Source organism: Malania oleifera, chromosome 3, assembly GCF_029873635.1.
Source record: "Malania oleifera isolate guangnan ecotype guangnan chromosome 3, ASM2987363v1, whole genome shotgun sequence".
In the NCBI taxonomy this organism is placed as follows: domain Eukaryota; kingdom Viridiplantae; phylum Streptophyta; class Magnoliopsida; order Santalales; family Ximeniaceae; genus Malania; species Malania oleifera.
The window spans coordinates 110,151,419-110,223,507 of record NC_080419.1 but is presented as its reverse complement, the minus strand read 5'-3'; the positions used below and the strand labels follow the sequence as shown (position 1 = coordinate 110,223,507).

Sequence of the window (72,089 nt, the reverse complement as noted above, 5' to 3'; positions counted from 1 at the left end):
CCCAAATTTCTGCTCTATATTTTCTTTCCATGTAATAATAATAATCTTACTCTGATACCATAAAACGTAAACAAAGTCAACCCTAACCCTTAGGTATCGAAAATACACCTATTTATACATACATATCAACAAAGCAGCGGAAACCATGATATACTTAAACTTATACACAATACCAGAGTTTTACTGTTTTCATATTTACACATATACATCCCAAAAAGAACCACAAGTCCTAAAGTCAAACCCAAAAATCCATCTTGATCTTGACTCGACTACTTACCCTGTAACTCTAGTGGTACCAATGAACTCCTCTATCTCAAAGCTCGCTCCACACGTCTGTCGGAGTTTCCTAAAATGTTTGTAATGTTGGGGTGAGACACCTCTCAGTAAGGGAGATAGATTAATATCAATATGTGGCAACATGAGTATTATTATGTTATAATCATATACTATACATGAAAAATTGTATCTGATAAGTAAGGAAATTCTATACATGGCTGAACTTGCATTTGACAAATCTGTTAAAATTGTTCCATATAAAATCTAAATAAATCATGTTTCAACATAATATACTACATCATACTAAATTTCTATACACATATAAATCATCTGCTATATCTATATACTACTGAAATCATTTCCTGGATGGATACCTAGCTGACGTCATGTATTACCCCCACATGACTGGGATGTGCGGCCCGTAAGCGAGACCTGGCAATGGTTGGCCTACCATGCTAAGCAAAAACTGATAAGTTTGTAAGTATGCTTGGTTTGCCCAGCTCGGTCCGGACTACTAGGGGGCACACTACTATTCCCTGATGCTCAATCGACTATCCAACTCCCACATTTTATCTGAGATGTGTGGTAGCACTACCTGATCTGAATAGCTACGGTATCGTACTCTGAATCTAAACTAAGTCATCTGGTTCTACTCTCATATAATATATTTCATAATACTGTTATATAACAATTTCATAATTCCGTATAACATATGTTAATATTTCCTAAATAATTGTTATAACATTTCATATCACGGCGCCCATGTTGGCTGAATATCACGGCATCTGCGACGGCTAAATAATCGCGGCATCTGTACCGGCTAAATAATCACAGCATCTGTGCTGGTTGAATATCTCAATATACTGAAAATATAATTTCTGTATTGTTTATAGTTTTTCTAAAATAAACTATTATCAAATCATGCTTATACAGTGAAATCATAACATGTTCTGACATGCTAAAAGTCTGCAGTATAATTATCTATACTCATGCCACACAAGTGAGTACTACTATATTATACTATTTGTCAGGAAAGGTGTATTTATGCTGAAACATAGTATTTAACTTGTTTCTAGGGTTTTATCAGATCAAACACCAATATTCCCAAAACTACATTAATTTTATAAATAAATTTTTTAATCAAATACTCTATATTAAATGATTAACTTTGCGAAAATATCTGACTTAATTTATCCCCTTACCTGATTCATGTAAAGCCTGCTAAAACCCTAAATCACGCTTACAGCGTCCAGAACACTAAACCCTAAAATTGCATTAACACAAGTTCAATCAACTCAAACGCCAGTATATTACCATCTAACACATTTCCTGGGTTCACATATCCCAAATAATCATATAAACCCTAAAATAACTTACTTACGCTGATTTTGGGATTGTGCCCAAAAATCCCAAATCAACAATCTACTCTGGCTATCTTGCAGAGAATCACCCTGAGATCATCGTGGTAACTTCCGATCATCGAAACGAGGTAAAACGGAGCCTAATTTGAAGAGAGAACGTGGGTTGGCTGAATTCTAGAGAGAGAGAGAGAGAGAGAGAGAGAGAGAGAGAGAGAGAGAAAAGAAGAATAATCTCGCTGAAAATATGATTTTCGGCTATATAGGAAGCTGTCCACGTGACTTCATCGACGAGACACGTGGACTCGTTGATGAACCGAAGAAGAAGGTTCGTCGAAGAAACCGCTGAGTTCCTCAACGAACATTTTAGGGTCTAAAATTTTTCCCCTCTCGGTATCTCCTAGTTGACGAGACATGTGTACTTCGTCAAAGATACTTAGAAGGACATTCATTGACGAAGACCTTGGGTTCGTCGATGAATTCCTACAGATGCCCCTTTTATAATCCTTTTTCCTTCTTTTCTTTCTCTTTATTTTCTATTCCTTTATTACTTCCATAATTAAATTTTTTTGAGTCTCTACATCCTTCCCTCCTTATAAAAATTTCGTCCTCAAAATTTGCTCTCTCTCATGTATCAATTTCTGAGGAGAACCCGCTGTAATTTTATTAATTACCTTGACTTATGGCAGAGGAATATTGTGGTTACATTTACGGTTCTAGGAGATTACAATAACCAAAGAAAACTCTCCCAAAACCATGTAAAACTAAAAACTATACATACAACTGATTAACCTGCACAAAAATTTACTTACTTACATGATTTCTTACCTGAATATTTCCTTCTTCTAACTGATGCTGAATCCCACTAAAATAGATCTGGGTACTTCTGAGGCATTTCCTCTTTTAACTCCCACGAAACTTCCTCAACTGCGTGATTTCTCCAGAGCACTTTCCCTAGTGGGATTTTCTTGATGCGGAATTCCTGCTCTTTATAATCTAATACCTGAACTGGTATCTCTTCATAAGATAAGGTCTCACCAATCTCTAGTGTTTCATAACTTATTATGTGAGATGAATCTGAATGTATTTTTTCAACATAGACACGTGAAATACATCGTGAATTCTAGATAGCGCTGGGGGTAACGCTAACCTATAGGAAACTGAGTTAACTCTTTCCAATATCTCAAATATACTTATGGCTAAGCTTACCCTTCTTCCCGAACCTCATTACTTCTTTCATTGGTGCAATTTTTAAGAACACATTATCACCCAATTCAAATTCAGCGCGTGCCGACGGATATCTGCATAACTTTTCTGTCAGCTCTAAGTTGTCTTAATTCTCTCCTGGATAAGCTTGATCTTTTCATAAGCTCGTTGTACCATCTTTGGCCCCAATATATGCTTCTCTCCAATTTCATCCCAATATAACAGAGATCGACACCTCCGTCCACACAATGCCTCGTATGGGGCCATTCCAATAGTAGCCTGGTAGCTATTGTCGTAAGCAAATTTCACTAATGGCAAGTATTGAATCCAATTACCCCCAAAATCTAGCACACAGGCACGCAGCATATCCTCTAATATCTGAATAGTCCTTTCAGTCAGTCCATCGGTCTGAGGATGAATGGTCGTGCTAAAAGTCAGCTGGGACCCCAAAGCTCTCAATAAACTTTTGCAAAACTGTGACGTGAAATGTGGATCTCGGTCATAAACGATGGACATAGGCACTCCATGCAGTTTGACTATCTCTTGTATGTACAATTATGCCAATCTACCCATGGAGTAATTAACTTGGATGGGAAGAAAATGAGCGGTCTTCATTAGTTTATCAACGACCACCTAGATGGCATCATGTCCAACGCAGGTGGTAGCCCTGATACAAAATCCATAGAAATATGCTCCCACTTCCATTCAAGAATATGAAGTGATCGCAAAGGCCCTACCGGTTTCTGATACTCAGCCTTCATTTTTTGGCATGTCAAACACTGCCCTACATATTCTGTAATCTTTCTTTTCATATTACTCTACCAGAAGAATAACCTTAGATCCCTGTACATTTTCATACTCCCTGGATGCACTGTATATAAGGAACAGTGTGCTTCTTCCAGAATGGTTCTTTTAATTTCAATATCTGCAGGCACACAGAGTCTAGTATGGAATCTCAAGGTTTCGTCATTTGAAATATTGAACTATGCTTCCTGACCGCTCTGCACCTTATCCATAATCTTCATTAACTCCACATCTTTTACCTGAGCAACTATAATTCTATCCAGCAATGTGCGATGTACCATCAGATTGGCGATAAACACCTAATGATCACCCTCTACAAACTCCACCCTGAGTCTTTCCAAATCCATTCTAATCTGATATGCAATTACTATTGTTGATACGAATGCACTCCTTGATTTACGGCTCAACGCATTAGCTACCACATTAGCCTTCCCTGAATGGTAACTGATGGTGCAATCGTAGTCTTTAATTAGCTCGAGTCACCTACTATGTCTCATATTTAACTCATTCTGTGTGAAGAAGTACTTTAAACTTTTATGATCAGAAAATATTTCACATCTCCAACCATATAGATAATGCCTCCAAATTTTCAATGCATAAACCACCACTGCTAACTCCAAATCATGGGTAGGGTAATTCTTTTCATATTCTTTCAATTGTCTGGAGGCATACGCAACAACTCTCCCCTACTGTAGCAGAACACATCTGAACCCTTTCAGAGATGCATCATTGTAGATTACATATCCACCCTCTCCTGATGGAATAGTCAATACCAGTGTAGTGACAAGCCACTGTTTCAATTCCTGGAAGCTCTGCTCACAATCATTATTCCATTCAAACCTGACATTCTTCGTGGTTAGTCACATTAGAGGCCCTGATAACCTAGAGAATCCATCTACGAACCGACGGTAATATCCCGCCAGTCATAAGAAATTTCTGATCTCTTGGACGTTTCTCGGCCTCGCCCAATTCACCACTGCCTCTATCTTGTTAGGATCTACTAAAATTCCATCCCCGAATATGACATGCCCAAGGAATGCAACTTTCTCTAACCAAAATTCACACTTCTTGAATTTGGCATACAATTTCTTTTCCCCTAGTATCTGAAGTACCAACCTTAAATGTATCTCATGCGCTTCGAAACTCCACGAATAGACCAGTATATCATCAATGAAAACCACAATGAATTGGTCCAATTACTGATGAAAAACTCTATTCATCAAATCCATGAATACAACAGGAGCATTCGTAAGTCCGAATGGCATAACCAAAAACTCATAGTGGCCATACCGGGTTCAGAACACTGTCCTGGAGATATCCTCTGCCTTGACCTTCACTTGATGATACCTAGAGTGTAGATCAATCTTTGAATAAACCCGTGTACCCTGGAGCTGATCAAACAAGTCATCGATATGGGAAAGATGATACTTATTCTTAACAGTTATTTTATTTATTTCTCTATAGTCTATACACATCCTCATCGTCCCGTCTTTCTTCTTCATAAACAGAACTAGGGCTCCCCATGGAGACACACTTGGTCTGATAAAACCTTTATCTAATAAATCCTACAATTGATCTTTTAATTCTCTCAATACTGCTAGAGCCATTCTATAGGGAACCTTAGAAATTAGTGTCATCCTTGGAACTAAAAAAATGGCAAAATCAGCCTCGTGGTTAGGAGGCAATTCGAGTAGCTCCTCTAGAAAGACATCTGGAAATTCCTTTACCACTAAAGTATTGGTAAGTTTCAATTCTTTTTCTGTCACTTCCTTTACAGAAGCTATAAACCCCTAACATCCATCCCGGAGTAGCCTCCTCACTTGAATGACTGACACCATTGTGGCGAGGAATGCACACGCGACCCTACGAATCTAAATTCCTACTTCTCAGGAGGTCTGAATATCACCTCTTTCTGATAAAAGTCGATGATGACATAATTAGTAGCTAACCAATTCATTCCTAAAATCATATCGAATCCATGCATGTCTAACACTATTAGGTCAGCTGGTAATACTCTCCCCTGAATGTCTACTGGACAGCCTCTGAGCACCCTTCGATACCTTATTACTGACCCTGTCGATGTGGCTACTAACAATTCGATGTCTAATGCATGAGTTGCAACCCCACATAATTTCACGCACCCCATGGATACAAACGAGTGTGTGGCCTCTAAATCAAATAATATAATAATTTTAATTTAAGACATATTAATCATACCCGTCACCATGTCACCAGCTACCTCAGCATCTCACGGCGTCAATGTGTAAACCCACGCCTGTGCGGTATTTCTCTGTTGTCCTCCTTGGGGCGCCTAGATATTACCTCGTAACTGTCTGGGAGCAGAACCAATGCTATACTGTACATGAAATGACCCAGTCTACCACAACAATAACAGACATTTCTCCCCGCTCGGCACTCTTCCACGTGTCTCTTACCACATGTCAGACAAATAGGATAGGTCTGCTTGCCCTAAACCTCACGGCTCCCAGTCTCCTGCCTCTATCCCCTGCTAGGTCCACCTCTCCTCCAAGGGTCCCGACTAAATCCCGCCTGAAATCTAGGAGTGGGTATCTTCCTCTGGCTCAGCACCTCAACACCCCTCTGCCTACTTACCTGAGCCAAAGCTGCTCTATCCACCAACTTGACGAAATTCTGCACTTTCAACACTGCCACTTGCCCATAGATTTCTTGCCTCAAACCTCTCTCGAATTTTCTTGCCTTCTTTGCTTCATTTGGAACTATAAACGGGGCAAAGCGAGATAGTTCAATAAATTTCGCTACATACTACTGAACTGTTAGTTGTCCCTGCGTCGAATTTAAAAATTCCTCCACTTTAGCTTCTCTGGTGGTGGTAGGGAAATATCTGTCAAAAAATATCTCTTTCAACCGACTCCAAGTTAGAGATACAAGTATCGGCCTTTGCTCCTCCAGAAGTCTCAAAGTCGACCACCAACGTTCAGCCTCCCCCGTCAATCTGAAGGTGGCAAATAACACTCTCTGCTCATTAGTGCAGCGTAGTATAGTCTGTATCTTTTTCATTTCCTGTGCCTAGTTCTCCTCTGCAATCGAGTTTGCACCCCCTGAAAAAGTTGGAGGCTTCATTTTGGTGAATTGTTCTATAGTGCAGTCCTGGCCTGCTGATGGGCCTCCTTGCTCCCTAGAGCTTCGTGCAATCTCAACCATAACCTACTGAGCTACACTGCGCAGAGTTGCATCTGAATCGCCGCCACCCATACTATAGGGCCCTGCACCATCATCGCCACTAGCGCGAGCACTGCTACCCCCAAGGTCCATCATGTAAAGAAAATAAACGTAGTCTGAGGACCCTATCTTAATAAAATATCTTGTATATTTTTTTAACTAAAATCTCATATCATCAATTAACCTGACGTCCTTATTCTCAATTTAAAATTCAGTCCTGCAATTTAGAAACACAACCTGACGATAGTTTACTATGGCTTTCCTGAAATCGTTATCTCAGGAAAGACACAAAAACCACTACAAAAATCCTGCTTCCAGACTGCAGAACAAAATCCTAAATCCTCATCTTAACTTCCCAACCTCGACTCACTAAAATTCTAATCTACCCTATTTTCTATCCTTTTCAAAATTTATTCTTATACTCTGGTATTGTTTCCATTGTACCCTAAAGTCTGTAGAACTTAACAACCTGGATCTAATACCAAATTGTAACGACCCCAAATTTTTTCTATATATATTTTTTCCATATAATAATAATAATAATAATAATAATAATAATAATAATAATAATAATAATCATCATCATCATCATCATCATCATCATCATACTCTGATACCATAAAATGTAAACAAAGTCAACCCGGACCCATAGGTACCGGAAATACTCCTGTTTATACATACATATTAACTAAGTAGCAGAAACCATGATATACTAAAACTTATACACAATACCAGAGTTTTACTGTTTCCATATTTACACATGTACATCCCAAAAAGAACCACAAGTCCTAGAGTCAAACCCAAAAATCCACCCTGATCTTGACTTGACTAGCTACCCTGTAACTCTAGTGGTACCAATGAACTCCTTTATCTCAGAGCTCGCTCCACATGTCTATTGGGGTTTCCTGAAATGTTTGTAATGTTGGGGTGAGACACCTCTTAGTAAGGGAGACAGATTAATATCAATATGTGGCAACTTGAATATTATTGTGTTATAATCATATACTATACATGAAAAATTGTATCTGATAAGTAAGGAAATTTTATACATAGCTGAACTTGCATTTGACATATCTGTTAAAATTGTTTCGTATAAAATCTAAATAAATCATGTTTCAACATAATATACCATATCATACTAAATTTTTGTATACATATAAATCATCTACTATATTCATATATTACTGAAATCATTTTTTGGATGGATAGCTAGCTGACATCACGTATTACCCCCATATGACTGGGATGTGCGGCTCCTAGGTGGGACCTGACAATGGTTGGCCTACCATGCTAAGCAAAAACTGATAAGTCTGTAAGTACGATTGGCCTACCCAGCCCGGTCCGGACTGCCAGGGGGCACACTCCTCTTCCTTTATGCTTAATCAACTATCCAACTCCCACACTCAATCTGAAATGTGTGGTAGCACTACCTGATCTGAATAGCTATGGTACCATACTCTAAATCTAAACTAAGTCATCTAGGTTCTACTGTCATATAATATATTTCATAATACTGTTATAATAACTGTTTCATAATTCTGTATAACATTTGTAAGGATAATATTTCCTGAATAACTATTATAACATTTCATATCATGGCATCTGCGCCAGTTGAATATCACGGCATCTGTGCCAGCTGAATATCACGACATCTGCATCGACTGAATATCTTAATATACTGAAAATATAATTTTTGTACTGTTTATAGTTTTTCTAAAATAAACTGTTATCAAATCATGCTTATTCTGTGAAATCATAACATGTTCTGACGTGCTAAAAGTTTGCAATATAATTATCTATACTCATGCCACACAAGTGAGTACTACTATATTATACTATATGTTAGGAAAAGTGTATTTCTGCTAAAACATAGTATTTAACCAGTTTCTAGGGTTTTATCAGATCAAACACCAGTATTCCCAAAACTACATTAATTCATAAATAAATTTCTGAATCAAATACTCTACATTAAACTATTAAATTTCTGAAAATGACTGACTTAATCTATCACCTTACCTGATTCCTGTAAAGCCTTCTAAAACCCTAAATCACGCTTACAGCATCTAGAATTCCAAACCCTGAAATTGCATTAACCCCAGTTCAATCAACTCAAACCCTAGTATATTACCATCTAACACATTTCCTGGGTTCACATATCCCAAATAATGACATAAATCCTAAAATAATTTACTTACCATTTTGGGATGATGCCCAAGAATCCCAAATCAACAATCCGTTTCGGCTATCTTGCAGGGAATCACCCTGAGATCATCGTGGTAACTTCTGATTGTCGAAACGGGGTAAAACGAAGCCGGATTTGAAGAGAGAAAGTGGGCTAGCCGAATTCTAGAGAGAGAAAGACAAAAGAGAAGAAAAATCTCGCTAAAAATTTAGTTTGCGGCTATATATAAGAAGCTGTCCACACGGCTTCGCTGACGAGACACGTTGACTCGTCGACGAACTGAAGAAGAAGGTTCGTCGACAAACATTTTAGGGTCTGAAATTTTTTCCCTCTTGGTATCTCCTCGTCAATGAGACACGTGTACTTCATCGACGAGACTTAGAAGGGCATTCGTCGACAAAGACCCTGGGTTCGTCGACGAATTCCTACTGATGCCCCTTTTTATAATCCTTTTTCCTTCTTTTCTTTCTCTTTCTTTTCTGTTCCTTTATTACTTCCATAAATTAAATTTTTTCGGGTCTCTACAAAAATGCGAACAATATGATTATATATGCAAAAGACACATTTGCAATTCAATGTCAGACAATTTGTTCTATCTGTATCAGAATATAGCCACTAAAAAAGAGTTGTGGGATGCACTTGAGGCTAAGCATTTCACGAATGATGCAACTAGTAAGAAATTTCTGACTAGAAAAATTTTCAATTATACCATGGTTGATAATAGGTATGTTGTAGAGCAATTTAATGAAATTATGCATATCTTTAACCAGTTTAATCAACATAATATGAAAATGGATGAATGCATTTCTATTTCATCTATTATTGATAAGTTACCTCCATCTTGGAAAGATGTTAGAAAATCTTTGAAGTACAGGAAGGACGATATGTCTCTTGAACAATTCAGGAAACATTTCCAAGTTGAGGAAGTGTTTAGGCAAAACCAAAAAGGCGCAAAAGAGCATACTTCCTAAGTGCACATGATGGAAGAAGGAGCCAGGTCTAAATAGCCTCAACATCCCAAAGAAGGGAACTTGAAGAGGAAGTACAATTCTGTTAAGAATCAAAAAAATAAAAAGAAAGGTTCATGCTTCCATTATGGAAAACATGGACACTACAAAAGTGAATGTCGTCTTCTCAAGAAAAAACAAGATGAAACAAACTCTAACAAGTTTATGACTATGATTTCTAAAATCAATGATGTTGAAGATGACTGTGCATGGTGTATTGACTTGGGTGCAACAAGACATGTTTGCAAAGACAAGAGTTCATTCTCAAAGTATGAACCGATGGAAGATGGCAATGTTCTCTACATGGGAAATTCATTCACTACTATAGTCAAAGGCAAAGGAGATGTCACTTTTGAATTTACTTTCGGAAAAAGTTTTACTCTCACTGATATATATACCATGTACCAAAAATTAGGAAGAATATAGTTTCTGGAAGCCTACTTAATAAGTTTGGCTTTAAGTTATTATTTGAATTTGACAAATTTGTACTCTCCAAGGTGGAGTTTTTATGGGAAAAGGCTATATGTATGAGGGAATGTTTAAGCTTAATATCAATAAAGTGAATTTTTCTATTTATATTGTTGATTTACTTTCTTTATGGCACAACCATTTAGGACATATTAATGCTACAAATTTGCATGATATGACTAATATGGAATTAATTCCTAGATATGTAAATGACATGGATGATAAGTGCAATGTATGTATTAAAACAAAAATAACCAGAAAAACATTTCCTAACAAAACTACTTGAATTTCTTCTTTAGTTCAATTAGTGCATAGTGATGTATGTGATTTGTAGGGTACACCTACCATAGGAGGCAAAATATATTTTGTAACATTTATAGATGATTTTTCTAGATTTTGTTATGTTTATCTTATGCATACTAAAGATGAAGTAATTGATAAATTTGAGGTTTATAAGGCAGAAGTTGAAAACCAACGTAACATTAAGATAAAGTGTCTTAGATCGAATAGTGGAGGTGAATATCACTTTCTTACCTATTGTGAATCAATAGGTGTGATACTTGAAATTTCTGCAACATATACTCCATAACAAAATGGAGTGGTAGAAAGGAAAAACCGAACATTGGTCGTTGTTAGCCTTAGAGGTTACATAAGCTTAATTGCATTGTTTTGATGATAACAACCCATTAGTGGTTCTAGATAAGTTTATCTTTGCATATCAAGCCATGATTAGTATAAATATAAATGCAAAGATTAAGTAAATTAATAATAGGTTAGACATCATCAAAAAGGGGGAGAATGTTAGCCTTAGTGGCTACACCATCATTGTTTAATGTGTTTTGATGATATTAACCAACATGTTGTTCCTAGTGTTTTCCTATCTTTGCAGATCATGTTTAGTACAGGTACTTGTACATGAATTATTGGATCGAAGGCAAAGATCAAACTGAGTAGACATCAAGAAGGAAAGATCAAATGGACACGTACTCGGAATGACCCAAGCACAACCAAAGAAAGCTTAAGTGTATAAATTAATTGTAATAAGGGTTGTGTGAGTGAGTGCGTATTATAACTCTTGCGATGTGTATCTTGCATGATTTCTGAGTAAGAGTTGAGCCATTGTATAAGCATACTAGGAAACATGAGTTTATAGGATTGCACTAAAGACATGAACACAAACTCACCTTTCATAGCTTTCTAAGTTAAAACAAGAGTTTGTCAACTGAATCCTAAAACTCAAATATGTTTTCAAAGGGACAAGTTTTTAACATCCTAATTTTAATAAAATTTTTTATACTTAGTCCCAATTGTGTTAAAACAAGTTTAACGTCCTAAAGGTTCAAAGAAAGTCGAGTATATTTACAAAAGGACATACTAAGCATATAAGATATCAAAATGGGTTTTCAAACATGTTCTATCAATTAAAATATCTTATATTCAAAAGGAAACTCATTTGGACAAGTTTTAATCTTCATTAGACTTAATATATTTCATATAATTTTTTCCAAGAAAGATTTGAGTCATTAAAACACTTTTTGGTAAGGAAAAACAAAGTAATCGTCACTGCCGTAGTGTAGTCTTGAGTCCTGAATACCTTACGGTATTTTGGGTATAACTTTTTCTATAAAAGTAAAAATGGGACGATCTTAGTGTCCCTGGAAAGCTAAGACAAAATTACACAACTTTAATTTTGGTGACTTTTTCTGATTCAGGGACCTCGTCGACGAAATCTGAATTTCGTTGACGAATTCTGGGCAGAAGCGCCCCAACGGGCGGAAAACGGCTAGTTTGCCAAATAAAGTATTTTTTCTTCCCCCCAACGGCTAGTTAACGGCTCCTAAGGTTCTTGGGCTATAAATACAAGCTTTTAGACTTGTATTAACATGGTTTTGAGCATTGTTGATCATATTTGTGAAAAATATCATTTTATCCAGAACCTAAGCACTTTGCACTTTGCATTTTAGTTATTCTTCACAAGTGCTCAATCCTCTCTTGCTCACTTATCTTGTAAGATTCATTCCTTGAGAGAATAGAGTGAGGATTTGGTTTTGTTTCATATTGGCTCATTTAAGGAGCATTAAATTGTATTTCCAATCTCTTGTAAGGTTCTTTGTGAACCATTGTTGTAAGGTTCTTTGTGAGTCGAAGTGAAGGCTCTCGGTGAGCACGATAGGGGTTTGTTCCCAAGTGTAGGGATTTGTTCTCGAGTTGTAAGGCTTCTCCGCCAGTGAAGGAGAATCTTTAGTGGATTGTGGAATCCTTGGCTTGGTGCTAAGGCATGGACGTAGGCTTGGTGCCGAACCACGTAAAAGTACCGGTGTTGTTCTTTCTCTCCCTTACACTCTTTATTTTATATCTTGTGCATAATTTATATTTATATTGCGATATAATTTCTTGTATCTTGCCAATAGTTTTTATTTTGTAAAAAAAATACGTATTCTGTGAAAAGAGTCTATTCACCCCCCCCCCCCCCAACTCTAGACTATATACTCCGGGCTAGGACTTCCAACAGTTGTAATTATCAATGCCATGATGTCAAAATCAAGACTAAGTAGTGGTTATTAGGGTGAAGCCTTACTAACTGCTTGTCATATATTAAACAGAGTTCCTTTTAAGAGGACTAAGACTTCTCCATATGTGTTATGGAAGAAAAGAAAGCCTAATTTAAAATATCTTAAGATTTGGGATTGTAGAGTAATTGTAAGGCTTCCTGAACCTAGGATAAGGAAATTAGGTGAGCGAGGAAGAGAATGTGTATTCCTTGGCTATGTTTAATAGAGCAAAGCTTACAGATTCTTGGTAATTGAACCAAATGATTCTACAGGAGTTAATTCAGTGATAGAATCCATAGATGCAGAATTCTATGAAAATAAGTTCACTTCCGTACAAAAGGTTAGTGACTAAAATAAATTAGTGGAGACTTTCAAACCGCTTCATACTAGTGGTGAACCTTCTAAACCTAGTGAACCTATGAGGAGTAAAAGGAGGAGAACAACAAAGTCTTTTGGACCAGACTTCATAATCTACCTAGTAGAAGATATTAAAGAATCACACTCTAGACAAACTATAATTTCACCAAGTGCGGAATCAGATCCTCTTACTTATGAAGAGGCAATGAAGTCTCAAGATTCCACATTTTGGGAAGAAGCTATAAATGATGAAATGGATTCCATCATGGGTAATAAAACCTAAAATTGGTTGATTTACCTCTTGGTTCAAAACCAATAGGTTGTAAATGGATCTTCAAAAAGAAAATGAAGGTAGATGGAACAATTGGCATGTTCAAAGCAAGGTTAGTAGCTAAAGGCTTTACACAAAAGGAAGGCATAGACTACTTTGATACGTATGCTCCACCTGCTAGGATTGCAACTATAAAAGTCTTGCTTGCCTTAGCTTCCATCTACAACTTTGAAATCCATCAAATGGATGTAAAAACTGCATTCTTGAATGGATGTAGAAATTTACATGGAACAACCTGAAGGTTTCATTATGATTGGAAATGAATCTAAAGTATGTAAGTTGGTTACGTAACGCCCCAACTATAACGACCTACTATTTATTTAACATTTTTTTCCTTTTTATCTGAATATAATAAATGTCATCTGTCTGAAGTACTATTGGTAACCTCAGGCTCCAAGGAGAGCTGAGAATAATTCTGTATATTATATGCATCTAAGCAGCGGTAACTGAAAAACTGTACACTGTCTTATACACAATACCAGAAACTATAATAATCTGAAATATATTTTTACAATACTAAATACCCAGTGACAACATCAAAATCTGGAAACTATTCCCAAATCACTAATACCAAAACACACCTACGCTTCCAGTAAGGGCAGCTCTAGTCAACCTTTACCCGCGAGCGTGATCTGCTCGCCTAACCGGATCTCTAGAAAAATAGTAAATCACTGGGATGAGATGACGCTCGATAAGTAGAAATATGATATTATAAGTGTGTGGCAGCTGAGTTAAGCATTTAAATTACTAAAATAATACTAATAAACTGTACATAATATATATCATGTAATTTTAAAGTACAGGCATGTATCTCAGTTTGCTATCTGTACATACTGCTAATATAATAATATAAATTGCTGTTGTGTGATATATTTGTACATAAGAACTTCTGTTATACCCTGGGATCTGTATATCATGATATATCCCCTCATGATAGGGTTGTGCGGCCCGTAGGCTGGACTTACTCTGGTTGGCTTACTAGGTAAGTCAATCTAAATCTCTAACATCCGCCAATCTGTATCAATCTAGCCCACTACAATCACTTCAGGCCATCTCTAACCTCTGTCATCGTCTAACCGGCTACCTCAACCCAACATGCTCGGGAGACTACAATCTCTCCTCGCACGGTTAGACGGAATCTACATACTATCTAAGTCATGTGGCTGCACGTGTGGTGACTCGAAGAATAATAGTATTTTAATAATAAAGAGGGAGGAAATTGGATACAGGAACAAAAGGAGGCAGTAGGCTTCGTCGACGAACGCTTTGATAGTTTGGTTGTCCAACCCACATTGTATGAAAAGATTAAAACTGCTTAGAGAGATGATCCAGAGTTAGTGGAGGTGATAGCCAGAGTACAAGATGGTCTGGGGGAAGAATTCAGTATTTCTGATGATGGAACTTTGAGATTTTGCACCAAATTGTGTGTGCCTGCAGATGACAGCATCAGGAGGACGATTTTAGAGGAGGCACATAGATCTCTATACACTGTTCATCCTGGAAGTACGAAAATGTATAGGGATCTACAAGATTATTTCTGGTGGAGTGGCATGAAGAGGGAGATAGAAGAATTTGTGCAGCAGTGTTTGACGTGCCAGCAGGTTAAGGCTGAGCGCCAGAGGTCAGCTGGTCAGTTGCAGCCACTTTTCATTCCCTAGTGGAAGTGGGACCATGTATCCATGGATTTTGTTACTGGGCTGCCGCCAGCATCGCATGGTCAGAATGCTATCTGGGTGATAGTTGATAGACTGACGAAGACAGTGCACTTTCTGCCCATTAAGATTAGCTACCCTATGAATCGGTTAGTAGAGATATATATACAGGAGATTGTTCGACCCCATGGAGTGCCAGTATCCATAGTCTCGGATCATGATCTATGTTTTACATCACGGTTTTGGAGGAGTTTACAAGAGGCATTGGGGACTCAGCTAGCATTCAGCACAACTTTCCACCCTCAGACCGATGGTCAGACTGAGAGAACAATCCAGGTATTAGAAGATATGCTTCGTACTTGTGTGCTAGACTTTGGAGATAGCTGGATTCTGTTTTTGCCGCTAGTTGAATTTGCTAATAATAACAGTTATCAGACTAGCATCAGCATGGCACCCTACGAGGCATTATATGGTAGAAGATGCCGATCTCCTCTTTTCTGGGATGAAGTAGGTGAAAGGCAAGTTTTGGGTCCAGAGATAATTCAGCAGGCGTGTGATAAAATCTGACTTATTTGAGATAGGATCAATGCAGCACAGAGTCGGCAGAAAAGCTACGCGGATACTCGCCGCCGAAAACTGGAATTTGAAGTGGGTGATCATGAATTTTTGAAAATAACTCCACTGAAAGGAATCTTGATATTTGGGAAGAAGGGTAAGTTGAGCCCTAGGTTTATTGGCCCATTTGAGATACTTGAGAAGATTGGGTCAGTAGCCTATCGGCTAGCTTTACCGCAATCTTTATTTCGAGTTCATGACGTATTTCATGTTTCCATGCTAAGGAAATACGTCTCAGATCCTTCCCATATCATCAGTCATGCGGAACGGGAAGTCAGTGAAGCTTTAGCATATGAAGAAACTCCATTACAAATCCTAGATAGGAAAGAACGGGAATTGCGCAATAAAAAGATACAGTTGGTAAAAGTTTTATGGAAAAACCACACAATAGAAGAAGCTTCATGGGAGCTTGAAAGTGAGATTAGACAGAAATATCCCCACTTGTTTAGTGGGTCATAGTAGTGATGTATAATTAAAGTAATAGTAATTTTATTTTATTTAGTATGGTGGAATTGTAATGTAGTGTATAGGATAGGTAGTATTTTGGTTTTGGGGGAAATTTTATTTTATGGTTGTAATCTCCCAGAACTACCCATGTAACCACGGTATTCCTCTGCCATAAGTGAGGGCAGGTAATAAAATAAGTAGACTTTTTTCTTTTACTGGATGATGAAGTGTATAGATAGAGATACAGATAGTAAATTTCGAGGACGAAATTTTATAAGGAGGGGAGAATGTAGTGACCCAAAGAATAATAGTATTTTAATAATAAAGAGGGAGGAAATTGGAAACAGGAACAGAAGGAGGCAGTAGGCTTCGTTGACAACATTGCATTTTGAAGAATACAAATTTCAAGAATTTCCCTGGATTCGACGAGGTCCCATTTCGTCGACGAGAAAATACCGAGAGATGGATTTGGGCTACTCTGAATTTCATCGACGAAGGGTAGGGTTTTTCGACGAATTTACTGAAGGACTTGTCGACGAGGTGACGTGTCTCGTCGACGAGGTGATGTATCTCGTTGACGAATCTGGCCCTATAAGTAGTGAAAAATCAAATTTTTATTCACTTTCAGCGCTTCTCTCTCTCTCTCTCCTACGGTCTCTCTCCCTTCTCTCTTCAATTTCGGCCCCGCTAGATGCCGGATCGACTATCCGAAGCCACCATAACGCTCCTAGCAAAGTTCTCTGCAAGTCTGTCAGAGCGGATCGTTGGTAAAACAAAGTTGGATTTCATCCCAAATTCAGGGTAAGGTCTTTTAGTCCATTTTTGGTCTTATGACAGTTGTAGGAAATTATGTAGGCGAAGAAATACTAATATTTTGTTCTCGAAAATGTTGTTTTCAGGGTGTTGTGTAGGAGGCCCTGTGGGTGTTAGGCCAGTATACCATAGGGGCTTTCCAGTATTCAGGTAAAGGAAATATGCTATGCTAGGTATTTTTAAAATATTATACAGTTTATTAAATTGTGAAAATTATGTATTAAAGTATGGTGTGGCTTGAGAATATGAATATAGTACAGAGATATGTTTTATGAATTTCAGTACCATGATTATGAATTTCACTATCATGATTTTACGAATTCTAGTACCATGATTATATGAATCTCAGTACCATGATTATACGAATTTCAGCATTATGATTATGCAGTTTCATTGTTATGATTATACAGTTCTCAATATTATGACGTATGAATTATAGTTGCAGTTTATTCAGTATCATTATGTTTATTTCATAATCATAGTAAATCAGATAGTGGTATATAGAGATATATTATATAGTATCAGACCCTGTTGGACTATACAGTTACAGAGCATGGTACCGTTGCTACAGATATTTATGTTATGAGTGCAACCACCTATTTAGATAATACGTGGTAGTAGGTCAATCACCTAGGCCCTTGACATGGACAGGCTCCCCATCAGATATGGGTTGAGGTGGGCTGATCAGACCGATGGAGTATAGTGATTTATTCCTGGTTGGCTAGTTAGGGTAAATCCCGCCTATGGGCCGCACAACCTTGTCATTAGGGGTTAAATCATGACACACAGTTATCCACAGGGAAAGTTTTCAGTTACTATTACGTATATACAAATTTATAGAAACAGGGAACATACTTATGTATAATAGAAGTATTTTGAATAATAACCTACGATACTATTATGTTAAGCAACATGGAAAGGGGGTGAATTTTATTACTTATACTGTATTTACATATTCAGTTATACATGTTTATATGAAAACGGATTTTATTTATATTGTAGCTCATTTTCCACACACTAGTAATAGCATATTTCTTCTTATTGAGCATTGGCTCATCCTAGTGTTGAATCATTTTTTAGGTGATCCAAGTAGACGAGCAGACCAGGCTTGCAGATAGAGGGGCATCAGTACTGCCCTGACAGTAAAGTGAGTATTGTGGAAGTATTTTTGTATAGCCCTAGCTAGTTAAGGGTATTTTGGGGATACAATTATATTTGTATATTTTGGAAAACATTTCAGAACTCTGGTATTATATATAATGGTTTATGGTTATGTTTATTTGATTTATGCTTCTTGCTGCTTAGGTTGAGGATTCAATTTGGTATCAGAGCATTTTGAATGTTATGTTATAAAAAATAAATAAAAAAACATGGAAATTAAGCAGGTCGTTACAGCGCGTGTCTAAAATAGCAACGGTACCGTGCTCTGCTGTTTATCTTTATCTGAAATTTCCACAGGGATTTCTGATATCGTGTAATATTGTATACATATGTAAATATATATTTATCTTACTGCTTTTAACATGATTTCAAAACAACCATAACACTATAATTTTGTACTGTAAATACTGTAATATCTGAATAACATAAATGTAGCATCTTGATACTATAACTGTATATCTGTTTATATAATCTGTCTGTAATATCTGAATATCTATGTATAATATCTGTAATATTTGTTTGTACTATCTGTAATATCTGTGTATAGTATTTGAAATATATGTCTAAGTGTTATGGTTTAGAATCATGTTACTCTGAGTAAGGCTGTAAATCATGTTTTCAGCTATTTAACTGTATATCTGGATATCTATAAAATTCATATTCAACATATTAAACTATAATCAACTCAGGCCACACAACTGTGTAATTAAAATCTCATGCTTTATTTCTGTAATTCTACTACAAAAATAATATTCATGATACTCTGGAAAAAAATAATTTGATTTGCATGCTTGTAAATATACATTCATAATCTTCTGAAATATATAACAAAATCTCTAGCATAGCATATTTCCCTTATCTAAACTCTGGAAACCCCCTACTGTACTTTGGCCCTATACCCGCAGGGTTCCCTGTTCAACATCCTGAAAACATCATCCCCTAGAACAAAATATCAGGATTTCATTGCATACTACATTTCCTACAACTGTGGGAAAGGTAAAAACTGGATAAAATACCTTATCCTGAGATTGGGATGAATTTCAAACCATCTCCACCAATGATAAGTTCCAAGAGACTTGTAGAGAACTTCACCATGAGCGTCGTGGTGGCCTCAGATCTTTGATTCGGCGAGAAATGAAGTTGGGATTGAAGAGAGAAAAGGAGGGAAACGTAGAAAAAGAGAGAGAGAGAGAGAGAGAGAGAGAGAGAGAGAGAGAGAGAGAGAGAGAGAGAGAGAGGGTTTCTGCGATGAAAATTGAGTTAAAAATTCGAGTTTTAGCTACTTATAGCCCCGGGTTTGTTGACGAGACTCGTGATCTCGTCAACGAGTCCCTAAAGAAGTTCATCGACGAACCTACACTCCTCGTTGACAAATTTTAAACTGCCACAAACCCCCTTCTCGGTATCTTCTCGTTGACGAGACGTGTCTTCGTCGACGAGATCCTCATGTATCCTCATCGACAAATCCCCTGTGTTCGTCGAAAAGGCCTTGATTAATTTCTCAGGTTATTACATCGACCCTCTAGGTGGGCCCGGAGTGCTACTATACCTACATAACATACCTATCTCTGATACCATACATAAACGACTTGCCTAAATAAGATAAATCGGGTGTTCCATACAAATCTACATGATCATGCACAGCGGAAAACAAAAACATACATCATCTAATAAATCTTACTAGAGTTTCTAATTGTTTCCTCACATATATCCATACGTACTAAAAACATAACCTACTATTACGATTCCCTAAAAAGACAACTTGACCAAAGCCTAGTACATATACAGGAACTTACATAAACTAACAAAAACAATTACGCTCCAGAATCTCTCTAGAACGCTAGGGCTGGTTCCAGCAGGACCTAAAATAAGATTTGTATATTGGAGTGAGACACTTCTCAGTAAGGTAGATCATATTACATCAGTGTGTGACTACATGAGTTTATTCCAGTAGAAAAAAGTTACACATTTAAATCATTCACAAACCTGTAATATAGAAGATATATATATATATATAAAATTCCTGCATAAGATAATTCGTCTCATTACAAGCGAGAGTCCCTGAGGTTGGGGTAGGGTACAGACCCATACACTGTATGATCCCTCGGCTCGGTATCAAAGTTGTAACTTTCCCTATTTTATTTTTAAATCATGTATATGCATTATGAACTCATCTCAGCTTTAAAATATCATAACTACACCATTTACTTCCCCTATGGCACGGGTTGTGAGTTTATAATGCTCTGATCTAGACCTGGGGTTACCAGGCTAGTCACGCTACTTTCTCCAGTCCGACTTAGCCCACACCACCCTGGTCCGTAATTCGACCAGTGGCCCTTCATACCAAGTCGACTATTTAGATACCCACACTCAAGAATAACATGTAGTTGCACTGTATCTCTCATGCTAACAATGGTACTGTGCTCTCTTGGTAACAAGCTTTCTCAAGCAGTTCATATATCATATATACAATTTATATCAAAAGCACAGTAACATGATTTCATTCATAAAGCATTTAAGCAGTTCCAATACTTTTCACAATTCATTCATTCATTCATTTATTCTTTCATTCATTAGTATAAACCAACACACAACTCTCAACTTAACCTTGGTACATTCATCTCTTGGTATTTAACCGGCATCTCTTTTCTACATTTCCAGATAACAATTTGGAACTCCAGTTCTCATATCTCATAATCATATTTCTCAATTCAGTATATTTCCATTTAACATCCATGTCACACTCGGTTGGTTTAAAAAAGCAATAGTATAGTAAATGGTACAAAAAAATATCATTTAAATTGAAAACAAAGGTTGCAAGCACCTCCTGCTTTACGTTTAACACAAAGAAATGAGCTTTAGGAAAAATGGAGAACATACCCCAAAACCCTAGTTTTTACCAAAACCGTAAAATCGAAAAATCGGCAATACCACCAAGTGGAATTTTCCAAATAAGCAGTCATATCGTACATAATATAATAAACTACAGTTCTACCAAATTAGATTTCAAAACTAACTGATGTAAACAAATCCCCTTACCTTTTTATAGAAAAACGAACCTGAACGACTCGAAACAGCAAAACCTTAAAACTTCCAACCAGTGAAAACATGTGTATTTTCTAGACAGTGGATGATAGAGACAACCGGGAAGCAAAGATGAGCTCAGAAAGGCTTTATGGTGAAAAAGTTTCAAAACCCTAGGAGAGACGAGAGAGAGATTTGAAATTCTCTAAAAAAAAATGAGCTCAAACCTATTTATAGGTGAGCAGGTCCAGAGGAAAACCGGTGCCAGTTTCCCCTGTCTCCACAAAATCGTCGCCAATTTTGTGGTTAACTCACCCTATTGACCCAAAACCGGTGATGATTTTTCTCCTGCTCAAAAAATTGTCTACGGTTTTGGTCCTGCCTTACCAAATTCCTTCTTTTTCTCTTATTTTCCTTTATTTCTCTTTTTTATATTTATTTTTTTTATTTTCCAGGTTCATGTTCCTACAGGTTAAGTCTCTTTATGGACTTAAACAAGCCCCAAAAAAGTTGTATGAAAAATTTGACCAAGTTATATTTTCTAATGGCTTTAGGATACATGAATATGATAAATGTATATATAGTAAGTTCAATAGAAATAAAGTTGTAATTATTTCTTATATGTTGATGATATGTTAATTTTTGGTACTGATATTGTAAGTGTTGAAAGTGCTAAGAAACTTTTGTCATCTAGTTTTGATACGAAAGATTTGGATAATGCAGATGTGATTCTAGGTATAAGAATAATTAGAAACATTGATAAATTGATTCTCACCCAATCACACTATATTGAAAAGATACTGAAAAGTTTAATCACTATGACTGCAAACCTGTTAGCACACCTTTTGATGCAAATTTGAAATTATATCCTAACACTAGTAAAGCAGTCAATCAGTTAGAATATGCTAGAGTTATTGGTTGCTTGATGTATGCTATGACTTCTACTAGACTTGATATTGCATTTTTTGTAGGTAAACTTAGTAGATATACTAGCAATCCTAGTGATATTCATTGGCATGTTATATATAAAGTGTTAAAGTATTTGAAAAATACTATGGATTATGACATACATTATGAAGGATATCCTACTATTTTAGAAGGTTTCACAGATGCTAGTTGGATTACTAATCGTAGTGATCATACATCAACCAGTGGGTCAATATTTACCTATGGTGGAGGAGCTATCTCCTGGGGTTCAAAGAAGCACGACCTTATAACAGATTCCACTATGGCATCAGAATTTGTGGCTTTAGCTTCTTGTACCAAATAGGTAGAATGGCTTAGGAATTTTCTATTAGAAATTCTAATTTGGCCAAAGCCTATGCCACCTATATCTTTGCATTGTGACAGTAAGGCAATTTTGTCACGGGCATATAGTAATATATATAATGGTAAATCCAGACATATTGGCCTAAGATATAGTTATGTGAGGCAGTTATTTACTGATGGTGTAATTAACATAGATTTTGTGAGATCAAGCCAAAATTTGGCTGACCCATTAACAAAAGGACTTGCAAGAGACGTGGTCTGAAAAACATCAAAGGGGATGCGACTTAAATCCATAACCCATAGTCACCAATGATGGAAACTCGACTCGACACTTGAAATTTTCAAGCTATTAAGTTCAACAAGCAAAGTACATCATATGTAGTGACTGGAAGCACTAAAATGTATATGTGTCACATAATCCATCTTAAGGAAAATAGTGTTTTGTACCTGTAATGTGAAAAGGGTGAAGGTTGAGCTTAAGCTCTTAATAAGATTATAACAGGTTTTGTGAGGTACTTTAATCACAGGGGTACCTTTGATAAACCTACCTATAAGAGTGTCGGAAGTGGTGCCACTTCCTATGAGAAATGGATTTATCTCTATAGTAGTCATCAAACTGGGATATAGACATAAGACCAATCCACGCGTCGGCTTTTGGTAACACCCAAAGATCTGTTAATTTGTATGTGATATCTATCTGGTTAATCATAAAAGGATTGCTAGTTCAAAGTTCGTCTACTATGTAATTCTGATTAACTTTGATATGTATTCACTAAGTTAAGGTTCAAGTTCTAAAAACACCTTTGTTTATGTATAAATGATCTCTTATCTGAATAAATTGTTTTTCATCTATATTTTGAAAATGGTGGGGGAATGTTGAAATATTTTCTAAAATATTTGATTTTATGGGTTTTCAAAGTCTTCCATTTATGAATTTTCTAAAGCATTCATGAGGAGTATTTAATATTATGTGGGTTTGTCCCACATTGGACAAAGTGGAAAAGGAAAGGTCATTAATAAATGATAAGGTGAAATAATTTCTTAAAGTTGGTTTATAAAAAGTGCTAGTGTGTACTCTAGTACACCCTCGCATCGTCCGCACACGCATACACACTTGCGCACGTGGCGTGGGATGCAGGGCGCTAGTGGTGCATTTAGTTAACGCACAAGCACTTAACACTTTGCACACTTGCATCGTTGCGAGATCGTGATCGTTGATCATGATCAGATGGCTTAAAATTAAGCTTATATTTTTTATGATCAAGTGGCACGACCTGGAGACCGAGTGCAACCTGGTTGACGGTACCATCGACTGAACATGAATTCCTGAGAGTCTCAACTTGAGGTATGACCAGGTCAATGTCTAGTGCGACAAGGTCGACGCTTAGTGTGACCAGGTCGAATCTTCTTCGCGATTTGAACAAATGCAACCTTTCAGAAAAGGCATAATTCTGTCTATTTAAAGACAAAATTAACTCCACAAAATATACAAAAAATTCATCATTCTCTCCTTCTCTTTCTACAAGAATAGAATTCTAGAAAATTTATTCAGATTATTCTAAAGGTGTTTATGATCAATTTTTGTTTATGTATAACGCAAACTGATATCAAATTATATTATGGGCTTCCTTGTATCCTAAAGACGTATTTGCTGACTCAATACACACCGATCTGGTGGGGGCAAATAACGTTTTTAAGGAAAACAACATTGTAACATGCCTTGAAGTATTTTCTCCTATCTTATTCCTACATTATATTCCACAAATGTGTGTGTATTCTAGTAATTTTAAGTTCCATATCACTTGTAGTCAAGTTTAGTCTTCCTTAGCATCATTGCACCATATTGCATTAACCAACAAAAACATTAAAACTAATTCTACTAAACTTGCCCCAAATGATACCCAATCTTTTTCTGTCCAATTAGACACTCTTTAGGAGTTTATAGACTAAATATTTAAGCACCTCACACAACAGTTTGACCAAGTCATGAAAATGTTAGGTAAATGTCTTGTTGTAGAAGATACAGAACTATTAATTAGCCATCCTAATGAGTCCTATATTCAGTGAAGTTAGCCTAAGGTATTCTTCCTACTCAAGAGTTCCCTAGCTCCTAACAATACGAGTCCATCTCAAAAACAGACCGGTAAGCCAATTCGGCCCCTCCAACCTCAATCATATTTACTTGATTTACTTACTTATATGACCATTAGTCTAGTTTTTAATATAGAGGATTTGACACTTTATCGAGGCACTTCGAGTCTTTTGGTCTGCCATTTGATGCTCATGCAAGTTTAGCGACTCCTCGACCTCCCTCTGTTTCTCAACTATAGGAAACACGGAATCTTATCTTAGACAATGAGTTCATGATGTCTCCTCATTGTGGATTTCTTCAATGTAGAGGTTGTCCTGAGTCAAATGCTTCATGGCTTTCTAAGGATGATGTTCATGATAGCACTACTAATTTTCTGGAGTCATTTGTAGTCCCACTTGACAAGCAAAGTTCCTTCCAATCTGAGGAGAATGGAGGGCCATCCACATTCCCTAGGCCCCCCCTTCAACACACGTATTTTAGACATAGGTCTAAAAACATTAAGGAAATAATGTTTGTCTGAAGGACCCTTTTGCCTAAGGATTTTATTTGAAAAAAAAAATAATCATTTTCCATTGTATTTTTCTACATGCTAGTTGACGTACATAGACTGCTTTGAGTCCCCTCTTCTCTTCTTCTGTGGTCGGGTCATCTTTTCATGGTTAAATTATATCCAAAATAGAATTTATCAATTAAATTGAGAAATAATGAAAATCTGCCATTGCGTGTGCATGCACTTCCGACCGCAAATCAAAATCCACGTAAGAAATGGAGTTTAAAAATATAAATAAATAACAAACAGAACATCTTTCCTTCTGTTCGGTGACCAAAACTTCATATAAATGACAAGAAGAAGATGTTTCTTGCAAAAATGGAAACAGCTTAAGGTACAATGGCATAAAACAAGGTCGGGAGAGGGGATGTTGCAGCATCGAGCAGGCCAAAGGAAAAACCAGATGACACAAGCATGGACTCATACAAACTAGGCCGAACGAAAGACCGAAAAAAAAAAAAAAAAAAACAATAATAATTATTATTATTATAATCATCATCATCATCATATGCCAAGGAGGGTTCAAGGCATCACTACCCTTTCTGAACTATATTTATGAATGAAAGAATAGATTTAGCACTGCTATGGATCCTTTTGAACGCGGCCAAATAAGGCCATCTCCTCCTCGGCCTTCTTCTGTGCAGCTCTCTTTTCCATCCGTCGAGCATCCCTTGCACTGGAATCAGCATGAACTTTATCCATTACAGTACTAAAACCTGGAATTGTTCGATCTAGTTTGTTGTACACCTGGGCACTAAGATTGTAGAAAATCCTGTACAATCGCTGCACAGAAAGAAGTTATGGCTAAAATTACGGCCAGTACATGGATTAAGCCCACAGTAATAGATGAAACATCCAGCAAGCAAGGTTCTATCATGAAGTCCAAACAGGTTTAGGGAACTGCAGATTTCAGAGTCGTTTTGTATCACTTTATTCTGAATTTGCAAAGAAGTTTTCTATAAAAAATGTCCCTCATCTGTGTTGATCACTTGTATAACATGACTACAAATTACTCTTATGATCAAGGGACCTACTGTAATTAAATGAAGGTAAAATCTAAAAACCTACCAATGTTTGAAAGGGCTTAATCAAGGCTCGCCTCAACGCAAGGCATGCCTAAAATGTCTTGAGGCTCAAGTTAAAATACCAAATCCCAAAAAGGCTAACACATTACACACTTAGGCTTACGCATGTTTACAAAAGGCACGCCTCTTGCTCTTTTTTAATTAAGGCTAACGCATTTGGGGTGTGTGATTCTCAAATAAGATTTGGTTAGAAAATTTTAACTCCATGTTAATATAAAACAAATGTCATAATTTGAGTTGATTTTTAAAACTCTTGAACCTCAATCTTTCCAAAATAATTGAGTTGTGTCTTTGATTTTGAAAAATTATTTGAACTTTATAATGTTATAGCTATCTCATCATTATCTACGTAATGAATTCTGAATTCAAGTTAACAATTATTGAATGGACAACAAGTAGTATGCAAATAATATTTGATTTTTTTTTTACATTATATTTGTGATTTTATAAATTTTTTATTCTTAAAATATATGTAACTGATTTACATATTTTTATCTAAAAATAAAACTCTCAAAAGGCTTACGTCGCCTCTTAAGGGTTAGAAAGCCTCGCCTTACGCCTTCGCCTTTTAAAACATTGGAACTCACAAAGTTAAATTACTGAGACCACTTTCTAATTTTATCCCGAGTGGCAAGACCAAGGTCTCAGCTAAAAGCAATGTTTTAAAAGGCATTTGTGAGGCGCGCCTTGAGGCATTTTGAGCATAAAACGCACTAAGACGTAATTTGAAAGGCGTAAATCCTAAAATGTGTACGCCACAAGGGAGAAGGCATACGCCTCAGGCAAAAATTCACGCCTTTTACACTTCATATGGGAAGGTGTACGCCTTTTGGGAGCAGTCTGTTTAAAATATAAATAAATAAATAATAAAAAACAAGCAACAGCCTGATAGGGCTTTGACGAGCGTCAAAACCCCCCTCTCTCGACGAAGCTTCTTTCTTCCAAGCTTCTGTATCTCTCTGACGACTCCTCCAGCTTCTCGTCTCTCTCCAACAACTCCTTTCGACGTATCGTCTCTCTCCAACGACTGCTTCGGAGCTCTCGTCTCTTTCCAAGCTTGCGTCTGGCTTCAAAGTATCCTCTAGCTTCTCATCTCTCTCCGACGAGTCAATGACCCCTTCCAACCTCTGATCTGCCTCCGACAACCCCTTCCGATGTCTCATCTCTCTCCGACGACCCATTCGGACCTCTTTGTTGGCCTAACAAGGTTTAATCCTGCTTTGATAATGACAAACCAAGACATCTAATTGTGCTATTAATTATGTTTACAGGAATTAAAGTTTCTAAGCACAATAAAGAGATGCAAATTGGAAGCCATGAACCGTACAAGCTAAATCTACCAGGCTATGTTCATGAAGTCTATAAAGACCAAGTGTGAAGACTTGGAAAATTTTGTTATGTATATTGCAATTAGGACTTATGCAATTACAATACATTTGAACATTGTGACGAAGCTCATAGGTGACTTAGTTGGACTCTAGGTATTCTAAAATTCATGAAAAATCTTTTATACAAAGTACAAAACTTTTTCAAAATGCTAAAATTATTTTTGGAATGAAAAACAAATGATTTTGTAACTCCAGGATGTTCACGCGCTTGAGGCAAAGAGCTCAGTTGACCAAATTGATGTTGTTTGAACACTGATCTAGCTCCAAGTAGTTCGGGCTACCAAACCCCAGCGTTCAATCGACTGAGTGGCTACTAACTTTTGAAATTTCCAAACTCGGGTAGTTCGGGCGACCAATCCTCTGCGTTCAATCAACCGAGTGGCTACTGACTTTTTGAAATTCCAGAACTAGTTGGTTTGGGCAATCGAACACACAGTTCAGGCGACCAAAGCCTGCACGATAATTATTGCAATGGCCATAAAACAGCTAAGATTCTCATTTATTAAGCAATTAAATACGCCCAACGACTAGAATTCAAATTTTCATATAAATAACTAGTCCCTAAACGTGTTTAGCACGGAGATTAATAGAGATTAACACAGATTATTGCTGAGATCATTTTTATTTATTTCAAAAACCCATAAAACCCTAGTTACTCTCTGATCTTTGTTCATATTCAATTGGGAGTGTATTAGCGAGTGATTTGTAAGTGTACTCATCTGCTCTAATCAAAGAGTGTCTATTGTACAACCTCCATTTCTATAGTTCATTGTATTTCAACGATTCTAGAGTGAATTGTCCTCAAGCGAAAGGGGCCTTTCGCTTGGGAATTTGTCAAGGCATCTCCGCCTATTGAAGGAGAGGCATCTCCGCCTACTAAAGGAGAGAGGTTTTTCCACCTACTGAAGGAGCGTATAGTGGAATCCTCAAGTGGGTTGCTTGAGGCAAGGACATAGGCAAGAATCATCGACCCTTGTAAAATACGGTTTCATTCTCTCTTCCTATAACTCTCTTATATTTGAGCATATTTACATTCATATATATCTGTTGTGAATATTGTTATCATTTTGCGTAGTTAGAAAACTTGCTCAAAATCATAGCAAAAATTGTTGAAGTATTTGCATAAAATTTTTAATTATTCCAATTCACCCCCCCCCCTCTCTCGGGATTACACCTCAACTCACATTTGGTATCAGAGCATGGTTACAATAAACCTAACAGTATTTGCATAAAGATCATATGACAAACCTAGGTGTGTCCCTTTTTGGTAAGGGTCAATCCTCTACAAGGCCTTCAATTTTTTATGGTGTAAATTACACCTTTGGAAGCAAAAAAAGCGGATCTTCATTCAAACAATGGATTGGAGGGCTTGGAGAGTGATTGTTCAAGGCAACTATGTGTCTATGAAAACTATTGATAATAAGGAAGTTCCTAAAGTTTAAAATGAGATGAACGAAAATGATATGAAGCTAATGCAAATTAATTTAAGTGCTATGAGTGCTTTATACTGTGCATTAGATGCAAATGAATTCAATAGGATCATGGCATGTAAAAGTGCAAAGGAGATTTGGGAAAAATTAGAAATTACATATGAAGGAACCAAAGATGTTAAGGGTAGTCGTATCGACATGCTTACTAGTGAGTATGAAGCCTTTAAAATGACTCCTAATGAATCTATTTCTACCATGTGCACTAGGTTCACACACATTATTAATTCTCTTAACGCTCTTGGAAAGACTTATCCCACTTATGAGATGATTAGGAAAATACTTAAGAGGACTCCCATCCATTTGGGAATCAAAGGCAACAGCCATTGCAGAAGGAACTTGAAGGTTGATGTCTCTATATGAGCTCATCGAGTCACTCCTCACATATGAGATGGCTATCAATGAACGTGCAAATGAACACAATAAAGCCAAGAAATCCATTGCTCTCAAAGCTTCCAAGGAAAACTCTAGTGATGAGGATGACGAAGATATGGATGAAGATGATATAGCCCTCATTACCAAAAGACTCGGAAAGTTCTTCAAGTAAGAACAAGAAATTCATTAGAAAATTCCGAGGCTCTAGGATGGATAGAGGAGATTCAAGTAGAAGAGAGTCAAAAGTAGAACTGCCTACTTGCTATAATTGCAAGAAGGTTGGCCATATCAAACTGGAGTGTCCGCTACTTAAAAAGGACTCCAAGAAAAAGAAGAAGAAGGCTATGAAGGCTTCTACTTGGGACAATTCAAGCTCAAGTAGTTCAGAAAGCGATTCAAGCGATCAAGAGGTTGAGAACTTCTACTCTATGGCATTAAACAACGATGAGTTACAAATTTCTCCTTCAAACTCATTTATTGAATCATGTGATGAATCCTATGATGAATCTTGTGATAGCATGCCTTCCTATAAGGAATTGCAAAATGAATTGTTTAAGGTACATAAGAGTCTTGTTAGGATATCTAAAAGAAACATTACATTGAAAAATGAAAATGAAGTTTTAGCAAAAGAATTAGAATCTCATGATATTGTTGAAAGGAAAAGGATTTGAACATTACTAGATTAGAAAATGAGATTGAAAAATTGACAAAAGAATTAATAGAATTAAAATCTCATGCTACCCTTGAAAACAAAAAAGATTTGAAAATCACTAGCTTATAAAGAAAAGTTGAAGACTACTCTAAAGTAATTTATAAATTTACGAGTGGAAAATAAAATTTTGATAAGTTAGTGGGTTTTCAAAAGATGACCTTGGATAAAGAAGGTATCAGTTATAATGGTAAAGAAAATAAGAAAAAGAAAAATCTTTACATAGGATACTTTGTAAAAGAATCTAAGGTTTATGCTAGTACCTCCTCAAATAATGTTTATACTCATACCACATGTTTCTTGTGCAAAAAGAAGGGTCATATCAAATTTTATTGTCCATATAAAAGGAAAAATTTGAAAACAAAAATGGTCTAGAAAATTAAGGAAACATCTAGTGCTAACCCAAAAGGACCCAAGAAAATTTGGGTACCAAAGAAAGTCACTTAACTTACTTGGATAGTGGATGCTCAAGGCATATGACGAGAAACAAGTCCAAGTTCACATTCTTAACACCAAAGCAAGGAGGATATGTTACCTTTGGAGACAGTACCAAAGGTAAGATAATTGGTATAAGCAAAGTTGGTAAGGAACCTTCCTTAGTTATTGAAAATGTTTTACTTGTAGAAGGTTTAAAGTATAATCTGTTAAGCATTAGTCAATTATGTGACAAAAGCTATGATATTACTTTTAGAAAGGATATGTGTATCATTGAAAATGTTGAAAAACATGAAGTACTCTTTGTTGCAAATCGTTGTGAGAATGTTGATTCAATTGATTTTGAAAAATTAGTATCTAAAGACGTAAAATACTTTACAGCCTTGAATGAAATTTGTTGGTTGTGGCATAGTAGACTAGGTCATGCTAGCATGGATCTCCTATCCAAATTAGTCAAGGAGGATTTAGTTAAGGGTTTACCCAAAACTAAATTCATTAAAACAAAATTTGTGATGCTTGCCAACTTGGTAAGCAAGCAAAGACAAGCTTAAAAAAGAAGCAATTTATATCCACTCTAGGCCATTGGAACTCCATCTAGATTTGTTTGGCCCAACAAAAACTCAAAGTCTAGGAGGAAAACTATATGCCTTTTTCATTATAGATGACTACACTAGATTTACTTGGGTTTTGTATTTAGCCTCTAAGGATGAAGTGTGTAGAATGCTTGCCAATTTATGTAGAAAAATCCAAAACGAAAAAGGTTAAACCATTTTACACATCTGGAGCGATAGCAGTGGAGAGTTTAAAAATAAGGATATTGAAAATTTTTGTGAAGAAAATAGTATTTCACACAACTTTTCGGCACCTCGAACACCTCAACAAAATGGAGTTGTTGAAAGAAAGAACCGATCGTTGCAAGAAATGGCTAGGATTATGCTAAATGAGCATAATCTACTTAAATACTTTTGGGCCAAAGCGGTAAATACCGCATGTTATGTCATGAATAGAGTTTCAATTAGGCCCAACTTAGATAAAACCCCATATGAGCTTTGGAAAGGAATGAAACCTAACATTTCATACTTCCATGTTTTTGGATGCAAACGTTTCATTTTGAATGATAAAGGTGAATTAGGAAAATTCGATGCTAAATCAGATGAAGGAATTTTTCTAGGGTACGCTCTAAATAGTAAAGCGTTTAGAGTATATAATAAAAGAACAATGTTTGTTGTTGAATCAATCCATGTAATATTTGATGAAGCAAACCACTTTTCTTATGATTTAGAAATTAGAAAAGGTTTAGAAGACTTGTCAATCCATAATAACAAAGAAGAGAGTAGTGAAATCAAAGAACCATCGAATGATGATGCTCAAAATCAAGTAGAAGTCAATGAATTTCCAAAGGAATGGAAGTTCGTGAAGAACCACCCTAAAGAGCAAATCATTGGTGAACCTTCACGTGGGGTATCAACTCGCTCTTTGTTTAAAAACTTTTGTAATCATTTTGCATTCCTATCACAAGAGGAACCTAAAAATATTAGTGATGTAATTAATGATGAATCATGGGTTTTAGCTATGCAAGAAAAGTTGAATCAATTTGAAAGAAAAAAATTTTGGACCTTAGTTCCTAGGCCAAATGATCACACTGTTATAGGAACTAAATGGATCTATAGGAACATTAAAGATGATAACGGCATTGTTGTCCACGACAAAGCTAGGTTAGTTGCACAAGGTTTCAATCAAGAAGAAGGTATCGATTTCGAAGAAACCTATGCACCAGTAGCTAGGATGGAAGTCATTCGCATGCTACTTGCCTATGCATCCCATAAAAATTTCAAACTTTATCAAATGGATGTTAAGATTGCATTTCTAAATGGCTTCATAAGTGAGGAAGTATATGTATAACAACCCCCAGGATTTGAAAGTTACCATTTTCCCAACCATGTGTTTAAACTATCTAAGGCTTTATATGGTTTAAAGTAAACTCCTGGAGCTTGGCATGAAAGACTAGGGAGCTTTCTACTGGAAAATGGATTTTCAAAAGGAAAAATTGATAATACACTCTTTATCAAAACCAAGTTAGATGATATGCTTATAGTTCAAATCTATGTTGATGATATCATATTCAGTGCTAGCAATGAGAATTTGTGCAAAGAGTTTGCCAAAAGTATGCAAGATGAGTTTGAAATGAGTAAGATGGGCGAACTCACATTCTTTCTTGGACTTCAAATCAAGCAAGCCAAGAATGGGACGTTCATAAACCAATCAAAGTATGTAAAGGACTTGCATAAAAGATTTAACATGGAAGATGGCAAGGCGTTGGGAACACCAATGAGCCCTTCCACAAAGCTTGACAAGGATGAGCAAGAGAAACCGGTAGATATAAGCTCTACCGAGGTATGATTAGAAGTCTACTTTATTTAACTGTTAGTAGACCGGATATTATGTTTAGCGTTTGTATGTGTGCTCGGTTTCAAGCTTCACCTAAGGAGTCACATCTAATAGTTAAAAAAGTTCTACGGTATCTGATTGGCACTATAGACTTGGGCTTATGGTATCCAAAGTATACATGCTTTGAAATCATCAATTATTCCGACGCGGATTTTGTCAGGTGCAAAATTGATCGCAAGAGTACAAGAGGAACTTGTCATTTCTTAGAACGATTTCTTGTATCTTGGTTTTCCAAGAAACAGAATTTCGTAGTCTTATCTACCGTCAAGGCCGAATACGTTGCCGCGGGTAGTTGTTGTGCCCAAGTCTTGTATATGAAACAACAACTCAAGGATTTCAAATTGACTTATAATTGTGTACCAATTAAGTGCGATAACACTAGCGCTATAAACATTTCTAAGAATCCTATATCACATTCACAAACAAAACATATAGAAATACAACATCATTTTTTTCGTGATCATGTGCAAAAGGGGATATAAGTCTTGAATTTGTGAGCACTAATGAATAATGGGTTGACATATTCATGAAACCACTTCAAGAAAATTGATTCATTTTAATAAGACGTGAATTAGGCTTATTACATGTTAGGGAAGTTGTTTGTAGCTAATTTGGGCATTAACATAAGTATCCCAGGCTAAATTTAAGAGATTGGCAACTTCAAGAAACTCGAGTGACTGAATACTCTAGCCCGGTCGACCGAATACATACTGCCTTAGGTGCCTTCGAGTACCAGGTAACTCGGGCAACCGAAATGTCAAGGTCGGTCGACCGAATCTATACTGACTTTGTTAAATGGGTGTGTTAGGTGACTCAGGCGACCGAACCCTCAACTCAGTTGACCGAATCGCTGAGATTTAAAACCCTAACCCTCGCGTAAAAACCTAATTTTCTGGCCTTTCACTCACCCGAACGCTTGTCTTCCCTCACTAAAACTTACAAAACTTCTCCATCCTCCTCTCTAACCACAGATCTTTCATCAAGATCCACTCTTTCTTTCACTCAATCTCCATCACCATACCAAGGCAGTGTTGGGAGAAAAACACCGTCTACAAGCCAAGACGACACCAAAAGCATCGTTTGTTGGCTCACTACTCCCAGGGCTAAGAAGCTCTATAACGACCATCTTCGAACCCTAGATCCAATCATAGGTAAGATTCTTGACATCCCCTTCATGGAACAACACTTTCCAAACATTTTTCGTTGTTTTTCACTTCTAGATTGGGGTAGATTTCTATTTCATCAACCCCAAGGTGCTTTTCCAAATCTAGTGCGTCTTTTCTACACAAATCTAGTTAAGGATGGTGACCACTACACCACTCACATCCTTGACAAACCCTTTCCGTTCACCACCCAAACTATAGCTAAACGGTTTAATATTGACCGTGGGGACTTTGAAAGTCCAAAAGTAGGAAATACCTGGATCATGGACCAAGATTTTCCTCCCCAAGAATTCCTTCCACTTGTGTTGGAGTAGCCTTGACAAACCCTTTCCGTTCACCGCCCAAACTATAGCTGAACGGTTTAATATTGACCGTGGGGACTTTGAATGTCCAAAAGTAGGAAATACCTGGATCATGGACCAGGATTTTACTCCCTAAGAATTCCTTCCACCAGTGTTGGAGGAGGCTGGCAACTATTTTGGTCATCCACCATTATATAAACAACTGACGTTAGAAGCCAAAATAATTCATCTCCTCATCACCTATAATATTATCCTATTTGGACTATTTCGTAATGTGGTGTCTTTACACCGAAAGGCGCCTTGACCTTCCTTCCCTTATTATTAGGTGGATGTTAGCCAAGGAGGAAACTAAAAGGGTCATTCTCCCATATGGAGGGGATCTCACTCTCATTTTAGCACATCTGGGCGTTACTCGCCCCTCTACCTTGTTTGTAGCATGCAAATCCACTGACATATTCACATCCACCACTCTAAAGCAAATGAACTACCGAAAGGATGGCCCTAATGGTTGGATTCCTAAGTATCGCCCACCTTTGCACATTAATGTTGATGCACGTGTGGAGGAGGAACAAGAATATGCCCACATGGCTGAGCCCCACCATGTGGAGCCCAATGTTCCCGAGGGTACCACAAATGCTCCTCCTGATCTTCTTGCCTCCATGAAAAATCTTATCCAAGGGGCTTTCAGCAAGTTTCATCAGGAAATGGATTCCAAATTCAGCGCACTTCGTCAAGACATGGATACCAAATTCAACGCGCTTCACGAGGACATTCATTCCACCTTACAGACCCTCAACCAAAGGGTTGACAAGCTTGATACTAAACTTGATGGTGCTTCCTCTTCTAAAGGGAAAGTGTCTATGGTAGAAAGCCAAGGAGACGAGAACGAGGAAGATGACGAGAAGGATGATAGCTCATCCAATGAAGATGCAGCCGATATAGATTAGATTGAGGAAGAGCTTAATTTTAGGGGGAGAGCTTAATGCATGCTTCTTATGTATATGGTGTGTTTTGAAAACATTCTGATTAATCATGTATGACTTTAGGTTTCTATAATATTATAATCATTATTATGTTGGTTGATGTATGTTTCTATATTGGCGAACTTATGTTGGTTGATTTATGTTGGCAAAATTATGTTGATTGATGTATGTTGGCGAAATTATGCTGATTGATGTATGTTTCTAAAATCTCTATATTGACGTCATTGGCAATATGCAATTCATGTTTAATGTAAAATGCATGAATGATCATATAAGGTTTTAAATGGGGAGCTTGTAAAGCAGAATGTATAATTGATATTTTATGCAGATTTTTTTTATGAAGCCTTTTGATGATTTCAAAAGGGGGAGAATTAAAGAGCAAAATGGAAATTTTATGACAATGCATGGAAAATTTAGCACTGAATGGAGAATTTCGGCAAAATGCATGTATAAATTGTTTTTTAAAGCTTAAAAGACAATAACTTGAAAAAGTCAAAGTCTTGATCCTAATATGCCTAAATTGTTTCCCATTGCTTATTTTGATTTTATGCATGCTGTGAGGAGGAGCCTTGTAAAGGCAACTTTATTCTGCTCCTTGTTTGTCATCATCAAAATTGTTGGCCTAACAAGGTTTAATCCTGTTTTGATAATGACAAACCAAGGCATCTAATTGTGCTATTAAGTATGTTTACAAGAATTAAAGTTTCTAAGCAAAATAAAAGATGCAAATTGGAAGCCATGAACCATACAAGCTAAATCTATCGAGCTATGTTCATGAAGTCTATAAAGACCAAGCGTGAAGACTTGGAAAATTTTGTTTATATATATTGCAATTAGGACTTATGTAAGTACACTACATTTGAACATTGTGACGAAGCCAATAGGTGACTTAGTTGGACTCTAGGTATTCTAAAATTCATGGAAAATCTTTTATACAAGTACAAAACTTATTTCAAAATGCTAAAATTATTTTTGGAATGAAAAACAAATGATTTTGTAACTCCAGGATGTTTGGGTGCCTGAGGCAAAGAGCTCAGTCAACCGAATTGATGTTGTTTAAACACTGGTCTTGCTCCAGGTAGTTCGGGCGACCGAACCCCAATGTTTAGTCGACCAAGTGGCTACTGACTTTTGAAATTTCCAAACTCAGGTTGTTTGGACGACCGAACCTTAGCGTTCAGTCAACCGAGTGGCTACTGACTTATGAAATTTCCAAACCCAGTTAGTCCGAGCGATCGAACCTTAGAGTTTAATCGATCGAGTGGCTATTGACTTTTTGAAATTTTCGATCTAGTTGGTTCAGGTGACCGAACACACAGTTTGGGGCGACCGAAGCCTATGCGATAATTATCGCAACGGCCATAAAACAGCTAAGATTCTCATTTATTAAGCAATTAAATACGCCCAATGCCTAGAATTCAAATTTTCATATAAATACCTAGCCTCTAAACATGTTGAGCACAGAGATTAATGCAAATTATTGCTGAGATCATTTTTGAGTTTATTATTCAAAGCACATCTCTTTCAAAAACCCAAAAAACCCTAGTTACTCCTTGAGCTTCGTTCATATTCAATTGGGAGTGTATTAGCGAGTTATTTGTAAGTGTACTCATCTGCTCTAATCAGAGAGTGTCTATTGTGTCTATTGTACAACCTCCATTTCTATTGTTCATTGTATTTTGACGATTCTGGAGTGACTCGTTGTCAAGCAAAAGGGGCTTTTTGCTTGGGAATTTGTAAAGGCATCTCCACCTACTGAAGGAGAGAGGTTTCTCCACCTACTGAAGGAGGGTATAGTGAAATCTTGAAGTGGGTTGCTTGAGGCAAGGACGTAGGCACGAATCGCCGAACCTTGTAAAATACAGTTTCATTCTCTCTTCCTATAACTCTTTTATATTTGAGCATATTTACATTCATATATATCTGTTGTGAATATTGTTATCATTTGCATAGTTAGAACACTTGTTCGAAATCATAGCAAAAATTGTTTAGGTATTTGCATAAAATTATTAAATATTCAATTCACCCTCCCCCCCCCCCCCCCTTTTTCTTGGGATTACACCTTAACTCACACTCTCATCTCTCTCCAGCGACCCTCTTCAGCCTCTCGTCTCTCTTTGCAACCCCCTACAACCTCTCTGCCTCAAGATCTCTTCTCAGTCTAAGGTCTATGCTCAAACTATCTCAAGTATTCAACCCTCGCTCTCTCCAGTGTTGTTCACAGTAGACACCCAATGTTGATTTAGATTTAGATTCTTAGATCTTGGATGATGAGACATTGTGATGCTTTAATTTGACTTTTTCTCTTCTTTTTGTAATGTTATGGCTCATGCTTATTTTTTAACATGTATTGTTCGAGTTTGTTAGCTAAAATTGGCCTATATGACATTTTAAAATTATGTTTTATTTTTTTTCTCCATTATTCTAAAATTTTTCTCATTTTTTTTACAATATATATAAATTGATTTTATTTATTAATTATTTAAAAAAATACAGTCCCAAAATGCTTACGCCTTAAGGCTTACGCCTCGCCTCACGGAGGGTAAAACGCCTCGCCTTTAAAAACATAAGGATTGAAGTGGAAGTCACTTGAGCCACTTTGCAAAACAGCTCCAGTGTTCAGCTACTGAATAATAGAACTAGTGTATAGAAACTAACAAAGTTTTGTTCATGGATGGGAATGTCATCCAAATACAATCTATAAAAAATGTCCCATAAAGAAGTGTCAATTTAAATATCAATTCATACACCACATAGTATCAAATATATTATGCTATCAAAAATTCCATCATTCTTACCAAATGACTGCCAAATTCTGTCATTTTTATCTGGAGTGGGACCACTGTTTCCTAGGTTAGGAGCAACTGTGAATTTAATGTGTGACTGAATTAACATTTCATATTTTGTTCTACCAAGGTCAACCTTCAAAATCTAAGACCAGAAGAACACATAACATATCCAGCGTCTTGCCACAGCAAAATAAGCAGCTTTCATATTAAATCAAGTTGTATACAAATTTTTTGAACAAAAACCCTTCTACTTCAACATTAATGAGGTACACAACTAGATGAATTTAGTTGAAGGATCCTACAACCATGGGATGACCTGAAAATCCTTGCAAAATACTTCAAAAAGATGTTCTAGTTTCTCATAGAAATATATTCACTCAAGGAGGCTTCTAGAAGATGTTGATCGTAATTGTGAAGATCGGTTACAGAGAAAAACGAAGATGAATTTGCATTCAGATACATTAGAATTATATAGGAACAAGAACAATCATTGATTCTTTTTTTAAAGGATTGAAATGGATAGCATTATGTTAAACATCGCAATCAAATATAAGCAGATCAAAAAAGTGAAAAAAAAGTTGGAAGCTAGAATGCACCTTAACATCTTTATTCCAATGTCTGATGTAAGGAGGACCTGTTGTGTAGGAACCAAGAGGTTCACGGTACCACTCTCCATCGTATGTTATTTGATCCATTGCTTGTTCAATGCTCAGAACCTCCCACGGTCTTAAACCTGGAATAGCTTTAGCCAATTGAACCCTGCCCTCATATAAACAACAATGAATATGTTAGCCCTGGATATATTGTTAGCACATTCCCCAACAACTTAGGGGGCTGTTCAGCATCATTTTTTTACTTCTGTTTTTGTTGTTGTATAGTGAAAAATCACATTGTAACAATGACTCTGTTTCTGTTGTTAATTTTTTTTGTTTTTGCTATCAGTTTTCAAAAATGGAAAATCAGATGTAATGGTTTTCTGTTGTTATTCTTTTATTTTTTATAATTTTAATCACATTTTCCAATTGTTATTTGATTAAGGGACAAAGATGGACATCAGCTCAGTAACAGTAAGATTTTTAATTTGTTTTAGATCTGAAGATCTTGACCGAACAAGTTGCTATTTTTCATTAATTTATTTTTCTTGTTTTACCATACAAAAGTAGCTTTTTATGTTAAATGATTCTTTCCATCACTTGTAAGAAAGAAGATCTGGTTTAGTTTTTTGCAGCTTTCACCCATTCTGGAAACAAATTCCCAGAGACCTGTGTTTAAGCCTGACTCAAGAAAAATGCACTTTTTCATGTAATATATTTGAGCCCTTTTCAACCTCGAGTGTATACCAATAACAAAACACACGACTATGATGATGGTATATCTAAGGTGAAGAAGGGTCAAAGGGAATTAGCCAATTCAAAGTATTTGGTAAACTATGATGGAAGGGATTAAAGAGGGGTTTCCTTGGCTGATTTCAGTTCTTAATTTTGCGATTTTTATTTATTTATTTATTTTTATTTTTTATTTTTCTTGTTTATTTATTTTTATTTTTTAGGATTTAGTATCCTTGCTCTTATTGTACATCCGCCTTCTCAATATATCTTCTTTTTTTATAAAAAAAAAAAACAAAACAAAAAAACATAGGACTTATATGGCATTAGTTCTACGGACAGAGATCTTTAAGAACGGCCAACCAAATAAAAGCCTTAATCTTTTAGGGGACTTTAGCCTTCCAAATGGATTTATGAAGCAGGAAGGACAAGATTTTATTGGTAAAATGATCAAAAAAAGATTTACAAGAATACTCCTCAGAAGAATCAAGAATCCAAGAAGGATGGTCTCTCCTTTGGAAAGGAGCCTACAATCCAACAAACTTGATAAGTATCAAGCTCCAAAACCTCCCTATCATTAAAAGCCCTACAACAACAACAACAGCAGCAAGGCTTAAGTCCCACTAGATGGGATCGGCTACATGAATCCTTTTCCACCAATTCACCCAAACCAGAACATTTTCCTTTATTAGATTAAGAGTTATTAAATCCTTCCTCACTACCTCATTCCAAGTAATTTTAGGCCTACCCTTACCCCTTTTCATGCCAGAAACGATAACTAACTCACTCCTCCTCAAATAGGTGCTCTACTATGCCTACGTTTTAAATTCCCAAACCATCTAAGTCGTCCCTCCCTTATCTTGTTTTCAACCGGTGTAATGCATAAATTTTTGCACATATGTTCATTTTTTATCTTTTAACGTTAAACCACTCATCCACCTTAGCATACGCATCTCAGCAACTTTCATTCTTTGTATAAGTCATTTCTTAGTTGCCCAGCATTCTGAACCATAGAGCACAGCTGGTCTTATAGCCGCCTCATAAAACTTTCCTTTTAATTTTACGGATATTCTACGATCACACAACACACCTAATGCACTCCTCCATTTTACCCAATCTGTCTTAACTCTATGTGCAACATCTTCTTCAATTTCCCCTTCACCTTGCATAATAGACCCAAGATATCATAATCTATCAGTGTTATTAATCTCTTGATTATCCAGTTTAATCTTCTCTTTGTTGCTACTCCTTACATTACTGGAATTATATTTCATATATTTAGTCTTATTCCTACTTATCCTAAACCCTTTAGACTCTAATGTGGCTTTCCAAAGTTCTAGCTTAGATTCCACTTCACTTTTACAATCATCAATCAACACGATATCATCTGCAAACAACATACACCAAGGGATCTCATCTTGGATATTCCTAGTAATTTCATCAATTACTAAAGTAAAAAATTAAGGACTCAAAGTAGAACCTTGATGAAGACCTATTGAAATTGGAACTTTCTAGACTCTCCTCCTATGGTCCTAATGCTAGCCACTACTCTATCATACATATCCTTAATGACCTCCGTATATCTACTACAAACTCCCTTCTTTTCTAATACCCACCAAAGCACTTCCCTAGATACTCTATCATAAGCTTTCTCTAAATCAATAGAAACCATATGCAAGTCCTTCTTATTTTCCCTAAGCTTTTCTATTAAACTTTTTAAAAGATAAATAGCTTCTATTGTTAATCTCCTAGGCATAAAACCAAATTGATTTTCTGCACTCTTCGTTTCTAATCTTATTCTATGTTCAATTATCCTTTCCCATAATTTCATCGTATGGCTTACAATCTTTATTCCACGATTGTTATTACAGTTTTGAATTTTATACAAAGGTACTAACGTACTTTTACTCTATTCTTCTCGCATTTTCTTGATTTTTATAATATTATTGAATACATTAGTTAACCAAATAATTCCTTTATCCCCTAAACATTTCCAAACTTCAATTGGTATTTTATCTAATCCTATAGATTTCCCACTTTTCATCTTTTTTAATGTCATCTTAACTTCAAGGACTTTAATTTGCGAATGCCACCTTTCTTTTATGTCTTCTTCTCTAATTAAAACATTATCATTCTCGTCCTTTATACATTTTACAAAACCTAAATCTTTGCATTTTCTTTCTCTAGCTCTAGCAAGTCTATAAATGTCTTTTTCTCCTTCTTTTGTATCTAGCTTCGTATATAAAGTATCATAAGCTCTATGTTTAGCTTCATTGATAGTCTTTTTTGCATTATTTCTCACTTCTTTACATTTTTCTCTATATTTCTACAATTTTGTCATATCTTATGCTAATTTCTTTTTGTATTACCGGCTTTTTGGACTTCTTGATCTCATCATCAACTTTCTTTACTACCCAAGTATCTTCCTTTGGACTCACCTAAAACCTCTTTAGCTATCCTTACGATAGAATTTGTCACTTTATTCCAAACAGTATTTGCATCAACATTATCCCCTATTGTCTAATCACACTCTTTTCACTTTATCTTTGAATTTTACTATATTATCTCCCTTCAAGTTCCACTATCTAGTCCTCTTGTGTTGATTTATGCTGCTCCTCTTCCATTCTTTAATATGAATATCTAACACTAAAACTCTATGTTATGAAGCCAAACTTTCACTTGGGATAACTTCACAATACAAGATAGATGATCCCTGTTCTTAGTTAAAAGGAAATCTATTTGGCTTTTATCGTACCCACTCTTGAAAGTTATTAAGTGTTGTTCTCTTTTATAAAGTAAGTATTCAATATAACCAAATCGTAAGACATGGCAAAATCTAATATTGCATCACTGTACTCATTTTTATCTCCATATCCATGGCCTCCATCCATGTATCCTCTCATACCCTATATTATCCTTCCCAATGTGACCATTCAAATCAACTCCTATAAATGTCTTTTGAGACATTAGGATCCCTTGTAAAATACTATCCATATCTTCCCAAAATTGAATTTTCAGATTTTTTGCTAAGTTTATTTGGGGAGCATATGCACTAATGACGTTCACTATCTCTAGGATTGAAACTAACTTGATTGTAATGATCATATGCCCTTTTCTTTTAACATCTACTACATTATCTTTTAGGTCTTTATCTACAATAATACCCACCTCATTTTTATATTTCTTTTTGTCAGTGTACCAAAGTTTAAATCCTGATTTTTCAATTTACGTAGCTTTTTCTCCTACCCATTTCGTCTCTTGAAGGCAGACTAAATTAATTTTCCTTCTAAACATTATTTCCACGATTTCCATAATTTTTCCCATAAGAGTCCATATATTCCAAGTTGCTAATCTTTTCTTAGTTTCTTGTGCTAACTTATTAACCCTCTCCCTTTTATATTGACCCTATCTATTCCCTTGATTTAGGTCATTTTGGTAAGAAGTCATGATAAAAAATCTGACAAAGTTTTACGTTGGCTGTCAGCTACCTAACACAACCCTACTCCTTTATCCAGGCTTGAGACCAATTGTGTGTGCAAAGACTTTGTGTTACATATAGGCGAAGTACACATTTGTGATTTTTTTTAGCAAACTTATTTCACAAAGACAGTTTTCTAAGTTACACTCTACAACTAGTAGAAACTACTCACAAAATACCATGCATTAAAAAAAGTTTTAACGCATACAATTTTGAGTGGGCATCCAAGCTAGACTAAAACTCACGCAATATTACTTTTAGAAAAAAAAAATCCGTTATATTCCAAGACTTGCAAATGAAAAACACAAAAACACAACAAACAAATATTAAGCCTTCAAATCCTAGACACAAAAATCACCACAGCTAAACAATTATTGAAAATATATATATAATAACAATAATAAGAAAAGAAGTAACAAGAGAGGAGAAGATCTCACTGGCGGCTGAAACTAAAAAGGTGAAGACAACTGCTTGAAAAATACCCTTTGATGCAGGAAAATTGATGTTGGTGACAAGAATCAATTGAGGAATATTTAAGCAACGAGGAATTGCAAGAATTCTTCAATTTGCCCAAATAGGAGTTGGGTCAGAAAATGAATTTGAAGTTTTGGGTCAACTAGGATTTGATTTTCTATGGCTTCAGCTACTATATTCTCGTCTCTGCCGTAGGAAATTTGATGCTGCTAACGAAAATCAATCAAAGAATATTTAAGCAATGAGGGATTGCAAAAAATTCTTCAATTTAAATTCAAGATTCAAAATCTAAGAATGTTGAAGAAACGAGATTTCTCAACCCATAAAATATTTATTGCTTTTTCATGATTGGCTGAAGAAACAAGAATCCTTGAATTTGTTTGGGTCTTTAGGAGAAAATAAAGGAAAAGAAAGGAAAGAAAGGAAGTTCCTAATGTAGGACAGATATTAGAATTTATATATATAGATAGAATTGAGAGAATTAGAAGAAGAAGAAGAAGAAGAAGAAGAAGAAGAGAAGCAGCAGCAGCAGTAGGGAGGCGGAACAGAAGAAGAAGAAGAAGAAAAGAGAGAGAGAGAGAGAGAGAGAGAGAGAGAGAGAGAGAGAAACCAAACAGAAGCATCTGTCCCATAAACAACATTGCGTGCCAAAGAAAGACAGTAGAAACAAGGAAAAGAGATGAAAAGTGCAGAATCACCCGTCCAAATGTCTTTCCAAAAGTGAATTCAAGACTTAACCCATTTCCCACAATAAAATTTTTAAAGGAATAACAAGAGGATATAACTGTGAAGTACCCTTGCAAAGACTTCCACAAGAACATCTCAACCCCAAGTTAGCATCACACACATCACCCCAGCCAAATTTAATTCTAATAACTATGTACCAAGGGAAGACTCCACTAAGGGAAGGCGCCATATTCTTAGACACACACTTATCACACCCAACCCCTTACCCCACCCCCAAGCAGGCCAGCAGGCCTTTTAGACCTACAAACAACCTCCCAAGTCCCAACTAATCTATGATCCTTTTTCTCCCCCACCCCAGGCCAAAGAAAACCTCTCATTATTTTCTCGATATTACCAGCTACCTCACAGGAATTCTAGAAACAGACAAGAAATACGGGGGAATACTAGCAAGGCAAGCCTAAATGAGGGTAATACTCCCACTTAGAGAAAATGAAGCACCCTTCCACCCATCCAACCTCTTATGCACCTTCTCCAACAAACAATCCCAAAACCCAACCATCCTAGGATTACCTCTTAAAGGCATATCTAAATAAATGAGAGGCCATTCAAGAACACCACACCCAACTAAAGAGGACAACTCCAAAGACCTAGAATTATCCAAATTAATACAAGCTATCCCACTCTTCCCCAAATTTTATTTTTAAACCAAAGGCCTTCTCGAACAATTACAAAATAGTAAGCACATTCAAAGAAAACTCCCTATGATCTCCCAAAAAGAAAATAGTGTCATCTGCAAATCAAAGATGAGAAACTACAATCCCCTCACTTCGCACCCCAATCCCCCTCATAAACCCCCTCTGTAACCAATCCACTCAATACAAATACCAAAATAATTAAAAAAAAAAAAAAAAAGGGTGAAAGAGGAATTCCTAGCCTAACCCCACACGAGGCCCTAAACCAAGAGTTAGACTCTCCATTAATAATGGCAGAGAAAGAAGCAGCCAAGACTGCCACCTTTCACCAAGGAAATTCCAACTTACTCAGACCTTCCAAGGAAAATTTTAGAGAAGAAATGGATTTTTGCACATGAATAGTCATTGGTAACTTGCTATTTTGCACAATTTTTCTTCTCACAAACCCTTCAACACCCCTCTGGATGTCATCTTCAACAACCACTTTTAGAACTACTTTTCCATGCTTACTGTTTTCTTCTGCAGCGTTTGGGCCTTTATTGTAAATCTGCAGTTCTGCATCTGACTGGTCCTCACCAGCACCACTCTGTTTTGCCAATTGGGCTTCCTCAATCCCAACAACTCCATCTTGAATTTTTTAACCACAGCCAAGTTTCAGACCTCCACCTTTCCTTAGAAATAGACCCATTCTGACTTATTACAGCCCCATTCTTAACTTCATTAGGTCCATTACAGTAAAATCCAGATCTTAACCTCCCCACATCTTTAAAATTGAAATCCCCAGCCCAATCCTGAAATCCCCTCCCCTTCCCACCATTATGTCCTATGATCAAAGAAGATACCAGATTTTTCACGAGTGGGTACCAATGGTTGCAAACCACCCCCTCGCCAGCAACCATGGCACCATTCGTTGGAGTTGATTGAAGAGCTTCAGCATAGACCACAACACTCCTTCTTTTCTTGATTTGCAGATTTGTGGACCCACAATTGACACAACAAAGGATCATCCCCTTCAGCAGTTCAGCCTTCAAATTTCTCTCTTCCCGATCAACAATTACCTTCAAAGTACGGAAAGCTTCCATCATCCTGCAGCCTCAAACCCAATGACCTCCCTCTCTGTATCTTTCCAAGCACAAAAATCTTCCTCACATGTTCCCACGTAGCTTTAGATGAAGAAAACCTCCTTCCACTCTAATAAATTTACTCAATATTCTTACCTAACCCACAAAGCCCTGACCAAAAAGCCGTAATCTCAATCAAGACCCACTGAAATTCTTCATTTTTCAGCACCAAAGAGGACAATCTGCTACCCACAAACTTGGTTGTATGAATCAAGTCATTCTCCAATCTATCAAAGTTAAAAAATTCTCTTGAAAGAATGGTGAAAAACCATTAGAAGCTCAGCTTGTGGGAATAAGATGCGTGGGTAAGAAATTGGATATATGTAGTTTTCTAAAAACAAATAAAATTAGGTAGAAAATTATATTTGAAGGGAAAATCAGGATATAATGCCGAAAGGTTAAGGAAATTCAGGTACCACAAACCAAAGGGACACAGGTACAATTGACAACTAAGGACTTCATCATAAATTAATAAAGGTGAAAAAAGATGATGAGAGAACAACAGAGTCCAGAAAAGAAGAGTTACAGCAGCTTCAAAGAGTTCAACGGAGAAAGACATGACCTCATATATTTCATCCTGCTCTCTTTCCAATGAAGCAAATAATAGTGAAGGGATCTACTTATATTTTGAATAATTTTTTTAATACTATTTTATTATAGAAAATAAAAATAAAAAATATATTAATTAAAATAAACAAAAGACTATCACTAACTAATATTTGCAATATACATATATACACACACATACTTAACGATCAATGACAACAATAACATCGACCAACCCTTATTCACAACTATTGGGATTGGCTGCATGAATCTCTTTTTTTGTCCATTCAGCTCTATTTAATGTTATCTTTCCATTGAAGTATATTAAATAATTTTTCATTATCTCAACCCATGTTCTTCTTGGTCTTAATCCTATCAGCACCCTCTCTACCTCATTCAAATCACTCTTCCACATAATAAATTTAAGAGCAAAAGACATTGACCTCCCCTGAGATTCGATAAAAAGGCACTGACCTCCCCTAAGGTTTGATAAAAAGGCACTGACCTCCCCTGAGGTTTCAAATATCTCAGGGACCTCCCCTGAGGTTTCAAGAATTCTAAAGATCTCCCTTGAGGTTTGCCAAAAGACACAAACCTCCCCTTATATTTTGCAAAAATACAAGTCTTTTGAGGGAAGGTTTGTGTCTTTTTGGCAAACCTCAAGGGAGGTTTGTGTTAATTTTTAAACCTTAGGGAAGGTTCCTGTCTTTTTGCCAAACCTCGGGGGAGGTGATTGTCTTTTACCCTAAATTTAATGATCTCCACTGAATGAGTCAAACCCTTCTTAACCAATTTCCTCTCATTATATCTTCAATTAGCACTAGTTTTTTTTTTTTTTTTTAGATTTGTATTTTTTTTCTTCTATTTTAATTTTATTTTTTGAGGATTTCCTGCCTTGCTTAGGTTGTAATCTCTCTTCTCTCTTAGCTACATCTGCTTTTCTTATCAAAAATTTTTTTCTTAATTATAAACATTTACTATACCCCAAACATCATGCATCATTGGCTCACAGCATATTTTCTAAAAGCCTACCATTAAATATTAATAGCAATCATATGTTAAGGAGATGATGATTTATGATAATAACAACAACAACAGATATGATGGCAACAAACAGTGATTGAGTTAAGAAAGACAGCGAATGCAAATCCATTGCCTACATACATTGGCATAAAAATCAATTATGCACATAGTATAGCCCACTTTACAGAAGAACAAATGAAATTTGAGCAGTAAATGATTCTCTTACCATGAAAGAGAAATAAGATACAAGAGCATTATAATACCTAAGATCTTTTGGAATATATTTGTTTGGCATGTGATCAGCCTCCAATATTGATGTCAGCTCAGAGCCACTAGCCCAAAGAAATAGAGCATGACTAGGAATTCTTATTCCAGGCCAAATACCATCATTGGCTTCCAATACCGCTAAATCCCGTCTCTTGCTCTCTATAGCTTCTTCTTGGAGCTGTTTATATGTTTTCTTTTCATGCCCCTTGAGAGGAACCCATGGTGGTATGCCTTTCATTAATTTGTGAATGAAAGCTGTTGCCGCAGCGCCAAGCCTAACTAAAGATTATGAAACCATAAGCAAAGGATCAATTTGTGATTTAAAAAAATATATATATTCTGTAAACCTATTTGAGAGCAGATCAAAAATAGACCAGAACATGATGCATGCGACAAACAGTGCAACCATTTCTTACTATCTTTTTTTTACCACAAACAATGACAAATAATAAGAACCTCCATGGGAAGCAATGCATCAAGTGGGTGCGTATAAAAATGTAATTTAAAAAAGAAAAAACAAATAAGAGCTTATTCCTGTCTTCATTGTATAGTTTGCAAAAGGAATAGAAGGATGGAACTGAACAAACCTTCCCAAGTGGCAATCGCACGTTCCATGCCATAAATCATTCCAATTGGTGCCCATTCATCCATGTCCTCTCCCCAAATGAAAGTATGCTTATCAATTATGCCACCACCCCAAGCGGTTTTAAGTTGTATTAGCTCCATTGGTCCTCGTGTACGACCCAAGCGATCTTTATAATACCAACCGCCACTCCTCATGATAACTACAACAACAAACCAAAACAACATCGATGAACAAGACAAAAACATGGAAAACAAGTACAATATCCATGAACATGACCATTCAATAACACCAAATCATATTTTGGCACCCACTCAGAGTGCACTGCACTAATTAACCAAAAAACAATCAATTTCAGTACTCCATCTGCCAATTAATCAATCACGTTAACCTATGAGTATGAATAGTTTACTACACAGAGCAACTACGTTAATTTCACTTGGCAAATTAAACTTACAATCATAGTATCGCTTCTCAAGCCGCTTGTAGCCAATAGCCTGAGCAACATCAATGGGCCTGCCAGGGGGATACGGCCGCTGCCGGAACCCCCAAAGACCCAAAAAAAACTGCCTCGCAAAATCCCAGAACTTATCATCCGCCTCCTTGTCGGTCTTTATAGCCTTCCGCGGCATTGGCCGCCCATCCAAGCCAATAACGTGTGGCACCGCCTCCCAGAGCTTCTTGTCCTCGCTTCGATACGGCTTCGCATTCTCCTTCAGCTCCATCTCGTTAATCTTATCCGCGATTCTCTCCGCCTGAGCCAAGAACTCCACCACCGGGCTACTCTTGAACTCCTCCCACCACTTGACATTTTCTTCGACCTCCTCCGGCGTGGGATTCTCCTTCTTCTCGAACACGGGGTCTTCGTTGAGGATCCCCTCGACCTCGGGAGTGTGTCTGTAATTGGGCAGGTTTTCGCACTCCCACCAGAAGTAGTCGAGCATGCGCTTGTGGCGGCCGGGTTTGTGGGGCTTCTTCTTCTTCGGCTTCTTGAAGAAGCTGGAAGCAGAGATTGAGGCGAAGTTCAGGGGGCTGTGGGATTGGGAATGGGAGAGACTTGGGTGGTGGACAGAGAGGAGGAGATTGAGAGGAGGGAGAGGGCTCAGGGGTTTGCCAAACCAGTTGTCGCCGCCGAAGAAGGTGCCAAAGTTGATTGAAGCCATTTTGATTTGAGGATTTGTTTCCCTGAACTGCTCCCCTTTGCTTCTATGAATTGAATGAAGTTCGTCAGCTTCGCGTTTCCGCAGTCTCTAGTATCTTTTCTTTTTCTTTTATTGTATTTTTTTTTTTCCTTATCACGTTTTCATTCGAAAAGGAAAAATAGTTATTGAATAAAATTTTAAGGTTACCCAAATACTTAGTTCTAATGGTTCGACTCTCAAATTAAGAGGCCCATGTCTAAAAAGGAAATTAGGGTTGGAGCAGTTGGGATTTGAGGGATAGGTTTATCAGTTTACTTTAGTAAATTGAAGATCACTATTTTTTTTAAATAAAATTTTACTACATGAACATAACAAAGATGCCATAAGAAAAAAATATTTTCATTTTTAATTATATTTATGCATCACAAGATGCAAGGTTTTTTTTAACAGAGAACATTAAATTATTATTTTCTTAAAAATATAGATTCATTGAATTAAAATTTTAATTAAAAATTTTAAAATTATTGACAAAATAAAATAAAATATCAAAGAACTACAGGCCAACAATTATGAATTTCAAAAAAAATTTCAATCAACAATATTAATAAAAAATATATAAAATATAACCAAAATCCACAAACTAGCTATAGATCCTTTTTATAAGTCAATTATGTATAAGATTATAGTCAATGAAGCGAGTTTTGCACCACATCTCAAGCATTATTAGATACTTGTCGAGTTTTTTCCCATTTTATTATTAAAATAAAATAAAATATTAAATAATACTCTACTTGGGAAAAAATTTCTCAATCTAATGTTCACGTAATCTCGCAACTTAGTACTGCGAAATTTAACACGCATCAGGAAATTGGAGGCCGCGAGATTTGAACGTAGAGACCAAATCTCGCAGGATGGTCCTGCGAGATTTGCATGGGCGTGTTCAGCCGAGATGAGGGTTGCATGGGCGTGTTCTATAGAGCCAAGATGAGGGTGGTGTCGTTGTTGATGACTTGGAGTTTGGAGCCGTCGAAGTAGTCGAGGAGGACATGGAGGCTAAGCATGTTTTTTATGACGGCGAGAGAGTATTGATGGCCGGTAATGGCGGACATGGCAGCATTGTTGAGGGCGAGGACGGTGATGGTCTAACAGCTATTGATCTCATCATCAAGCTTTGTCTAGGATTAATTTCACGAATTAAAAAAATTTCAGGAGCTTTGATTGTCGATCTGTCTCGGAGAATGCAGAGGAACAATGGCAAATAGAAACATTTCTCTGCAATGGCTCTCTTTTCCTCCTCCGACAGTGTCTTCGGGCTCCCTCCAGTGGATGTACAAGATTGAAGGGAACAAAAAATAATTTGTAAAATACTGTATTATAGGAGCCAAAGGGAACCCAAAGATGTCGTCGGAGGAGGAAATTGCCATTCTGTCAAGTACATGGTTGAGTTGGGGTCGCTATCTATCACTTGCCACATGTGAGTACTGTGTGGACTCTGGAGTGTCTTCCCATTCTTTGCGTTTTCCTGCATTCCTAGTGAATGGAAAATTGCATATTTGCAGACTGAACACAGAATTTTAATTCAACTAGCATATGAAGGTTTAACTCATGAATCAGAAAGCAAAATGACCAAAACAATTTAAATCAGGTTTACCACTTCTCAACAACTCCCATATTGATCTTAAATCAAACAAGGCACATTCATAGTAAATATTTTTTTTGCTTTTTGAAAAGTTTAACAAAGTTTTCTGTGAAAAATTATTAAAAAAAAATTAAAACTTCTGATATAATAAAAGTAGTTATGCATTCATAATCTCAGATTCAACCACCCAAAAAAAAAACAAATTCCCAATTTTTTGGAGAAAATATTTCTATTAAACAAAAAACTTGTAGTGTTTAAATAATAACTTCTCCACATAAAATTTAGAAATCAATCCTCTAGTTTTTAGAGTTTATGCTAGATTCTGGAAAAATCTTTTTCAATGTTTTTTATGTTTTCCAAATTTATTTCTCAAGTTTATTCCACCAAGAATTTTGTACCCCTACTAGCATCAATTCTAGTCACTACCTCCTCTGCCATCATCACCAACCTTTACCACTGTCACCAACATCATCACAATCAATACAGCTGCAACCACCACGCTGTCAGAGGAGGAAGAGAGAGTCATTGCAGAGAAAGGTTTCTACTTGCCATTGTTCCTCTATATTCTCCGAGGCAAATCAACGATCAAAGCTCCCGAAATTTTTTTAATTTGTGAAATTAATCCCAGACAAAGCTTGACGACGAGATCAATAGCTGACAAACCATCACCGTTCTCGCCCTCAACAATGCCGCCATGTCCGCCATTACCGACCATCAATACTCCCTCGCCGTCATAAAAAACATGCTCAGCCTCCATGTCCTCCTCGACTACTTCGACGGCTCTAAACTTTACGTCATCAACAACGGCATCACCCTCATCTCAGCTCTATAGAACACGCCCATGCAACCCTCATCTCGGCTTTATAGAACACGTGCAAATCTCGCAGGATCATCCTGCGAGATTTGGCCTCTACGTTTAATTGTCGCAACCTCTAGTTTCGTGACACGTGTTAAATCTCGCAGCACCAAGCTACGAGATTACATGAACATCATATTAGGAAATTTTTTCCCAAATAGAATATTATTTAATATTTTATTTTATTTTAAAAATAAAACGGAAAAAAACTCGATACTTGCCTCTTTCACAATTAGTTAAAAAGTGGTAATCAAGTTCAATAGATCAAAATAAAAACTTGCTTTATGCTAACATAGCAAGATTAATTGAATATAAAAAATATATTAAAACATTTTTATTATTCTAGAAAAATTTGTTTCTCCCTTAACATTTTTATTTAGGGAGGGGCATAGGACTCACTGGTATAGTTTAGGAGTATAATATATTTTCCTTCTACATTATTACATTCTCATGTAAGTTTCTTTGCATTCACATTTTCTTTCATCATATTTTTTAGACAACAAAACCTTTTAAGAGAGAGAGAGATGTTGCATTTATTTATTTGGCTGACTGCATTGGACACTCACAAATCATGAACAAAAAAAAGTCTTCCTTTATTCAAAATACAAACTTAAAAATATACCATTAGATTAACCATTCCGAACTAAATGAATTGTTTTGGCAATTTAACCTTTTTTGAATAAACTGAATATTGAATGGCAAGTACAAATTGCATATACATTGATTGAATAGTTCTACTAAAACTCAGGGGCATAGGGATGGGGGAAACTTGTAACTTTCTTTAACAATTGAGAGATGGATAACCTAATAATCACGAAGAAAAATGCTTAGCAATAAACTGGACTGTTGTTAAATGCAAGTGCATAATTAGCCAGAACCGAGTTTCTTCCTCCAAACCCACACCGCCCCCACCAAAAAATAAAAGAGCTTTTCATGTGACACTGTAAAAATATTTTCCTTCCTCCCAAACAACCAGCTAGCCTAACAACGCAAATGTGAGAAATCAACATAAGGCGGGGAACTCCGGGAGCACGGTTAAAAGAAGTTTTCAGGATTTCTACTGCATTCAGTAGTACTCTTCCACTGAAAAGGAAGTTGCTAACGAAGTACCCTAAAAATAAAGTCAATGGCTGTATGCAACGTTTTCTTTCCAACAAAAAAGGGAAGTCTGAGAAAGACAACTCAGCCAAGGCTAAACCACAAGCAAGTTACATCGATTCCAACCACATTCAGCAATATCTTGAGTAAAATATTAAGGGGGGCGGTGAAACCAGGAATTACCATTTTGTTGTCAAGGAATCTAGTGAGTAATAAACATCAAAAGCATACTCCTAATTCCATTAAACCAAAAATAAACAAGCGAAGGATTTACATCAAAATAGAGGTGAAAAAACTTCCATGACTTTTGGCCTGTGTCAATATTTACGGTAAACCTGGTTGTGCAGCTATAGAGGACTCAGTAAGGGCAACATCACGACTCAACCATGGGTTCAGGACCAGAATACTCTACTCGAGACCTAGACTGACGCACAGAGTTGAAAAGAATGTCCTTTATAACCTGAAAGGATTTAAGGGAAACAGTTACTTCCAGTAAATGATCTTTCTGAATTGGAAAACAAGAATCCAAAAAACACAAATAACCTGTCACCTGAGACATTAGACCATGCACTTGTTCGACAGTTATCTTTGCACTGTCACGAGTAATCTTAGCAAGTTGAGATTCTTCCTGCAAGTTATGCAAGCAAAGAAGACGAATATCAGTTAGTAAAGAGAACAAGGGCTTAATAGTATAAGTAGCATCACCATCCCTATATGCTAACCACTTTCTTGGACAAGAATTAAACCTTCTCCCAAGAGATGATGAAAACTAGCTGAATATAATATATGAAATGCAAAACAGTTAAATAGATCCATATGAAAATATTTAGGTAGAGGTGTCATAGTAGAGGTGTCATAGTGCAATTGCATAAATGGCAAGACATCTTAGCTTAACAGAAGGGCAAAGCAAGATTGAGAGAGCAAGAGCAACAATATGGGCCAAGTAGTGACAATGACCATGGCTACAACTGGGTCTAATTTTAAAGAACCAAAATAAAAAAAAATAAAAAATAAAAAAAAGCACATGGTTGGGGCAGCAACTAAGTGGCTTTCCAAAATTAAAACCACAATGTCCAGGCTTACAATCAAGAGGGAGAGAAGAGGCAGGAAGGAGGAGAAGGCAAGGGCAACACTTTCAAGTGGGAATTCATTCAAGCCAACGCACAACTCAGATTTAATATTATTTTTTTATTAAAAAAAATGTAGAACTGAGAGAGGAAAAAAAACAAAAAACAGCAACAACAACAACAACAAATGTAGAACTGAGATAGTAACCTAATGGAACATAAGGAACCAACTCGCACAAAGTTCAATTGGGTCCATTTGATTCTTAGGTTGAGATGTAGATTAGCAAGATGTTCTTTTAAGAGTTTTCAGTGGAGGAACTCTAAAATCAAAGTATAAGCTATATGCTACAAAATAAAAATAAAAATTAATTATATTTGATAAAAATATTATTAAATTAGGGCTTTCAAACTGCAAACTTTCCTTCCAAAGTTTGGGGAATAAAATTTTAAGGGAAAGTAGTCATAACATGAGCGCCAAAATACAGGACTTTTCTACAGAAAATATTTGCACTTTCTTGACTTAGCCCCAATGCTTGCACCAAGGAGAGAACAATTTTTTGACCCTTCGATTAACAATAAACTGATTTATAAAAAAATAAAGTGCAGTAAGGAAAAATATAAAAGAAAAATAAGACTGATTGCCACCAAGAACCTTAATGACAAACCATTCACTGCTTGGCAGAACCCTAGCCCCTAACAATATAAGAGAGAAAAGCTAATCACATATAGATAAAATATCTTAGTTCGTTTGAACCCCCAAGAAGCCCACCTAGAACTAAAGAAATACGGTCAACTTTAGACTCCCATACTTAAAATCCATGCGTGAGGGGGTGTTTCAGAAAATTAAGCATTAAGTGTTGAAAACTGAATGAAATCTGAACACGTGAACCAGATTCTGAAAATAAAGAGAACCAATATATGAATCCAGATGCTGAATTATTTCAGGCGTTTGGTAACTAACCTCTGAATATACTTTTTCTCGTTTTAACCCTTTGAGCTGTCAAGAGCAAAACTATTTGTTAAAAATTAAGAGGCATTTGCAGAAATCAAAAAGTTTTTTTTTTAAAATTTAGCAAAAATAAAATATCTCAAATACAAAACATAAAATATATTTATAAAATATTTTCTTCTAATATAAATATTTAAAACATAAAATTAATATTACCTCTGAAACATAATTAAATTTTTTTCCTAATTCAACTAAATATTTGCTAGCTTTCTTCCTTCCTTTTTGATCTTTCTTTTGCCCAAATGTCAGTTCTTTAATTTCCATTATTCACAGATCAGATCCTCCACACAAGCACAAACAACATGCACACACACACAGATAATCTACGTAAATCCTTGCAAAGAGGGAGAGAGTTCAAATTCATATCCGGAAGCACTCCTGGCCTCCTGCTGCTGTCCTGATATATGGTCTTGGATTCACAGTACCTCCGGCTGATCATTTGCCGAACCCAAATTCATGCCAACAAACACTTCCTTCAACCTCATCATTCCCACCATCCCTCAATCTTCCCATGACCAGCAGAAAATATAGAAACATGAACCAATTTAATCTATAAAAAAAAGTTTAGTACCCAAAAAAAAAATCCTGCGCACTCACATCAATTCTGTCACACAAACTAGCAGACAACATGGGAAAAAAAAAACAAAAATAAAAAATTAAAAAAAAACAACAAAAGAACATTGGGGTTTTGCAAATAGCAGGCCCACACTGAATGGGTGATACTCTATGGAGCAAGACAGGCCCATCCAAATCAGATTTGGAGATACTGATCAGTGGCAACATACCATAACAGCAACGAAGAGGAAGAAGATGAGGGAGAAGGAAGAGGAAAAAGAACTGCGTGGGGAGCAATCAACAGTTTGGGACAGTGACATACTTGCTTGAGGGTTATTCCCCCGCAATTACCATGTCCCTACAGAAATTAATATTTCTTTTAAGAAATTTTTCTTCTAAGAATCATGTTTGCATAAGGAGAATACAACATTGCCATGGATATATTCAAGCCACCAAGACAGCTTTATAGGAAAGAACTTCTGAAACCACCCAATGACTTACTAGAACATAATTTGACTAGTACTCCAACAATGAACTTTACCAGTAAACTTCAATGTTGAATTTCAAGGATGATCTCCACCGATGACCAATTAGCATGTCTCTACAGGGATTAATATTTTTTCTTTTAGGAATTATTTCTTTCAAGAATCATGTTACCACAAGGAGAATGTAACATTGTCCTGGATATATTCAAGCCACCAAGACAGCTTTATAGGGAAGCAGGGAACTTTGGAGACCACCCAATGACTTATTCGAAGAACATAATTTGACTAGTACTCCAACAATGAACTTCACTGATAAACTACACTACTAAACTTCACAGACGATCTTCACTTATGAACTCGATTGCTGGATTCCATTGCCAAATTCCATCAATGCACACAACTAACATACCCTGAACCCCATCGATCTTAAACCCAGAATCATACCCTGAATCCTACCCATAATCATACCCTGAATACCAACCAGACCAGATGATCCCACTGCTGCTAATCCTTCTGCCATCAATTGATCCATCACCATACCTCCTCACTGAATCTAATCCTTTACCGACCTTATTGCTTGATCTGAAACATCATCCATGGAAACCCCAGGAGATATGTAATTGCATTGGATAAAATAACAGCTTCATTTAGCCAGTATCATGGCCTTCACATCACTGATTAAAGCAGACAGAAAACATTTCAATGTGTCTCTGGTGTCTCAAGTGTGCTAAAAATCACAAAGAGAACTGGAAGAATACCATCTCTCCCTGTTACTGGGGGTAAATGAATTTAACTGGGTTCATGATCAATTTCTACAGTTCTGGTCAGCAAAATCAGGATATCTGCAGTTAAAGAAATTCAGATTTCTGAATGGTTTCATTCTTATGTGATTTTTGAAAAATAAGTTGGGGAAAGATTAATATCCATTCAGAATTTTTTGGATTCAGGAAGGTCATTATTGAAAATTCTGGATTGAGAATAAGCATCACAGTGGTGGGTCTCTTTAGAGTTATGGATGGCATTGTGAATAGCTACTCTCACATTAATCGGCCGGTGGGATTATGACTGAGTGCGAGATTGTAGTTCTTTCAACCATGTGAAAGCTGAAGAGAAGCTGCCAGAGCTTTTCAGTGACTTTGCCATAAATCAATTTATGCTGAAATGTTAAAATCTGGAGCTCATTTGTAGAGAGAAATATTGACCAGACTGAGCAGGTTGGATAAGAGAATGTCATTAGAGATTGCAGTTGGCAACGGAGATATTCAGTGCAAAAAAATCAATCCAAATACTCTTTGAAATAATACTGGACAAGGTGGGCTGCAGGATAGGGAGATAAATGGAAAGGAAGTTAATGGAGTGGAACACCAGGCTATTTGAATGGCCCTCATAGTCAGGAATGAGGATGCAAAAAAGAATATGGGCTCTTAAATTGGCCTAACAAGAATTCTGTAGGGAGGTTGAACGCTGTAGAGGTGAGGGTGCCACATGATTTTAGGCGATAGCAGAATAGAACTGCATTCAAGCCAGCCGAACTGCTGCAGAATGGGCCCCTTAGGAGTTGATCTGGAGGTTGGAGATAACAGGGATGGGCTGGAAAGGGTTCGGGTTATAAAATCTAAGCCCACCACAAGAGAAACCTTAGTTGGGTATGAAGAGAATAAACTTGAGGAGAAAGGGACCAATGGGACTAATGCAGGAGTTCTGGAGAGAGTTGAATAGAAGAGGCTGACGAGGATAAGTCGCTGGAAAGACATGACAAACTCGACATTGAAGATTTGACAATGATGAAGGCCTAGAAAGCAATAATACTGTCAGGAGACACAGATACGACACGACACTGATATAGTGATACATCAACTTCGAAAAAATGAAGATACAACATTGCAGGCAGAATTATTGAGGTAATTTTAATTTAAAATGAGATATAAGCATCATTCATGCAAAATTATCAAATGCACATTTTACAAATTACAGTTATACAATCATTACTACATTCATATATTTATAGAATTGGTCCATCAACCAAAAAAAAAAAAAAGCAAAGGCATATAAGGCTGACGATGGGCAATGGCCAATCTGGCATAGTTCATTAAGAAATCAGGAGAGAGAGAGAGAAAGAGAGAAAGAAACTGGCAATGGCTTTAGAGAGACGGGGATTTTAGGGGCTGGAAGGTTAGGTGGTGCAAGGCTGGCGCAATGGCTTTAGGGCTCCAAAATCCAACCACTTCAATGTCAAACAACCTCTCGACTCTCAGTCTCTTGGCTTCTCCTTTATTTATTTATTTATTTTTAAAAATTTTGTTAAGAGAATAAAAGTTACAACAAAGCACAGTGTTTCGCTGCAATAACTGCTCAGATGTGCCCTCTCCGTGCCAGGAAGGGTCTCATCTGTGTTCAAAATAAAAATAAATTAATTAATCTCAACATGTGTCAGACACGTGCCAAGGAGTGTCAGGCAGGTGTTGATATCCAACATGTATCAGTATCTGACACTTAGGCTTCCAGAAGTGTCACTCTTTTCCTAGGAGAAGATGAACCCAGAAAAATTAATTCTTCTTGCCAGAATGCCGAAGAAGGTGACACCATGATGGGGCCTCATAGGGGGGGGTGTCCAACTGTCTGAGGATGTTGAGGGCTTCAAAAAACCTGAGCAAGTCAACCAAAGTAGAGAGGCCTTTGAGGTAAGGGAATCTGTGGGGAATAGAGATGAACTAAATTGTAAGGACAAACAGTGTTGATGGGGGCTGATGGCTCAATTCTCCATCTCTTCAGGTGTTTGCAGAGGAGACAGTGTGAGGGAATAAGATAGAGGCTTAATGCTTGAGCAGTTTATCAAAATTCATGGCGTTGGGGACAAAACCGATTCTCATGAAAATTAACAATGATAATGAGGCTACCCGTTATTGCACTCTGGATTTGGGGGATTGAGACATATCTATCAGCAAGAGACGGGGACTTTGGAATTTGGGAGGAACTCCAAGAATGTAAGGCTGGCATCCGCCATTAAGGAAGCTGCAGGCCTTCCAACTGTGTACATGGGAATTTATTAGAGATATATAGCCGGGTAAAAGAAGGATTGGGCTATTCTTTCTTCACAGGGGGCATTGGGGGGATTTCGATGGTGTCAGAGACAAAAGTAACTATAGTATGCCGTATTAGGGGTTTGTTTACCCTTTATTTTCTGCTGCTTGAAGTTGTTTGGGCATGTGCACTTTTCTTTTCTTTTTTTGTTGTAGGGGGGAGGGGGGTAAGAGCAAAAGACAGTGATCTCCCCTAAGGTGTTACAAAAAGACAATGACCTCCCCTGAGGTTTTTAAAATTCCACAAGCCTACCCTAACATTTCAAAATTCCCATAGAACTCCCTAGACATTTCATTTTTGGGACATTTAGACCCCTCAAAAAATGTTTTTCTTTTCTACCAAATATAAGGGGAGGTCTGTGTCTTTCTTGCAAATCTCAGGAGAGATATATAGGCTTTTTGAAATCTTAGGGGAGATCCCTAGGATTTTTGAAACCTCAAGGGAGTTCTTTGTATTTTTTCCAAATGTTAAGGGAGGTCCTTTAGATTTTTGAAACCTCAAGGGAGGTTTTTGTATTTTTGCCAAATGCTAGGGAAAGCCAATGTCTTTTACACTTTTTTTTGGCCAAGGGAGGGGTAGGAGCTTTTCTTTGAGCATGAAAAATTTCCTATGCAGAATGCTTTGTTCACTTGGTCAGTAAATAGGAAAGGGTGGTGGCTAGTTGGTTAGATTTTTATTTGCTAAGGCGTGGAAGGAGAGTTTCCCGACACACAAGAAGTTCTAACTAGACCAGCTTCATATCATTTTCTTGTTTAGTTGGAGTCTAGAAAGGTTAAGTGGGGCCCTATTCTGTTTTGGTTTGAGAAGATGTTTTGGATCATCATGCTCTGTCCTTTTGCTAAGGAGGCATGGAGTGGTTGTGCTGTGGTACAGTGGTAGACTGGGGGTTTTAGGTTTATGAAGAATCCTCGGGGGGGTATAAGACGTGTTAAAGAAGTGGAAATTAGAGGTATTTGGGGTTTTTGAGTGGGGGAAGAGTGAAAATTTTTTGTGAATTGAGTGTCTTAGAGATAGAGATGAGCCCGCCGCGGGGGGGGGGGGGGGGGGGGGGGGGGGAGGGGCTTGGAAGAGGAGGAAGCTAAACAAGTTTGTTCACAAAAATGAGTCAAAGAGTGTAATTTTGAAGGAGGTTAGGAACTGGAGAAAACTAAGTTTAAGTGGGTGAGAGAGGGGATTGTAATTCAAAAATTTTTCATAGGGTGACTAATGGGAAAAAGAGACATAATTATGTTAAAAAGAAATGAGGAGGCAGTGAGTTATGTTCTGAAGATAGCAGAAGAGGCTGCTGATCTTTTCAATAATATGTATACTAAGGAAGACTTAGATGGACCGATGATTGATGATTGAGGAGTTGGATTGGAGTCCTATTTCCGGGTCACAGATGTGTTCGTTGGAGGAGCCTTTTGAGGTGGAGAATGTCTAGGCAAGTAGTGTTTAGTTTAGAGACGGCAAAGCACCAAGTCCAAACGGGTTTTAAATTGTTTTCTTTCAATAGTGTTGGGATGTGGTGAGGGAGGACTTAATAAGGGTCTTTCATGAGTTTCATGGAAATAAGAAGTTCACGAAGAGTGTTAACGTTAACTCTTACTTTTATCACCTTAGTGCCAAAAAAAAGTAGGTCATCAGATTTTTGGCCCATAAGCTTAGTATCTAATGAGTATAAGATAATTGCTAAGGTTCTTGCTAATAGGTTGGATTCCATACTTAGTTGGGAATTTTTGTGCATGGTGTTGAGGAAAGTGTTGGAAATAGGTGGAGAAATTGGATGAGGGGGTGTTTGTCTACTTCCTATTTTTCAGTGATCATTAATGAACAGAAAAAGAGTGGTTCAGGTCGGATAGTGATTGGTATTAGGGTAGGGTAGGGTGGGGGTGGGGTGGGGTGGGAAGAGCTGATTGTTTTTCATTTGCAGCTTGCAGATGACAGACACCATTATTTTTCTAGACAAACATGTTCAGTGGTAAAAATTCTCACCATCTTCCAGATTTTTGACAGGATCTCTTGTCTTAGAATTAATACGGCTAAGAGTGGAGTTGGGCCTGTTAATTTGGAGCTGACCTCTTTTGCTGGGTGTGGTGTCTTAGATTAGCCTTTGACTTATTTAGGAATCCCTTCAGGAGGGAAACTTTGTTTTTTTTACATTTCGGGATCCTATGGTAGCTAAGATGGCTATGTGGTTGGATGAGTGGAAACTGGAAAGATGTTTTATTTTCTCTAGGGGAGGCCTATCAACTTCATAGAGGCTAGTAAGTCCATCATTCCTTTGCTTTTTATATATTTATTTACAATTCCAGGAGGGGTTGTTTAAAAGCTTGAGAAGATTATGAGGGGTTTTCTTTGATTAGATGTGTAGGGGAGAGGAGAGATCATTTGATTAAGTGGGAGGTGGTGTGTGGGTATAAGGAGAACAAGGGGTGGGTCTATCTTTGGTGTCTAAGAACACTGCTCATGCTCATCTACATAAATGGCTATGGTAGTTTCCCTTGGAGGCAAATTACCAATGACATGGAGTTTACATACATATAAGAAGAAGAAGAAAGTATGACTTGCAAGAGAATGGGCAGAATGTTTGGGGCTTAGATGATCATCTGGGATTCATATTTAATTTCAAAGTCATGTAGGTGCAGTCAAGAGGAAAAAATCTTAACTTTCTGAGAGCTCCCCTCATGGGGACCAACCACACAGGCATACAGCTGCGCACCAGACAGGTTAACAAGGAGCATCTGTACACAACATAACAAAGCTTAACCTCTGTCCCAATAGACAGAACCTACCATATGAAAATCAATAGCCGGCGAATCCTTCAAGGTTTATTTGAAAGTTCACCCTTTCTTTATTCCTCTAAATATATTTCATTTGAGAAGATGTTTGGGTGGGGCTGTTGCATTGTCATGTTCCTTTGCTCATTTATAGTCTTTCTTCTCGTTCTTTTTTTTTTTTTTTTGTCCTTTCTTATTCATGATGGTGACTCATTTTCTTGGGATTTTTTCTTTAGAAGGGGTTTCAATGATTGGGAGTTGGAGGAGCTTTCTTTTTTGCCTATTGTGCTCAAGAATAGCCATATCTCTAATACAAGTCGGAGTAGGAAGTGGTGCTCAGATTCTTCAAGGAATTATTCTTGTAACCCCTTTTTTCTCTCATCTGATTAAAGTTGATGCCTTTTTTCCTCTTTGTTGGTGCATATGTGAGGCAAAAGTCCATTTTAAGATAAAAGTGTTTGTTGGTCGGTGCCCTTGTTAAGTTATTAAAGCTAAGGTCAACAATCGGCTGCAGAGTCAGCAGCCTTGCAAGCCTTTGTCTCCTGATGTGGGTTTCTTGTTTGGAAGTAGTTTGGAGAATGTTCCCGACTTGTTTATACACAGTTCATTTGTTTGGGTATAGCGGAACAGATTATTTGGAATTTTTGGTGAAGTGAGGGCACATCCAAAGCCAGTGGAGGAACTGTTGAGTATTTCTTTTGTCAGTTCTGGGAAGGGCCGGGCAGCTGGGAGGTCATGGAAGTGTGCTCTTTGTGCTTTTTTATGGGGAATTTAGTTGGAAAGGAATGCTAGAATATGTTACTTTGGGGCAGGGTGCAGTATTTGGCACCCCTTTGGAGTTTGGTGCAGGCTCTTTCAAGGACTGCTGCTTTGAGGATGTTAACCGTGATTAGGTAGCATTATTAAACCAATAGTGTTTTCTCCCTTCTTCTTGATTTACGATTGAGGACTCCCTGCCTCCATTTTTGTAACCTTTTTCTCATTGCTATCTCTAATAGAGTTTCTTTTTCTATCAAAAATTTATGTTCAAGCCATACATGCCTTATTGGAGCACATAGCCAACTCATATTAAATGATCTACACCTAACAATTTTTCAATCTTGCTTTGAAGATCTAAAACTCTAGCATAATGGAATGACAATAAAAATGGACAGATCAAAAATTCAGTGGCATGTTGTTTTTTATCAACCAAATTAAGATTATCATTAAAACTGATGCCAAGAGAGACATCTTCAAAGTGTGAAAAAAGAAAAAGAAAAGAAAAGAGCTTCAATTCATGTATAAATCACAGCCTCCACTAACTCCAAATGTTTTTATAAATAACAAAAAAACACTTGTTATGGAGAAGTCCTCGGAATAAAAAATTAGAAGAAAACAAACAAGTAAACCTAACAAAACTAGTTCGAAAAGACTATCTTCAAAATCTTCCAATCAAATTTGATAGTACGTTTTAGCTAACTCTTCTTTTCCTTTTTATTTACATCTTGCTCTTCTGCAATCCAATCCAACTTTCTTTCATCTTAGAACACTAGCAACAAACCCATTTTATCCAAAAGATATTGAAGTTCAATGTCTTTTTCACTAACTTCACTTTCAGGAAAGGCAAGAGATGGCAAATACCATCTCTTTTAACCCAATCGTCTGCTCCTTAACCTGATCACAGTTTGCTTCTTTATTTATTGAAGACATGATGGCAAATACCATCTCTTTTAACCCAATCGTCTGCTCCTTAACCTGATCACAGTTTGCTTCTTTATTTATCGAAGACATGAATCCCTTCATGTAGGAGTCTCCAACACGTGACAGTGATTCACAAAATCCAAAGAATCTGAGGTACAAGCATATTGATCACAAAGTTCATCCAACAATAAGCAACTATAACCACTGAACACACCATTAAAATCACATCACTCATGGAACTATGACCCCATTTCTTTTCCACCATAGTTTGTCCTCCCTAAAACCCTTCTTTCCAGAACCACTCTTTGAATAAATCAAGCTCCCTACAAAAGAAATTTTTCAATCATTGTTTCATTTTACAACTGTACTAGTCCCCAACTACGAACTAAAACATTGTTACAAAAAATTTCCATGTAAAAACCTGATGGCATCACCCTCAGACAAGAATCATCCTTACCAATTAACACATTGGAGCTAGTTTTCAGCATTATTGGAATCCTTCCAACCCCCATTGCTGGTTTCCAGATTCTCCTCTTCCACCAAATACCCTGCAATTGAGTCGCATCCTGAGAATCATTCTTTGCCAAATTTTCATCTTGGAATTGCTGTTTGTCCTCCTGGATCTGATTAGGCTTCGCTGCCATTGAAGGGCCTTCATCACCATCTATAGAACTCCACTGACTTGAACCAACAAGATGCCTGCAGCTTATCCCCTCGCCAACATGAGTTTGTCCCCTCAACTCACTTACCTTGAAGATTCTCAGAGTCACTTCACACCAACTAGCAATTCTTTGCAACCCATCCTTTTTCCCCTCCGACTGAACTGAGCTCATCTGCAAATACTGTTAAGAGCACCAACAATGACTTTTTGCTTTTAATCCAGGTTGGGATTCATCACTGGCTAAAACTAACTTGAGCTTGGCCATTCTAAATAGAACCCTGATGGTCCTGGATCTTTTTTATTTGAGTACTGACTTGATCTATAATAAGCTGACACTAAGCCTCACTCCAACTTGTGCTTGACATTAGGCCTGCCAGGAATGATGCTAGCTTGAATCCAAATACAATACATTAGTGAAAGACCAAGACTCGCGCCACCCCATTGTCAACCCCTGGCACATCCTTCACAAAACCTTAGCTATGTCTAACCTCCACTGATCTTCCCCTACAAATCCTCTTTTTTATTGTTTGCACCACCAGTATACACTCCACCACTTCACCACACTTCGCACGAAGACATCTCTATCAACCCTCATAACCTCCTCCCAAGATCAATATGCTCACATCTTAACCATTCATTTGTCAGATCACTTGCCGATTGATTCCAACATCAATTGGAGTTGTTCCATGAAACCTCTTCATCCATCACTTTGAAAACCTCTTAGAATGAAAACAATTATTTTTCCATTCTATCTCAAGATTCTCAACCCTAATTCCAGAAATTTACCTCTTTTTCAGCCCAATCACCATCCAATAATAAACTTCTCAAGTTTGGTTCTGCAGAAAAACCTCCCCAACCAACCAAATACCAGGAACATACCACCAAAGGCTCACTGCTGCCAAGAAAACCTACCTAATGATTTCCCACCAAACTCTGCTTGAGTAAAAAGATGAAACCACCTTCCCCACTCCCTTCAATCTGGATTGTTCGCCTAAGAAATCCCTCCCTCAAGGTGATCGACAACCATGAAAACAGGATCAGGATCAAGAGTGAGGGAGCAATTCATGCTCTTTACTATCCACACTTGTCCTCTAAATATAAACTACACAAGGTCAAAATTTGGCAATTTGGTAGCATCATTGTCAAAAATTTAGAGATTATGGAACTCCAATACCTAGAGCCAACCTGCACAGCAGTGCCCAGAACCCATTGAGTCAATAAATCATGACATGTTCTTGCAGATACAAGTGGTCAGACAACATATATAATGGTGAGAAGAAACACGCTGTTCGCCCATTATGCTTTTTCCTTCACAAGGATGCAACAAATGTTCTAAGTTCCAAAAAGTCCTATATGTGAATTTTTCAAGTGGTTAAAATTGTATGATGCAATTTCAAATTCTTATCAAACAAGACCCTGTCCAACCTAAGGTTCCATTCAGGAAACATGGCAAGCTGTTTTCCCTTTAAACACATCTCCAACCTCATGTCTACCTTTTCATTTCAATGAAACAAGGTAGCCACTAAATATTTGCATGTTATTTTTTCACATTTCCCATTCTCAAAAGCTATCTTTTATTTGAAAATATTCATCCCATCCTACAAATTAATTCAAGCACGTTAAAAACATAATATTTTAAAACAAATGCTTTGAAAATTTGTATTTCTCCATGGTAAGTTACAAATGTTTTAATTTGACACAATGGTAAGCATACATCCTCCAAAGCATAATGGCTCAGGTTTAAAACTGAGAATCAGCCACTCTGGGTGTAAGGCTGCCTACCAACCAGCTTCTCCAGATCTTCCTATAAGTGCGAGTTTGGTGCACTGGGCCAGCCCTTTTTATTTATGCATGTAATAAATTTAAGACTTCTCGTGAAACTGATATGTGACAAAGCACCAGAACATTGATGCATGTTCACTAGCACCATGGAAATAATAACTCTTTAAGCAAGCAGATAGAAGTCCAATGAGATTCAACAAGATAACAACAATTAAATGCTCTCAAATATTTAACGCAAACAAGACATGGTCGTGCAAATTAGATAAATCTCCACTCACCTCTTTCTTTCTTTGAGGGGGTGCTATAAGGGGGCCAAGGCGTGAATGAGCCAGTTGATTTTCTGCCTGCTCAAGCTTTTCAGCTGCATGATAGAAAGAAAAACAATTCAGTCTCCGAAAAACAACGAAAAAATCATACCGTGTATCATACACATATGACACATGCAAGATCAGCTATCTCGGTAATTCAAGGCAGCATGCTCATACAACCAAATTACTCGAGTATTTACAACTTCTCATGCACGCGCAATAACACTAAACACGTTACCACAAGTGACTCAAACAACAAAGGATAACATCAATAATAATTAAAAAGTTACCTAGATCAGAAATTTGCCCAGCAACATAGTCCCCATTTCCCAACAAAGGAGAAGATGAAAGAGTATTCACCCAATACTTATTCCAAAGCAGATCCAGGAGGTGGCAATCAAGAGAAGATTTGAAGTACGTGATATCTAGTGCATAATACTAGAACAGCACAAAAAGAACCGAGTCAACCAACACCAAACTCAAAAAATTTGCAAAGGGAACCGCTCAGGACAACTAATCACCTGCTTACAGTGTACACCAAAATCTTCAATCTTATTTAAAGGGATGGTCTGATACTCAGACACTGGCTCATCTGGAGGTTTATATCCTTCTGGATAAGTTCTGAACGCTCCAATCTCGACTTTACCCGCCGAAACAGTCCTCGTTGGATCAATAACAACCGCCAAAAAGGGCTCCTGAAATTGCTGGTTGAGCATCTGCGTTGAAACATCAATACCCGAAAGCCAGCATCCATACCCAGGATGAGAGTGGTACCACCCTACCACATTCTCCAATCGCCCTGCCTACAACCCGACATTCAACAACTACTCAGAAAAACATCCCCTCATGCTTAAATTAGGATTTCAGAAATCAAAAGAAAGAGGGGAGGTAAACAAACAGACCTCCAAACTAGGGTTTGTAAAAGAGAAACCTCAAACCTGTTTGTTGGTCTGGGAATAATCAACCATATACTCGTAGGCGTCGGCTTGGGCATTGACCCTGGTCTCGGTTCCCTCGACAGGCAAGGCGAAGGCATCCATGACGATGATGGCGTCGCCGTCGGTCTTGCCCTGCATCAGGCCCATCACTTCAATGGTGCCGCCAGAGCGGGCGTGAACCACCATCTTGAGGAGGGCGAGGGCGGAGATCTTGACGCGCTTGAAGTAGTGAGGATCGTTGGCCCATGGTTTCTCCTGCTGGAACTTCGCCTGCGAAGCCTCGTCGTAGTAGAAAATGCCGTCGGAGTCGGCGGCAGAGGAGGTGCTATTGTCCATCGTCACTATGTTGTTCTCCAGCTCCCACGTCTGCTGCGCGATCGACGCCGACGAGGGGAAGCTGAAGGGTTCCATTGCCGTTGATGCAGAGAAAACCTTCTCCTCGCTTCCTGAGATTTTGTCCCTCTGATCGTCTGTGCAAAGTTCAGAGCTTGAACTTCAATCTCGGGGGGAGTGGTTTGGAGTTTTAAAATTTAAAAATAAATAAATTATATTTACCAACCCTAGGTTTTCGTTAATTGCAAATACCTTCTATTTCAAAAACAAAAATAAAAGTTCCACTTCCTAGTGATTTGTTACATTCAAATTGACCATATTTTCATTTATTTTATATAATTAAATAGTATTATAAAAATCATAAGAGGTTAATGATTGTCACCCATTTATTTTTCCACCACCATAAATTCTTTACTATCCTTATTGCCCTATAAAAAGGCGTCATCTCCCTCTCATTTAGACACACACATTGTGTGATGCCCCGATTTTTTTCATACTATTTTTTTTTTCATTTAATAATAAATAAATCATCACACATCGGCCACGTCAATAACTCTAATACCATTTCCATATAACCCGTCTCGAAAAGGGTACCGGGTAAACAGTCATATATACAACCCTAACAGCAGAAATCATAATGTTTACATACCATAGCAAATACACATACCAAAGTGTTATCCCAACCAGATCAATATACATATCTCAATACATCCCAAAAAATGAACAAAATACACTAGGAGAATTACATCTCCCTACTTCATACACTCACCTCGTATATCAGGGTACCAGCTCCTCACTCTTTCGGAGTTCTATCACCCAATCTATCTCGGTTTCTTGAAATATTTAAATATTTGGGTGAGACACGTTTCAGTAAAACGGAATAAATTATTTACAGTGTGTGGCAGTATAAGTTTCATTATATCATAATATACTCTTTTAAATCATCATATCATCTGAGAAAATAAATTGATATATGCTCATAATCACAAGTTTTCATAAGTTTTTAATCCTATTTTCAAAACCATTCACATGCAACCCATGTTTACCAGCGAAATTCTTGAGAATAGGGAAGATTATACGTCCATACATGCAGCTTCCCTCTGCTCTGATATCGTTTGTAACCAACTCGGGTTCGACTACAACTGATACTTATCAGGGCACTCACATTACTAAGTAAGCCCTTAGGTAAGTAAGCCCTCAGGCGGAGAGTTTTACTTCGTCTCAATTATTTATGTTTCTAACTCACACAAATTCATTTCTCAATTTCATCATTCTCTATTTCTCATTTTCCATTATTTCTTTCATTTCTCATTTCAACCCATCTTTATCATTCTTTCACTTTCCATTTCCATTTCCATTTCACTATCCAACACGTGAGTATCCTCGGTACCCAGTACCAATATCGCATTTGTAACTCATGGCTGCCTTGTGGATCTCTTTTCCACCCCATGCTTTCCCCCATGGTCAGGGTTGTGCGGCCTGAAAGTTGGATCTAACTACGGTTGGCCGACACGGTTAGATCGAAATATCATATCATATATCTCGCGTCTATAGTACGACTAGCCAGCCTATAGCCCTGATCCGGACTCAGGGGGCACAACAACTCTACTAAATAGTTCAGTCGACTACCATGCCACACGCTCCAAGAGTGTGTGGTCGCATTATCACCACTAACAACACTACCGTACTCAATATCACAACCCATTATTAAGGTTTCCATAACCATCCATCAGGGTTATCATTACCACATACCCGCAATCATTACGCGGTATTAGCATTTCATCAATCACGTTTCAATATTCATATTTCAAAATACACATTTCAGAATTTCACATTTCAATTCTCACAATTCAATATTCATGTTGCAGAATTTTACGTTGCAATATTTCTTATTTCCATTTTCATAATTTTGAACTCATAGTTCAGTATTCCCCTTTCATTATTCTCATTTCAACATTCATTTCATTCTCATGCTAGCATATAACTCATTTCACGTTTTTCAGTACTTCTCAACATGATCAAATAAGTATTCATACTTTTTCGTTTTCATAGAAACCACTCTACTCACATATAAACATCACATTTTATCCTTTCCCAGTACACATACCAGTACTTTTATATTTCATCATTTCTCAGAAAAAAATACACAACATCATATAACACATTTTAGTATTTTTCATATGCCACACAATTTCATCTAATACTCATAGCATACTAGTTTTCAGGGAAAATACCGTAACTTCAATTTTCAAATAATTATTCAATCAATAATCACAAATTACTGCTATAATATATTTCCCTTACCTGCCTTACTGAGATCTCACTAAAATACCCAAATTCTACGCCTCACGGCGTTTGAGGCTCAAAACCCTGAAATTCACATTTTTCACATATCAATCAATTCAACTTCCCAAAATAATAATTATTTTAATATTTCCTAAGCCCACACACTCCCAATACTAATTAATCTTTAAAAATAACTAACAAACCTATTTCCTAAGCCTACCCTAACTTTGGAGTAATGCCTAGGAAACCCAAATTAAAAATCTGCTCTAGCCAACATGACAAGGATCGAACCTAGGACCCTATGGTGGTGTCCGATTGTCGATTTGGCTGGAGATTTAAGGAAAAATTGAGGAAAGAAAGGAAGTATATCTTATACCAGGAGTGGTGCCTACGTCGCTCCTATAACAAATCCACTCTAGTGAAAATATTGGTGACGGAGATAGGATCCCAGTAGTATTTTTTGTTTTTCGATCGGTGTCTGTTTGGGCGAGAAAATCGAGGAGAGAGGGAGAGGAGACGAAAAGTGAGAGAGAGAGAGAGAGAGAGAGAGAGAGAGAGAGAGAGTCGAGATGACGCGTGGGGGGGGGGGGGTTTCAGCTTCTTCAAGAAATGAAATTTCCTGAAGGATCTTTTTTATCCTTCAAGATCCTCTACTTTTACTTATATTATATTATATTATATTATAATAATAATAATAATAACCTTTAACATATATGTATATATATATATATATATATATATATTAATATATTAATATGTTATATTACTTAATTCATAATTCTTATTATTATAATATTACTTGTTTAATTAATTTAATTTAATAATATTTAATTAATTAAATTATATATATATATATATATATATTTTGAAGCCACTACATCCTCGTGTAATAATTATTTTTGGGGCATTACATTCTCCCCTCCTTATAGAAATTTCATCCTCGAAATTTGTTAAATACAACCACAAGTAAAATTCATCGTTAACCTAATAAGTTTTGAGTTAATCTTTTAAACAATTTTATTAGAACTGGTAGCTAACACAAATCGATAGATTATACATCCTGTCCTAATACACTTTGCTTCAGATCCAACATACAACAACTTCAATTTTTATCTCGAGTCTTCCAAAAATCTAACACTAACATAACCTTAGAAGAATCAATAGATGACTATCCTTTGATTATGATATGACCCAAAAATTTTGTATTAGTTGCCTAGAAACCACATTTCCTGTTTAGCATATAACTGATGCTTTCATAATGTTTGTAAAACTAATCACAAATGTTGTTCATGCTCTTCTTGAGTTTTTGAATACCCAAAAAAAAAAAAATCATCCATAAAAATTATAACGAATTGATCCAAGTATGGTTGAATAACTTGATTAATTATATTTATGAAAATATAAGGTGCATTGATAAACCCAATTGGTAACACCAGAAATGTATAGTAATCTTACTGTGTACTCAATCCTGTCTTTGGGATGTGTAATTCCCAAATTTTAATTGATGATAATTGGATTACAAATAAATCTTCAAAAATTTTGAAATTTTACCAATTAATCAAATAATCCACCAATCCCTGGAAGTCGATTCCAATTCCTACTGTAACGTGATTCAACTTCCAATGATTAATGCATAACCTCAAGGTGTCATTATGTCTCTTAGTGAATGACACAGGTACAACCTA

General features: G+C 36.9%; 2 protein-coding genes across 4 annotated transcripts; both read right to left on the bottom strand.

The window, feature by feature from the left end:
• Positions 1-25,583: 25,583 nt before the first annotated feature.
• On the bottom strand, positions 25,584-50,094 carry LOC131152230 (protein TIC 56, chloroplastic). Its single transcript, XM_058103983.1, has 5 exons — positions 49,183-50,094; positions 48,730-48,927; positions 48,139-48,421; positions 39,126-39,288; positions 25,584-26,148 (listed from the first exon to the last, which is right to left on the bottom strand). The coding sequence occupies exons 1-5, from the start codon at positions 49,886-49,888 to the stop codon at positions 25,948-25,950; spliced, it is 1,551 nt and encodes a 516-aa protein (XP_057959966.1). The 5' UTR covers positions 49,889-50,094; the 3' UTR covers positions 25,584-25,947.
• Positions 50,095-53,555: 3,461 nt separating this feature from the next.
• Positions 53,556-68,419, bottom strand: LOC131152228 (COP9 signalosome complex subunit 5a-like). Of its 3 annotated transcripts, XM_058103981.1 has the most exons (7): positions 67,786-68,322; positions 67,369-67,650; positions 67,138-67,285; positions 66,818-66,900; positions 55,489-55,524; positions 54,011-54,088; positions 53,556-53,920 (listed from the first exon to the last, which is right to left on the bottom strand). In XM_058103981.1, exons 1-7 carry the CDS (start codon positions 68,194-68,196, stop codon positions 53,834-53,836), a joined length of 1,125 nt encoding a protein of 374 aa, XP_057959964.1. In that variant the 5' UTR covers positions 68,197-68,322; the 3' UTR covers positions 53,556-53,833. The 3 variants fall into 3 exon arrangements, with proteins under 3 accessions (XP_057959964.1, XP_057959965.1, XP_057959963.1); XM_058103982.1 differs by lacking the exon at positions 55,489-55,524 and having other exon boundaries at positions 67,786-68,419; XM_058103980.1 differs by lacking the exon at positions 55,489-55,524 and having other exon boundaries at positions 53,556-54,088; positions 67,786-68,419.
• Positions 68,420-72,089: the final 3,670 nt, after the last annotated feature.

Coding starts and splice junctions, on each gene's coding strand:
- LOC131152230 (XM_058103983.1), bottom strand. CDS start 49,888: ATGGCTTCAATCAACTTTGGCACCTTCTTCGGCGGCGACAACTGGTTT. Junction 48,928..49,182: donor TGAGAAGCGATACTATGATT/GTAAGTTTAATT, acceptor TTGTTGTTGTAG/TTATCATGAGGAGTGGCGGT. Junction 48,422..48,729: donor TGCGATTGCCACTTGGGAAG/GTTTGTTCAGTT, acceptor CATAATCTTTAG/TTAGGCTTGGCGCTGCGGCA.
- LOC131152228 (XM_058103980.1), bottom strand. CDS start 68,196: ATGGAACCCTTCAGCTTCCCCTCGTCGGCGTCGATCGCGCAGCAGACG. Junction 67,286..67,368: donor TTGGTGTACACTGTAAGCAG/GTGATTAGTTGT, acceptor GTGCTGTTCTAG/TATTATGCACTAGATATCAC. Junction 66,901..67,137: donor TGGGCAAATTTCTGATCTAG/GTAACTTTTTAA, acceptor TCTATCATGCAG/CTGAAAAGCTTGAGCAGGCA.